Below are 72089 nucleotides of genomic sequence, written 5' to 3'. Positions count from 1 at the left end.
CCATTCCACCCCACATACACATTATCATGGCTAATCTCTATCTACTCATGCCTCCCACAATGAACCCTATTGTGTACGGAGTGAAAACCAAGCAGATACGTGAATGTGTCATTAGGTTTCTGTTTAAGGGAACGGACATTTCTCCTTATAACATTTAGAGAACCTTCTGTGAAGTTGGAGATTTCTTAGCCAGGTTGAGATCACCAAGTCAATAAGGAACCAAGCAAAGGAAATGAGATATTTAGTCACTCAAAATATTTTCACATGACTCAGATATTTCAACTTCTTTTAAAAGGGTATCAGCATGGTCATGTAGGCAAAGATCCACTCTTCTGAAACCCCATGTTCTCCAAAGTCTCTTTACTTGTAGGGGACCTCAAAGTTCATTGCATTTAATTATCGAGGACAGAGAACTCTACCTTGAATGACAACCTGTATGAGTTTGCAGCCCAATGGCTGGATCACTAGGACTGTAACTGAACCTTTTTTTTTTTTAATTCCCTAGCAAAATTAAGCCATTTTCATCAAGGTCTGTGCTAATTTATTTCAGGAATCTCCTGCCAAAACCATTTTGAGTTCATTCTTATTTCTGAAGTTCTGATCTGCTTTCTGTAACAGTCTCTCCAGCTGTGTACCCAGTAGCAAATCATACCTGTGTTCACCAAAAAGTCTTGTAAAAGATGTTAATAGCAGAATATTTGGAATATCTAGAACATAGAAATAACTGAAATGTTCATCAGCAGCAGAGTGTATAAAATAATTGAGGTATAATCAAATATAACATAGAGGTAAATATGTATACTATATGATTCCATCTGTATAAAGTTCAAAATCAGGCAAAAAAGTAACATAGGGTGTTAAAAATTAGAATAATGTTTACGTTTCAGAACGAGAGAACAGGTGGTGATTGAACAGAATATGAGGTGTGCCTCTGCGGGTCTGCCAATGCTTTAGTCCTTCACCTGTATGGCAGTTCAGGGTGTGTCCAGTTGGTGATATTTCGTCAAGCTGTAGTTGTATGATGGACTCACTTTTCTGCATGCATTCTGTACTCCAGTAAAATACTTCTTTGAAAGAATATGTCTGGAGCACATACTCGGACCTCTCTAAATTGTGCAACATGATTCTGCCCTGCCTCCTATACTGCCTGTCTCTGGTTTACAAAATATGTGTATTTTAGTTTCTGTGAGAGGTAAACAATTTAGTGCAAATAATATGTGAATATTTGTAAACATTATGATAACACAATACAATTGTGTGTATATATATATATATATATATATATATATAAAGCCTCCATCTTTAAAATGTTTCTATCTACTTCCTTTCGAGAGTCAGGTTCTTAAAATATTCGCTCTGTGTGTGCGTGTGTGTGCGCACGTTGATGCTGTTTTTCTGGTGACTACTTCTTTTACTTCAAGCTATGTTTGAACTTCAGTTAGTTTACCTGACTCTCTGTTTTAGACAAGAAGGATTTAACTTAATTACATTATCTATCAATTACTTGTGCCTACAAAATGTTATATAAAGTTTCCTTTACCTAAAACTTCCAACCTCAGTATTAGTCAGCTATGCCTTTGATTTTTGGTTGTTAAGATTACACCCAAGAACAAAGTTTAATTCCAGGATGTCAAATATCTTAGGATTACCCTAAAATGAGAGACGTACTAAACAAAGTGAATAGATTACTCAGACAATTATAAAATAATATTTCCTAGAACTAAATTCAAATTTTTTAATTGAAGTAGTCCACAAAATACCCAGATAAATTATTTACAAAAGACTCAAACCTGGACCCACCCCTGCGAAATTGATATAGGTGGAGGTTCAAGTATGAAAAAAAAGCAAAGTACATTTAAGCATATGAAAAAAGATATCTACCAGCATCTGCTAAATATTAATGCTGGAATACAAAGGAGCAGTGTTTTTTACTTACAATAATGAACATCATCAGACCAAAATTCTGCACCCAACTTAATAATCAATCAACTATGAAAGCAGTCAAGATATTCCAATTTGAAAAAAATGAAGAAAATTGACATGGATAGCAACTTTTCTTAGTAAGTTATGCAATGATGCACTCAGGAGAAATTAGAGAATGAAGCAAAGTAGATGGAAATATGGGATTCAAGAGTTAGTGGCATCAGTCTAGGAAAAGAAAGAAAGAATGCCCACAGCTCTGAAGATACTGCAAGAGTACAATAAGCCTGATCAGAGAAGGCTAAGAACAGGAAAAAAGAGAAGCACCACCAGTCAGTTTGTCATACTGTGGTGGTTTGCGTGTTGCTCGGAACCCTGATGGCACAGTGGTTAAGGCCTCAGCTGCTAACCAAAAAGATCTGCAGTTTGAATCCATCGGCTGTTCCTTGGAAACCCCGAGGGCCAGTTCTATATTGTCCTATGGGGTCGCTATGAGTCGGAATCTACTCAATGGCGAGTTTTTTATGATGCTGAAAACTATGCCACTAGTATTTCAAATACCAGCAGGGTCACCCATGGTGGACAGGATTTAGTGGAATTTCGAGATTAAGACAGACTGGGAAGAAAAGCCTAGTGATCTACTTCCAACAATTAGCCAATGAAAAAGTATCTGTATCACAATAGAATATTGCCCAATGTAGTGCTGGAAGACCAGCCCCCTGGATCAAAAGGAACTCAAAATACACTGTGGTCAAAACAATGAACTCAAGGATGCCAATGATCGGTAGAATCGTGCAGGACCAGGTAAGAATTTGTTCTGTTGTACATGTCACCATGAACTGGAGCCAACTCAATGACAACTAACAATAATAATTTGGTGAAAACAATTTTTAGGAAATTTTAAAATAGCATGAAAACAATGCAAGAAAAATACTCCCAGAGGTAAAGGAGACCAGTTACCTTAGGAAACCTCACTGAAAGAGATGAAATATACAATTGCTCTTGTTTAAGGGCATGGAGTAGAAAGTTTTGGTATAAAATTCCTGGAGGAAAATTTTGCAGTAGAAATCCTTTAAAATGAGTTAATTTTTGTTGCAACATTTTCCTATGGAATTAATTATGAATATGTTTCTATTTATTATAATATTATTGTTGAATAACATGTTGAAAATGAACTCAGTGTCCTAAATTAGAGGACTAAGTGTTTAAAGGAAAGTTTTAGCCATCAGTTGACTATTATGCTAACTTTGGAATTCATATTGAGGAATTCATGTCGAGGAAGAGTTACTGTTGAAATATTCATGATGTATTATTAGTGGAAGCAAACAGTTATGAAATAGTCTGTAAATTACGATCCTAGTTTTTTTCAATTGTTACAACAAAGATAACAAAATCCTAATAGCAGGTATTTCTGAGTGTAAAGTAGTACCTGTTATTTTAATCAATGACCGTTTACTATTTCAGAAGTCAGAATGGTAAACAACTAAAAACTTCTTTTTTTAAAATCCTACACATCTATGTATCTTTGCTTTACTTTTAATTGCATAAGGACAAATTTCCAATTTCTACTCCAAATGGCTGTCTGGCATGGGAGTTCCTTTCTGGATTGCCATCTTTTGGAGCCCAACTATGGTAGACGCATCTCCGCCTGCCCCCAAATCTATGAAACTTGGCATCCTGCATTCTTTTAGGGCCGTGTGCTCTCTGGGGGCGCCTAAACTCTGTTCACACTGAGAGAACTCAGGACTCCTGAGGATTTCAGAGGTTATGCCTATTTCCTGTGGAAAGACAGCTGGGCTAAACACTTCTGATTCAAGGTCTATAAGGTGAAGCCAGGGTGCACCTGGCATAGCATGAGTTCTGGGCCCTCGCTCTGGCATGACCACTCTTCACATTCTTTCTTCTTTGGAGCTCCATTGTGGGTAAGGAACATTTTCTACCTTCCTGACATTTATTGTATGACAAAGTTTAGAATTGTCCCAAAACCCAAAACCAAACCCATTTCTGTCAAGTCATTTCTGACTCATAGCAACCCTATAGGACTGAGAAGAACTGCCCCATGGGGTTTCCAAGGAGCAGCTGGTAGATATGAACTGCTGACATTTTGATTAGCTGCAATAGCTTGCCGTAGCTCTTAAACACTGAACCACCAGTGGTCCTAGAATTGTCCCAGTCTGTCAGTATTATCACAGAGATTAGAAGGACTGCTGTACAGAGGATTTTGCATTTCATGTCTCACTAGCCTCTGTGTGTGAACAATTAAGAAAATCATGATCACTTCACATTAAAAGCAAAGATAGGACTGGCAACAGATGTGTGTTCTTGTGTGGGCAAGGGACAAGTCAGATGCACACAAAATTTCCTTCAGAGTATACAGAACTCTTCGTGTTTATTCGTTGTTTTTCAAATACAGGGTGCAATGTCAGAGACAGAGAATTAGGTAGTAAAAATTTGAGCACCCCCAAATCAAGGAAAGATGAATACATACATTCTCTTCTCTCCAAGTCACTAGCCCACCCTTCCCCACATCTTTTTACTTCTTCAATTAGGTCACACAACTTGCAGTCGGCTGATCCAACTCCAACTTACCTAATGTGCTGTTTTGTTTGTTTGTTTTGTTTTTTATTCAGGTACTTCCCTCATTCTTGGAGTAAAACAGGAGAAAGATTTTTTGAACCATACACTAAAACAGTTCACAAGTCAGTAAAGAGACATGTTAAACACCCAAATAGTTCTGGCCCAGTCCACCAAGTTATAATCATCATGAAAGAAGGAGAAGGAATGAGGGCAGCATAGAGAAGAAAGGTGACTTTCAAACAGAGAGATGGGCAAGTGTTTCACCAGTGTTTTGTGTAAAGATCACAAATATTGTGTACCTTTGACAAACCATTGAACGTACTGAGTCTCAGATAAATGGTTATGAATTGGTAGACTCATTATAAGAACATGAGTGAGTTCATAAACTAAATAGTAACTAGTAAGTACAGACACTCAGGTGGTACTACTGGTGGTTTTCCCCTAGGCATGTGGGTAAATGTATGAATTTGTATGCAGGTTGATTATTTATATTCAAGGTAAATCTCAAAGTACTAGAGTGGAGGCACAAGAAGGCTTCTGCTAAGTGCCAAAAGTGCATTTCCTGGAAAATGCAGATGCTTAATGGGATTTTGTTTAACTTAATGTAGAGTCCATACACTTAAGATATTCAGGCTCAGTGATTGCACTTCATATTGTCAAAGGGCTGGATATAATTTTTCTAAAAAAAGATGAAGATGAAGCAATAGCAGGGAATCTAGAACCCTCTTTTCGGTATTCAGCTCTTTCCTGACATTCCTTTCAAGGGAATTCAGGAAAAGATTGTTCAGATAGGTAGTAGGATTTCATTTTGTGGTCCAGTTCCTGACTTTTTCTAAAAAAAGAAAATATGCTCATCCAGGCCATCACTAGAGAAGCATAACGTGGAAATGAAAGAAGTTAAAAAGCAAGACTCCTAGGCTTTCCTAGCTCTTAAGCAGTGCCTGCTTCATCCTGATTTTTCTGAAGACTGAGATTAAGTGATAATCCAGAGGGATCTCTTTTCTGTTTTCAACAGTCAGAGGCAATCGTAGGTGCGGCACACCCTTTGTGTCAAACGGATGCCCAGTGTGGGATGAGGAAACAGCAAAAGAGCTGGCAGTGATAGCATCAACCTCTATCCCTTCCATCAGGTCCTGGGGGCTCAGACACCTGGATCAGGTAATGGAACCTACTGTCATTGAGGAGGGAAGAGAAATTGTGACTGATATGTATTGGGATGATGCATCATGTCCAGATGTGGTGTGCTGTTTTCTAGTTACAGCATGTTGTTCGTCTTTTTCATTGAAAAAGGCTTGATGTAACACTAAGGCAAGACCCTCAGCCAGGGGGCTATCTTTCCCTGTGGTTTTGTCATGATTTTATTTTGTCATATTCCTAAACCCTGTCTCTTTTTTACTCCCCCAGAACCACAAGTATAAAAAGGGGGCAGGGGCTCAGGGTAAGTGTAAATGGTACTTGTAACCAGATCTTCAATTCTTTGAAAGAGAAAGTATGAATTATCGAACACTATTCCCTTGCTCTTTTCTATAATGCTGTGCAGGGAAGAAATTGTAAGCAGCAGAAGCCATAGAGGACCCAAGTTGGAAAAATGAAGCCCCTTATTCCTCCAGAGAAATCAACCAAACAAATGTAAAAGCAAATAAACTATAAATAATTGATCTACTGCTTGACAGCTCAAAATTTCTCTATTAATTGCCTTTGTGAAGGACTTGGTTTAGGGTAACAGATGAGGAAATCTAGGAAAACCTGGATTTGACTTTCAATTAATCACTAATAACTTTGGGAAAGTGAATTAAACATCCTGTATGAGATTTGAATCATATATGAATACCATTTCTGGCCCCAAATTTAGTTGCGTGACATTTGATATTTATGCAATCTCTCTGGGTCTCAGTTTCTTCTTCTATTTAATGGCTGAAAACAACAACAACTTTGTAATTGGGCTTTAAAAATTATACTTACACTGCAAAACTTTAAATATTGAGATATACAATGTATTCATTATTATTTGAATTTTTTGTACTATTATGAATGTAATTTTATTCAAAATTTAAGTTTGAATTCACAAGGAAGCTCTTAATCAAACTCTCTACATCTTAATTCCTTCTCAGGGTAGAGGCTTCAGGAAAAATAAAGAGGTCTTCTATTTATTATGCTGATCTCTAACAATTCATACGGGGCACCAGAATCTTTTATTGTTATGGCATTCCTGGTCTGGAGAGAGTACACAAATGGATCTCCCTTCCTCTCTGTGCAATGTATGTTATATCCCTTGTGGATAACCTTGGCCTTGTGTACCTCGAACTCTCTGAGGAAGCCCCACATCATCCAATGTACCTTTTTCTGGCCATGCCCTTCCTCATTGACCTCTTCAACTGCACCACCACTCTACCCAATAGACTCTGCAACTTCTGGTTCAATCTCAAGGAAATTAACTTCAATGGCTGCTTAGTCCAGATGTTCTTTGTCCATGGGTTCACAGGTGTGGAGTCTGGTGTCCTCAGGCTCATGGCTCTGTTCCACTATGTGGCCATTTGCTACCCATTGTGTTATGCTACTATACTCACTAACCTTGTCATTGCCAAAGCTGGGCTTGCCACCTTACTAAGCAGTGTGATGTTGATGATTCCTTTCCTACTCTTGGTCAAACGTTTGCCCTTCTACCAGAGCAATATTATCTCCCATACATATTGTGACCACATGTCTGTGGTAAAGTTATCGTGTGCCAGCATCAAGGTCAATGTCATCTATGGTCTGATGGCTGCTCTTTTGGTTGGAGTATTTGACATCTGCTGTATCTCTGTGTCTTACACTATGATCCTCTGGGCTGTGGTCAGCCTCTCATCAGCAGATGCTCGTCAGAAGGCCTTCAGCACCTGCACTGCTCATATATCTGCCATCATTATCACCTATGTTCCAGCATTCTTCACTTTCTTTACTCATCGTTTTGGGGGACACACTGTTCCTCCTTCGCTTCACATCATTGTGGCTAATCTATATTTGCTTCTCCTCCCAACTCTGAACCCTATTGTTTCTGGAGTAAAGACAAAACAGATTTGAGACAGTGTCGTACATCTCTTCCATGGGGAGAAATGTGCAAATTGATCCAGGACAACTGAAATTAGATAGAAGAAATACAAATGAAAAACAGCAAAGAAGAAACTGGTTGTTCACTTATATGTGCAGTTTTATGTATTTCCCATTACCTTGCCCAGAGTATGTTTTCTGCAAAGATAGTGGAGAAATTTATAGCTAATTCTGAATTTTTACTTAGCTTGGTGCCTTCCATTATTTTTTATCCATCGCTTGTTTTAACCAAGTCTTTGATATGGGCTAACAACTACTTTCCTCTTTTATATCTGTCTAAGATTTTTTCTTAACTATGTCAGAGCATCTGCATGTTTCTTGGCTATGGTGGTAATCATCTACATACATAATAAATGACATTTTCTAGCCTGGGATGTCCCTAAAGGTAAAATTTTGTTTATAGATTAATTCCAGATTTTCCTTTGTGTATTCAATTCAGAAGGTATCCAGTGTCACCATAATTTCTAACACTGACATGGAAGACTTACTTATCTGAAGGCTTGAATACTCCAGGAATGAAGATACAGCTGCTATTTGATATACAGCATGAGTTTCTCAATTGAATGTTAGCCAATTGGTGAGATAATTGATTGATTCATTACTTTTTTCATTATTTTATTTTTCATAGCAGTGATATATTTCTAACAGCCCAACTAAAGCTTAAAATAGAACTAATCTCTCCATCTTCCTGGTTACCACATACACTGTATTATCTTAATACACATAATAATGTATTTATTTATTTACATGTTTGTTTAGTTTAGTTTAGTTTATTATTATGTTTGTTTAGTTTGTTTATTACATGTTAGTTTGTTTATTACTAGAACGTGTTATCTTTGAAAGCACTAGATATATATTTATCTTTGTATTTCCAAGTCCCACATATTGTAAGGCACAAGGCATGACTAAAGCTAGTATATATTAAGTCGTTAAATGAATGAGTCCATATTTCTTAGGCCCTGTGTTGTTGTTGTTATTGTTAGTTCCCGTTGAGTTGGCTCCAACTCATGGCAACCTTACGTATAAAAGAATGAAATGTTGCCCAGTCCTGTGCTATCTCCATGATCTTTGATGCATTTGAGCCCTTTGTTGAGACTATTGTGTCAATTCATGTCATTGGGCGTTTTCCTTGTTTTCACTGATCCTCTACTTTATCAAACATGATACCCTTCTCCAGCAATTGGTTTTTCCCGATGACTTGTCCAAAAGTAAAAAAAGTAAGTGAGCTCTATATTTATATGTTTAAGGGGACTAAGAATAAGTGAGAGCTCTGTTCATGCCACTGTGTACTATACCATACCTGCTCCATAGTTTTGTTGAGAAGTGTATAAGCCTGAGTTGAAGAGAGGCAGCAGGCTCAGTGAGGTGGTCGTAGCAGACAGCCAGGCTAGCTGGGTGCAGAACCTCCTTAGTTTTATGTACATGTATGTAAAAAGGCTGAGCTTGGAGAGAAGACTCATCTAAATTGAACACTCCTTGAGTAGGACTTTGGGGTTTAAAGCATTGTACATCTGTCAGTCAGGATAATTTTGATTTTTACTACACATATTTTGATTGGGTTATTATCTATCTCTTTTTTAAAAATAAAATTTAAGTATATATATATAAATCCATATATTAGAATTTACTTGGACTTTTTTTATATGGTCTGTGCATTTAAGTAATTAGGAAAATACGTTAATGTAAAAAATTTCAGTAAAATAAGAGAATAAACTAGAAGCTAAGAAAAAGCTTTGGTATGGATTTGGAATAGAAGTTCAAGGAAACTAGAAGGTGTGGAGTTCTAATAACCAGAAAAAAGTAGATTGTGAAAGCCATGGGAGGTAATATATTGAATCAAATATCTGCAAAAAAAAAAAAAAAAAAGCTAATATTCTTGCTAGTACTTGACTACAAAATAATCCATTCTCCATACACTAGGGTACAGGGGATATGATAATACTTTTGTCAGTCACTTTTCCTATATTGAGATCAATGGATCCTAAACTCAATTGAAGCCTTTAATTTGCCCACAGCACCTTATTCCTTTCTCTGAATTTATATGAGTAATATTTTTCGTATACAAGACCACAGCACAACTTCCTCCTATGTTTGATCTGATTGAGAAAATTTTTCACCCTTCTCCAGAGGTTATGATGCATGAAGAGATTTGGCCTCTGAGTACTTTTTGTTCTTCCCTTGAAAGCCTTCAATGCTCCTTTTAAATGAATCTTTAATCTTTTAGCTGAATCTCTGTCTCTTTCTCTCTCTCATCTTCCTTCTTTTTTCTATCTTTTTGTATGTTGTACTTGCTTTTCTTTCAAAGCAGAGAAACACTAATACATTCTCTCTCTTAGTCTAAATTTTATTCTCTTCTTCTCTCTTAGTTTAAATTTATCTGTTCTAGGTGGCAGTCTTATATCTTACCCTTTCAGCCAATGTAATTGAAGACACTTGTAGAATTAATTCAATTACATTCTTTCCATAGTACCTTTTCAAAATTTCCACTGCAATTTGGGTATCTTTAAATGAACCATGCTATAACATTTTATTTAATGACTGAAGGTCAAGAGGACTTACATTTTTAAGAAGGTTTATTCATATCAATACTAGTAAGACAGAAAGAACCGTTGATTCATTGTGCTTAATTTCCCTTACAACATTTCATTAGAGACAGTGTGGTTTATTTTCCTTAATAACCTAGGGCAAGTTGCTCATATAAGAAATACTCTTATCAGAAATCCAAGTTCTAAGAATGGCTAGTTAGCTTGAGATGGTGACTTATCTTGGTTTCAGAATATTGTCCTATTTGTCTCATACAAGGTGGTAACCAAAACCAAACCAAACCCACTGGCGTTGAGTCAATTCCGACTCATAGCGACCCTATAGGACAGAGTAGAACTGCCCTGTAGAGTTTCCAAGGAGCGCCTGGTGGATTCGAACTGCCGACCTTTTAGTTAGCAGCTGTGCCACTTAACCACTACACCACCAGGGTTTCCCACACGGTGGTAGAGTTATCTAAAAGGACACAAATTTAGGAAGTCACTGAAGATAAACAATAAGTTTTTGACTCTGTGCTTGCTTGTTAATAGATGTTTAAATCTGTGGCAGAATTCGATCTGAAGCTTGTTAATATTTTAACCCACTGTCTCTTGGCAAAGTTGTGGGAGAAAAGTTATTTAGTAGTTATAATTCTAAACCAAGGATGTCACAAGAGTGCTGCACTTCCCTGTTCAGAGAGGTGGATGCAAGGCAGAGTCCTTGCTCTTGAGAAGTTCGTCATTTGTGATAGACAAGTTTGGAGAGAATTAATGTTATAACATACATGGATGAAAGTTAAGGGATTTCAGAGGTAAGTGGAATGTAGATATAAAGATAGACAGGTAAACCCTATGCTAATACAACTGGGATCAAAGGAATTACCAGCTTTTCCCAATATCTATTTCCGGTCACCTACCGTTATTATTAGACTTTTATGACCACGAACCCTGGAATATTCTTTGAGTCCTAACTAGATTTTCTAAGTGTGGTTTCTTTTTTTTTTTTTTTTTACACTTTTCTACATCCTTACATTTCTACCTCCTACATTTATTTTTAAGTTCTTCAGCAGAACCATAAACAAAGGAAAATTTTTCTTGTGATCACCCTTGGTTCTTCCAAAAACTATAAGAGTAAATATTCAAACTTGTCTACACAATCATACAACTATAAAAGCTAAACAGCTAAGACAAGGAAATAGTTGTAATTTCTAAATCACCCTAATGTCTAATCCTTTAGTCTTTTACAGGTCAATCTACATGGTTTTGAGTCCTTGATGTCTCCATTTAGTTCTTGGGAAACTCCTCAAAATCATATCATGTGACCATACATCAACCTATAAATGGTAATTTGGATCTGCCAATATTTGTGTTAATTTGAGAGAGTTACTAAAATTTTAGTTCAATGGTTTTTCCACCTGAAGCACTCTCCTATGATTTTTCTCTCTTAACAGAACCACAGTTCAACCAGTCACCAAGAATAAAATCTCGAGAACCATTTTTTACTCCAAACCATCAGATTATGAAATGTACTTTTTCTTTCACAATATTGCTTTTTTTTTTTTTCTTATATCTTTCATTGATATAGCCCTATTTTAGGGCCTTATTATAAGATTTTCCTATTTAATATAAAATTATCCAAAACAATTGGTCTCTATGACTATAATCAAACTCACTTCGCACCCAACTTCTAAAATCTTATAAAAAAATATTGATTTCATCATATATTCTCCTGTTCAAATAGTATTAATTACTCTGCTTTATACATAGAATAAAATCCAGTTCTCTTATAGTCAAAATTCTAAAGAACCTGTTTACAAGTTAAGCTTCAAGGCACATCACCCAGAATGTTATTACATGAAGTCTCGGTTCCAGTGAATCTGTTTGATAAACTGCTACCAAACATGGAGTTAATTGAATGGGGTTGAAATAAGCTTACTTCATTTCCTAATACACTCCTTAATCAATGAATGTTATAGTTTTCAATGCAGTTTGATGTTAGCATACACAAACTCTACTGCTTACTAGGGAGGGTAGAGACACTTTAAACATAAATAATATCATTTGCTCTTTCTGTTGCACTTTAGAAGCTTCAAGAAACTGACCCTGAGCTCCTGGGTCCTGAGTGCATACACCACAGGATTCAGGGCTGGTGGGATGATATTGTGTCGCACATTGAGAAGCACGGGTATGAGGGTCACCCTCCTCTCAGCCAGGTGTGTGACAGACACTACAACAATGGTTGTATAGAAGAGGATGAGAATGAGATGGGAAGAGCATGTGCTTAGGGCTTTAGATGATGCTTTTTTAGAGCTCAGTCTCAGCACAGATCTTAAGATAAAAGTGTATGACAAGATGATCAAGGCCAGGTCACCGCCCATACCAAACCAAGCCAGAATCAACTGGCAGGTTCTGTTTGGACTTATATCATCACAGGCCAGGTTGGTGACACCCAGGTTGGAGCACCGTGATCAATTTCATTCCCAGAGCAATAATTTCTCTGGGATCCCAACACAGGCATTTGGATTACCAAGAGACCACTCCTGAGCACCATGACCATGGTGGCTTTGGTTATGAAGGATTCAGGGATGACAGATGGGTATCTCAATGGGTGGTAAATGGCCACATATCTATCCACAGCCATACATAGAAAGATATCAGATTCCATGCCCAGAAAACAGTGGATGGCATAAGTTTGAACAAAACATTCAGGAAGACTAATGAATTTGTTATTGAACCAGAAGATGGCCAGGATCTTAGGCATGATGGTACTGGCTAAACCTATATCTACCACAGCCAAGATACCAAGAAAATAGTACATAGGTTGCAGAGCAGTCACTTGGTAGATGGTAAGAAGAGTGAAGAGGCTGGCACCAAGTGCTAAGAGATAGAGCATTGCCAGAGCCAGTGTTGCCAGCTATGAATGCCTGGGAGTCCCATCAGGAGAAACTGTGAAACATGCCCTTGAGAACTGTTGGTAACCCTGGAGTATATAGGCATTCTTCTATAAAGAAAAAGTATTCACACTTAGAATATCATAAAGCATAAGAAAATAAAAATCATTAGCTACCTGTTTGTATAAGCTTGTGTCCAGCATTTTACAAGTATAATTACATTCATTTCTTAAGAAATACAAAATCTAATTTTTTTTAATGTACTTTAGATGAATATTTATGGAACAAATTAACTTCTCATTAAACAATTCATACACGTATTGTTTTGTGACATTGATTACCAGGCCCACAACATGTCAACACCCTCCCTTCTCAACTTCGGTTCCCTATTATCAGCTTTCCTGTCTCATCCTGCTTTCTAGTCCTTGCCTCTGGGCTGGTGTGCCTCTTTAGTCTAGTTTTGTTTTATGGACCTGTCTAATCTTTGGCTGAAGTGTGAACCTCAGGAGTGACTTCATTATTGAGCTAAAAAGGTATCCAGGGGCCATGCTCTCAGGGTTTCTCCAGTTTCTGTCAGACCAGTAAGTCTGGTCTTTTTTTTTTGTGAGTTAGAATTTTGTTCTACCTTTTTCTCCATCTCTGCCCAGGGCCCTCTATTACGATCCTTGTCAGAGCAGTCAGTGGTGGTAGCCAGGCACCATCTAGTTATACTGGACTAAGTCTGGTGGAGGCCGTGGTAGTTGTAGTCCGTTAGTCCCTTGTGTCTTTGGTCTTCTTCATTCTGCCTTGCTCCAGACAGGGTGAGACCAGTGGAGTATCTTAGATGGCTACTCACAAGCTTTTCAGACCCCAGACTCTACTCACCAAAGTAGAAAGTAGAACATTTTCTTTATAAACTGTAATATGCCAACTGAGCTAAATGTTCCCTGAGCCCATAGTCCCCACAGCTCCCAGCCAAGTAATTTAGTCCCTCAGGGTGTTTGGATGTGTCTATGGAGTTTCCATGACCTTGCCTTGGACAAATTGGAATGCTTTCCCAGTATAAAATCTAAAATTTTAACAGAGCAAAGAAAAAATTATTTTCCTGCTCAGACAAGAATGAGCAATCAAGTTTGGCTGAAATCTAAGATGGACACTTAGTTATTTATACAAAAATTCTCCCTTAGTATCTCCTGAATAAATGTGTTGTTGTTAGGTGTCATGGAATCAGCCCTCAAGTCATGGGGAGCCTACGCATAACTGGTCCTGAATGTTGTGCTCCATAGGATTTTCATTAGCTGATTTTCAAAAGTAGATCACCAGGCCTTTCTTCCTAGTCTGTCTTAGTCTGGGGGCTCTGTGAGCCTCCACTGAGGGATGGATGGTGGCTGCACATGAGGTGCATTGCCCAGAAATCAAACCCTGGTCTCGTGCATGGAAGATGAGAATTCTACCACTGAGCCACCAATGCCCTGAATAAAACCACACATAACTAAATCTGCATCCAACTTTCTTTCCTTCTATTACAATGAAAAAGTGATTCTTTTTTACTCATTAAGGCTCTCCACTCATACCCCAGACTACATCACTCCCACTTTTTGAGAGATCTCACTATATTCGTTATTCTCTCTACCTTCAACTTGTTCCTTCTAAATAACATCTAAACATGTTCAATTCCCTACTATTTGAAAAATACTTTTCTAACCTCACAAGCATATTTAATTGCTGCCCTAACTTACTATAGAAGATCAGCTTGATTTAGTTTTCAATTCACAGGTTTTGGTGTCTGAGGAAAAAAGGAGAGGAAGTGGCTTTGGTAGAGCATGTGACCATTGTTTAAAGAGTGATAACATGAAGAGTTCATATGAATTCATTTATTTTCAAAATGGTTTTCAAGGAAGCCCTTTTAAACAATAAAGATCAATTCGTTGCACTCTACTCCACCTAACCCAGAATAAAAGCCAAAGTCCTCACAATAGCTCTTAAAACTCCTTTGCTATCGACTCATGGTGACCCTATAGGACAGAGTAGAACTGCCTCATAGGGTTTCCAAGGGGTGGCTGGTGGATTCAAACTGTCGGCTTTTTGGTTGGCAGCCAAGCCCTTAACCACTATACCACCAGGGCTCCAACAGCTTTTAAGGATCCACAAAATCCTGGTATTCTACTGCTATCTGACCTCATCTTCTATAATCTTCCCCTTTCTCATACCGTGTAGGCATACTGGCCTTCTGATTGCTTCTCATTCTATCCAGGCACATTCTGCCCTTAGGATTTTTTTGTTTTTTCCTTTTTCCTGGAGAGCTCATTTGCTTGAGAGCCTAAGGACTTGTTCTCTCCTTTCCTTCAGGCTTAGCTCAAATATCACAACTATAAATGGTTTCCTGACACTTGTATTTTAAATTATCCTTTGCATTTTTACCCATTTCCTTGCTTTATCCTTTATCATAGAACTTATTAGCATCTGACATGTAGTATATATTTTTCTAATTTCTTTTGTGTACTTACCTTCCAAAAAGAGCTCATTCAGATCAAGGATTCTTACCCATTTTTTTATTTTCATTTTTATGTGTTTGCTGCTATATATACCAAGGCAAAACAGTACGTATATGTACTAAATATACATATATATATGGAAACCCTGGTGGCATAGTGGTTAAGTGCTACAGCTGTTAACCAAGAGGTTGGCAGTTCAAATCCGCCAGGCGCGCCTTGGAAAGTCTACGAGGCAGTTCTACTCTGTCTTACAGGGTCACCATGAGTCAGAATAGACCTGACGGCAGTGGGTTTTTAGTTATATACAGATGAGTGAACCACTAAAAAGTACACAAAAATCCATTGCAATAGAGTTAATTCCGAGTAGGACGGAGTAGAACTGCCCCATAGTGTTTCCAAGGCTGTAACCTTTACAGAAGCTGACTGCCACATCTACCTCCCTCAGAGCGAGCATCTGGTCGGTTCAAACTATAGACCTTTCAGTTAGCAGCTGAGTGCTTAACCACTGCGCCACCAGGATTCCTTAAAGGTACCACAGCTAAACTTACTTTCAGCAAATTAATTGTGCTGTTGCAGAACGGGCTAGAACACTTCAAATAATTGTTTCAATCTTGAAGGAAAGGAAAAGAGAACTAAAGACTATCTCAAGCCGGTAATATTCACAGCAACTTCAGTGCAATCAACTTGCCGCCTTCACAATGCGTTACCTCTGAAATCTTAAACACTGAATACCGGTTTCTGAACAGAGCTTTATGTATTGTCTCACTTCCACTGGAGATGTTCGTCAATATAAAGACCTGAAAAGTACATGATGAAGGGACTTTTGTCTGCTTTGTTCCCGGTCATGCATATTGTGCTCAGTGTAAGTCACTAGCGTCTAAGAATGTGACTGAAAATAGGCATTCAATACATATTTATTGCATGAATGATTGAATACATTCCTGTGGCTTATTTCTTGAAAGCAATAAACATATTAAAGTTTCTTTCAGTTTTCCCTTGCTTACAAAGTCTTTTAGATTCCCCCAGAATATTCCCTCAACTCATCTGTGTCCATCATTTAAAAAACAAACTTCTGCACAAGAAACAATATTTTCTACCTTCCCTTCCCTTGCCCACATTTATTGCTCAGTTCAGTGGAATGAGAGCTTGCTTCTTGCTAATGTTAGCAGTGATAGTATAAATCCAGGAGGTACTGCTCAGCCTCATTTCATTTATTTACTCTGCAGAGTTTGACACCTCTGAGCACAGTCTACTTTTTGAAAAGTTATTCTTTTCTTATTTTTTGATATTTCATACTGGTTTGTTTATTCTCTCTGAGAATAATTCCTTGATATTAATCCCTGAGAATTTTCTGTCCTCATTTCCATATTTTCTTTTCTTCTATGAAGAGACTAAGCCTTCAACTTATATTTTTCATTATCTATATTTATATAAGCTTACCAGTTCATGACATCTGCTTTCTCCCTATATTTGGAAATGAGAACAGCATTTGCCTATCCACAGTCATTTAGCTTTTCACATGCTCTTCATTTTTTTTTTCAAAATTTCTTTAGAGTAATTCAGTGTCACATCTGTACAGTCTTTAAGTAAAAAAAAAAAAAAAAAAAAAGAAGAAGTAGCTGCATTTAATTCCACAGAGGATATTAAGCCTGTAAGTCTAATCACCTCAGGGCTTTGTCTAGGACCTTTCTTCACAATATCCATTTCCTCCGATGACCTTTTTGTTTACACCTACAACGTGCCACTTGTGGGATTTTCTCAGAGGTTGGGATTAACAGAGGAGCCTGAGGTGGTGCAGGATATGGATCAGGGCGTGTAATCTAAAATATGAAAAGGTGGAGGGGGAAAAAGCAAGCAGGAATTCCCCAAGGCTGCACTTCTGAAGTATCAAGTAAATCTTGTGTTTACTCATGTTTGTGTTTGGGGGCAGGGACATGAACAAAGCTGAGAGATTTACTCACCATCAGTGTCCCTACCTAAAGAATATAGGAAATTCCATAATTCACGTAAATATCTACCTTGATTTGTAAAACAGAGGGTTTCAAAATACAGTTGTGGCAAAACATAATGGAGTAAATCGGACTCCTCTGCGATTTCTTTGGAGGACAAAATTGCCTGTATCTGTGACTCAGATTCCTGGTTTCTCCACCTCAAAATTTCAGGATCCTCTGTGCTTAGGTATTCTAATTCTAGAAGTCTAGAACACTTGCCAATCATAAGCTCTTGCTGAACCATTTTGATTTTGTTTCAGGGAAAGACATATTCTTTTCTACCTGAACTTCAGGGCCTTGCTTTTTTATTTCTCTCTATTTGCAAAATCAGGTACATTTTCTCTGTGATATAACCTCTAGCTTATTTTCATGTACATTTCTTTTCAAAAGGATTTCCTCCTCCCTTTTGGAAAAAAAAGTATGTTTTATAAGTTTCTATGTTTAAATATAGTTAGTGTCGTCTAGCAAGAAGATAACTGTCGTGGTGATGTTGCAAACCCTGCGTTCTCTAATGTAATCTTCATAGGATTATTCACATTTGATATAATATTAGAACTTGTTTTAGAGACACTAAGTATTTTTTTCAAAGTCAAATAAATCATAAGAGATTTCTGCTTCTAGAAACAAGAGAGTAACTGGGACTAAACTTGTACTATCAATGTAAACAACTAGAAAATTGGACAAAATATACGAGAGAAATTTATTAAGACGTTGGACAACTTGCAGTGAAGGAGTATAATCCCTAAAAGAAAGAAAGGAAAAAAAATGAAGTGAGATCTATTATTGCTATGGCTTTCTGCCTTGAAGGACTTTCTAGGCCACAGTATAGGGGAGGGAAGCCCAAACAGAGCATGACATTATCACTGAGCAGAGAAGAAAGACTTGGAATTCAGGAAGACTGAGGAGGCTGGAAGTTTGGGAAGAGAATACTGGAGAGAGCTATGCAGAGAAAATTCCATAAATCTTCATAAGTGAATGTTTGAGTCTGTTGCTGGATACTAACCATAGGTGGAACTCTGTGAGTGAGGTTGGATAAAGAACTGGAAAGCTGTAGACTGAACAATTGTCATAGCAAGAGGAACTGAGCTCTGACTCAGAATTAGGAGACCTTGTTGAAGGTGCAGAGAATTCTTTGCAGACCCCAACAAGGACACATCCTAGCTGTAGGGCAAAATGAGCCCTCGCATAAGTGCGACTCTAGGCTTGCCCAGTGAATAATAAAAACAAACTTCAGAATGATGAAGCTGATCCACAAATAACTGCTGGCCAGAACACTCTTTAAGGAAAACACTGAGCGCATAAAAATTACAAGGTCTGGAATGCAATACGAATTTTTCCTTGATATATTAAGCGGTAGAAAACATGAGCAATGACTTGTATAAATATCTACCTATAGAATCAGATCCAGAATTATACGTTGATGGAATTAGCATTTAAGAACTTCAAAACAACTATTATAAGTATGGAGCCCTAGTAGCATAGTGGTTAATAGCTGGCTGTTAGTTAGTCGTTGCTCCTTTTATAAGATAATTGGTCCAGAGGCCCGGATAGATATATAACAGATACATATGCTATGATATAAATTGCATTATTGGAAGAACTAAGAAGGTTCTATGATTATGCTGTTGAGGGAGCATTTAAATGCAGTCTATGGCAAGCCTGTACCTACCTTTTAACCAGGTGATTGTAAAAAATATGGTTTAATTCTTAATCAGCAACGCATTATTCTAGCTATACTCCCAAATCCTACTAGCATTGGTAGTCTTGAATTTATATGAAAAACTCAGATAAAAGTGATGTTTATAAAGAATTGGCTGAAGAAAATGCAATTTCTGCATTCATCTATATATTCTAAATTTTACACTTAAATGAGAAACAATAATAGAGAGCTTTATACCAAAACCACAATGTTGTACCCTTTTAAAACTGTTCTTACTGAATCTCCTTTTCTTGTTGTTTCCTTAGCCTTGCTAGGTGCACTATATTAGACAACAATAAGAAATGTCCAATTGTATTTATTGTACAAATGCTATTATTAGAAATGCCATAAATTATACCACTAGTACCTTGATTTAAAAAAAAAAAAAAAAAAAAACCTGTTGCCATGGAGTCAATTCCAACTCACAAGGACATTATTGGACATAGTAGAACTGCCCCATAGGGTTTCTAAGGAGCAGCTGGTGGATCTGAACTACTTTGGGTTAGCAGCCAAGCTCTTAACAACTGCACTTCCAGGGCCCAACTGGATCTTAATTAAAACCAAAAAAAAAAAAAAAAAACCCGTTGCCAACGAGTCAATTTCCACTCATGTGGCCCTATAACCTGTTAACCAAAACCAAACCCATTGCCATGGAGTCAATTCTGACTCACAGCAATCCTATAAAAAAAAAACCCAGTTCCTGTCCGACTCATAGTGACCCTACAGGTCTGAGAAGAACTGCCCCATAGAGTTTCCAAGGAGCACCTGATGGATTCGAACTGCTGAACTTCTGGTTAGCAGCCTGAGCACTTAACCATTATACCACCAGCATTTCCAATAGGACAGAGTAAAACTGCTTCAGAGGGTTTCCAAGCAACAGCTGACTGCCAGCCTTTGGTTAGCAGGGGAACTCTTAACCACTACAGTGCCGGGGCTCTGTAATCTTGATTTGGTACCATTTAAAATAATACCACTCACATCTCAGAATTAGAAATAATGGGCTTCCTCAGAATGACTGGTTTTAATTAGGCTTTTACAAATTTTATAATTTACCAGAATTGTTGGTTTTTGTAGCCAAGATGTGTAAAGGTTTAATAATGGTGTAGCTAGATTATATTTCCCTGTTCATATATCCCTTAGGTCTTATTTCCATTAATTTCAATTTTTTCTTGTTTATCACATGCAGTTTGTAATCCATGTCAATTCACTAGTTAAATAAATTACATTTTATATAAATAATGCACTGTAAATAAAACACAGGATGACTTGATTTGGCAATTAGATGACTTAGAGGAGTCCCCCAAATAAGCTTGAGTTGAATAGGGGGGTGACTTTGAGTAAATGAAGCATCCGTGACATGATGGATGATCTGAGATAGAAGAATAAATGAAAAACGAAAAAAAAAAATTGTCTTGAACTAGACCGTGGTCTTTTGGTTATAATCATCTGTGAAGTATTTTAAGGATAATGAAACCATGGCACTGGCAGTATGAAATCCAGTTCTGAGGTTTTTCATTTTTAATGCTCTCTGTGTATTTTATAAACAGTGAAGTTATGAGAATGTTTCCCCACCCCAATACAAAATATATCAAGTGTTATTTGTTTTATCTTATTTTGTTTTGCCTGCTTGCTCAGTAACATTCCTCCTCTCTCTGGGACTGCCCTTTCATCTCTCGCCAATCTATCAGCATGAAACCTTGGAAGCCATCTTGCAGTACAATAGGCCAAAATATATTTATTAAATTTAGAAGTCCTGAGTGTTCAAAATATGAAAATATGGGAGTGTTTAAACCATATAAATTAAAAAATAACCAAAGTATAAAAGTACATACAGTTTTTTCTTCTAGACATTCAGGTTGTAATAGTTTTCATTAAGTTCAGTGAAAGGGTAATATGCTCATGATTTTAGGAGTTCTTGTTTTGTTGGTACTGTAAGGGCTATTTATTTACTCTATTCAGTGATCCATCAAGGATATGACTCTTGGACTCAGTTATTCCAGAATGGACTACCCAATCCAAACTGGGATGATGAGAATGGTTCCCTGGATAACTGACATAGAGATAGTATATTCCAAATTATTCTGAAATTTCTTGAACTAATGAATATGATCCATTTGGGCAATAGGTTTTTTTTTTTTTTTTCCTTGTCTACTGAGAAGTGAAGAAAGATATTTTGCAACAAGAATAAAGAATGTAAAAAATGCATAGGAAGATATATGAGAGAGGCCTGAGGAAGTTCAGGCAACATATCCACATATCCCAATTGTTCTTTTCTTGGATTCTTTGAGACAATCAACATCATTATGTTACTCTAATAAGATTTTTGCTTGACTGACAAAGATTTCAAATATTAGTGACCCCTCTCCCCTTTTTTTAAATTTCAGTAGTTGTCACTGATTCCTTATACTAATGAAAATGTGGCATAGTATCCCTTTTCCTTATGTCTTCTGCACTCGGCAATCTTCAGAGAATATATTGATAAGTATATGGGGAAATTAACAAGCATGAGCACCATCTCCTCTTTTGTTATTCTTGATGCCCAGTCTAAGTACCTTCCTCAAGCCCTGCCTGAGCTCCTTGTTCTTGAGTGCATAGACCACGGGGTTGAGGGAGGGAGGAAGGACATTATGTAATACGTTGAGTAGAACTGGGAAGAGGGGAACTGTCATTGTTACACTGTGAGTGACAGAAATGACAACAACAACTGTGTAAAAGAAAAGAATTAGAATGAGATGGGAAGTGCAGGTACTCAAGGCCTTAGATGCAGCTTCTTCTGAATTCAAGCTTAGCACAGACTGCAGTATCAAAGCATATGATAAAATAATCATACCCAGGTCACTGCCCATGAGTGTCCAAGCCAGAAGTAGCTGGTAGATGCTGTTGATTGTCCTGTCATCACAGGAGAGTCTAGTCACTCCAAGGTTAGAGCACAGACAATGCTCAATTTGATTCTGGAAGCAGTAGTGCCTCTGAGAAGCCAACACTGGTACTGGGATGGTTAACAGGCTGTTTCTGAGTATCATTAATACAGTTGCTTTGACCACAAAAGATTCAGTAATTACTGATGAATATCGTAGAGGTCGGCAAATGGCTACATATCTATCAATAGCCATGCAGAGGAAGATGCCTGACTCCATGGCCACAAAACAATGTATGACATACATCTGAGAAAAGCACTCAGGGAGACTGATGGCCTTAGCATTGAACCACAAGATGGCCAAAATCTTGGGCATGATAGTGGTAGCCAAGCCCACGTCTACCACAGCCAGGATGCCCAGAAAATGGTACATAGGCTGGTGCAGTGTAGCCTCTTGGTTGATGGTGATCAGGATAAGGATATTTGCACCAAGAGCTAAGAGGTAGAGCAGAGCCAAGGGCAGGGAGAGCCAGTGTTGCCACTCATGAATGCCTGGGAATCCCATCAGGACAAACTCAGAGACCTGGAACTTAGAACTATTGGAACTTCTGAGAGACTGGAACATCCTTCCCTAAGAGGGAAATTATTCAAGGTTATTATTCTTGGTTATGTCTATCACAGTTTTTTTTTTTTTAAGCTTTTATTCCCAATCATGATATTAAAAGAGGGATCACCATCATCTTCATTATTCTCATTATCCCACTAAACATTTGTTGGGCATTTCTTATGAAACAGGAACTGTGATAATACATTCTATGAGCTAATTCAGTTAATCATCACAAAAACTCTGTAAGACAGGTCATATCATTTCTACCTTCTTATAACAGAAAATATTTATTTTTTATAACAGAAAATAGAACTTTGGAGAAAATCAAGACCTTCCTCGTGATCTTCCATCTAGTAAGTCCCAAAAACAGGACAAGACGAAAATGAGCTGATACCACAGCCTGGACCCCTCAGTTTGGGTTTGTTAATGGGTTGGTTTAATTTTAGAGTGAATACATAGACTCACAGTAGAAGTACACATGCATGGGGACTTTCAGACAACATATAATTATATACAATAGCATAAAAACCTTCTTGTTATTTCAATACTTGAGAGTTTGTGAAACACAAATGGGTATTATTTAATTTTCATTTAAAATATATGAAATAGCTTAGTATACCAATATCGTAGGGTGATAACTGATATACAGAAATGCTAATGAATTGACTAAAGTCAACCAACTATAAAAGAGAGAAATACAGACTGGAAATCCCAGTATTCTTTAACTTCCCCCTAAAAAAACAACCAAGCCAAACCCATTGCTGTCGAGTCGATTCTGACTCATAGTGACCCTATCGGAAAGAGTAGAGCTGTCCCATATGGTTTCCAACGAGCGTCTGATGGATTTCAACTGCTGACCTTTTGTTTAGTCAGCCATAGATCTTAACCATTATGTCACCAGGGTTTCCTAACTTCCCCCTACTTGGGAATATTCATGCTTCTTGGAGCAGTCAGCACAGCCACACAATGAAGAGAGTAGAAGTGAAAAAAACAGAAGTCCCTTTAAAATCAAATTACCCTATAAACCTATATGCAAAGGATAAGAGATTACAGGTTATTTTAAGCATACAGAATATTTATGAGTATCTACCATATTCTAGGTCATAAGCAAGAAATAACAAAGAACTAATACCATTAATATCATAAAGCAAAATGCAAAATCAACATAACTGATATAAATGAAATAAAGTGAATGCATAAGCTTTGAAAAAAATTAACAACTCTATGAAATAGTACATGACTCCAATATAAAGTAATAATAGAAATGACAAAAAGTAAAGAACAATGAGAACTTAAAAATTTTAGGAATATGGTTAAAATTTTATTTGATAAATCTATAACTTTAAATGCATATATTACAAGCAAAAAATTGCTTAGAAATTAGTGGACTAATCAGTTAACTCAAGGAATTGTAGTAACTAATTATAGAGTAAACATAAAGAAAGAAAAAAACAGATTACTGGAATTAGAAAATAATTAGAATTCTTTCAAAATGAAAGCCTTATTTAAAGACAGTCATAACATAGACAAATCTAAATAATTGTGTAAGGGAAAACAAAGATAAGACACAAAAACAATAATTAAGAAATCGGGAAACGCCACGCAGAAAATATAATTTTAAAAATACTAAAGGGCATATTAAAAGCTCAGCTGATAACCAAAAGGCCAGTAGCTTGAATTCACCAGCCACTCCTGGGAAACCCTACGGGGCAGTTCTACTTTGTCCTATAGGGTCGCTATGAATTGGAATCCAGTGGATTTGGTTTGGTTTAAAGAATACAGTAAATCACTTTACCATTCAAAATTAAAAATTTAGAATTCCAGTATAATTTTCAGAGAATACATAATTCACTAAAACTGAGTAAAAATAATAGATGAAACTAAAACATAAATTGGAAATTTAAAAACACCAGAAAAATATGCCAAAGAATTTTAATAAATCTTCCATTATATAATTACTACCCTGTGTATGTTGTCAAGGAGTCGTAAGACTAAGCTCAACTAAGACAATTTCCAATTGGAAAAGACATTATAAGAGAAAAAAAATTAGACTATTTCAATTACGATTACCCAATATCAGCAAATCTAATTATGCAACATATAAAAACACATTTCACGCATGATGAAGTAAGGTTTAACACTGGAAATATTTTAATTGTAATTCACTACATTAAGAAATTGAATGGAAACAATAACAACAGCTCAGATGGATCAGAGAAGTATATGATTATATCCATTTATAACTTTTTAAACTAACTTAAACCAGGAAAAAGGAGGACTTTTATAATATGTATTATCTAGTGAAAATTCAAAGATAACTGCTTATTGAATGAACAAGTCAGGGGCACCCACAATCTCAATTTCTACTCATTGCTGTAGCCTAGTATGCTATATTGCATTAGTGCAAGATGCTAGGGTATTAGTAAGAAAGAAGTACACCTGGCATTTACCTTAGAAAACATAAAGATCTAGACTGAAACACCAAGAAATTCTGTAGACAGCCCTTTAGAAATGTGAAAAACTGTGTCATTCTTACAAATGTTCAAATATTTTAGATAAAAATGTGCTATATGTGGCCCTGTGAACTTGAAATTTTTCCTTAACCCCTAGAATCCATGGCTGTAATCTATAAGTTGTTGTTGTTAGGTGTCAAGGAGTTGGTTCCAACTCATAGTGACCCCATATACTACAGAATAAAACACTGCCCGGTCCTGTGCCATGGTCACAATTATTGCTATGTTTGAGCCCATTGTTGCACCCACTGTGTTAATCCATCTCACTGAGGGTTTTCCTCTTTTTTGCTGACCTTTACCAAGCATGATGTCCTTCTCCAGTGACTGGTCCCTCCTGATAACATGTTCAAGTACGTGAGATGAACTCTCACCATCCTTGCTTCTAAGGAGCGCTCTGGCTGTACTTCTTCCAAGACAGATTTATTCATTCTTCTGGCAGTCCATGATATATTCGATATTTTCTGACTCACAGAGACCCTATAGGACAGAGCAGAACTGCCCCATAGGGTTTCCAAGGAGCAGCGGGTGGATTCAAAACTGCTGGCTTTTTGGTTAGCAGTCATAGCTCTTAACCACTTCAAAACCAGGGCTCCAACACCATAATACAAAGGCATCAATTCTAAAAAAAAACGATTATTCATTTCTAGCTCCTTAAATGAGAATTAAATTTATGAAAGTTCTTAATTAAGATCCTTTCCAGATACAATGAAAATTAGTATTTATATATTCAATTTAATGAAGTCTAGATGAGTATTCCCTCAGACAGGACAGCAGCCATCAAGACCTGACGCCAGGAACCTGTTTATTAGAAGCCAGAGAGCTAACAAAAAACTAGGAAGAATATTCGTACAAACTATACGGCCTGCTGAACACTGGGCTCGGAAAGCTTTCTGAAGAATTATAAAGATTCAAAAAATCTAATAAAATCTCACAGAACAATGAGAATGATTCCGAAGAATATTGGTGCTAATATACTTCACTATAATTTAATATATTTATGTATTGGGCCATAGTGGATATGGAACATTTAATATTAAGTCATGTCAAGTTCCTATAAAATTTTCAGTACTCAGGTTAATTTGGCTCAGAGTGTGCTTCACTCGAAAGAGTCATTGGAGGATTATTCTGTCCCTCTAGTATTATTCCATCACTGTCCTAGTGGAGCTCCTAAAAAGGCAGAGACCAAGGAAATCCACCATTTAAAGACTGAGTCTTAAGAACCTGTGTCTGCTTGCGAATAAGCGTTTTGGACCTGAAGCAAAATTAGCTCTGAAACTGTTTTTGTTTTAAATATCACCAGCTGGCTTAGTTGTGCAGGAGGATTCCTAAAGCATTGTCCAGGATCAATCAATTGGAGGCGACAGGTATTTAAAAAAAACACAAGAGGTGACAATTGTGAAAAAACAGGCTGCTTTAGTTTTTTTTTTTTTTTTTTTAGTAGGAACAATAACTAGTGCACATGCTCTTATCACAGCTGAGTCCTAATCTTCTGTACCAAAAAAAAAAAAAAAAAAAAAAAACTGTTTCTATCAAGTCAATTTCCACTCAAAATGACCATGTAGGACAGAGTAGAACTGCCACATAGGGTTTCCAAGGAGCATCTGGTGGATTCAAACTGCAGACCTTTACATTAGCAGCAGAGCTCTGTAAGGCTTCTCCAAATCTCTGCAGAAGGTTGAAAAGACTGGCCTCAGCCCAGCTGTGTACTTACTGCAGCCTGTCAGGGAGCAAGGTCATCCAGTCTTGAGTAGGGATCTTCGCATACCAGGAGCTGGTTGACACCTACTGCAGATGGACTCTAGCTTTTTATGACCAGCGCAGAGAAATTCAGGGATCAGCTGTGCTGGAGATAAAGTGAACTCCCCAAAGCCACAAAACCTGTGTCAGCCTGAGGACAGTCAAACCCAGGGGTGGACATAATTAGGGACAAATACTCAGATCATATTATTAAGCTAACATCCTAATTTGCCAATGGTTAAGCTAAAAAAAAAAAAATGGTTAAGCTAGATCTTATTAAATGTAGGTATACATGGGTGCAAATATCTAAGTAGCCTTCTCTTTAAGGAGAATCTTTTGGAAAATATTTTGAAGAAAAAAATATATATATATGACTTCTCTCTATACTTACCATTTTTGCAAATGCAAATGCAGAAATTTCATAATCACTTTTTCTTGTGTCTTAGAACCTGTGTTCTCTTAGAACTTGTGTCTCTAGAACCTGTCTAATTTTGAGTAACAGAAGACACTCAAAAAATAATTGGTTCGGTGAGCTCTAGATATCAAATGATATTAAGTGATTGATAAACCACCAGAGAAAAGAAACTTGTGATTCTTGCATCATGTTGCCTTTTGTTTGGGAAGACTGAGCTCCGTTATAGAGAGGGAAGAAAAGATGCTCTTAGCTCTGTGGTAGGCTTCAGGGTGACTTGATTCTTTGTGGATAAGCCCAGGAGTGGTCTTTGGGAAGAGTTTAATCAACCATCCTAGTCTTATCCTCCACCTCACACAAATAAACACCATCCCAGAAAACCATGTGATTTTACAATATTTCATTTTTTAAACTTATCACTACACATACATATTTTAATAGCGTAAAGTATCCACAACACACCTTTCCAAACCACTTGTCACAAATGACAGATAAACTCACTTTATGCTAGTAAGATTTAGAAGTATTTTACTCATTCCATAATAAAAATAGCGAACACTTATGCAGTACTTCCTACATACCATAAATTATTTTAAGGGTGTTACATATTTTTTTTTTAAATTATCCTCATTATAACTCCCATTGTGTTAGGTACAATTATTTATTCTAATTTATAGATGGGGAAACTGAGGCACATAAAAGTTAAGAAGTTTGTGTGATGTCACAGAGTTAGTAAGTGGTAGTACTGCACTTTGAATTCATGTACTCACTATTTCCCATTGACTCCAACTGTACCAAAAACCCCAAGGTTTTGTGATTTCTCTGACTAGATTAAAATTTCTACTGGTCATATTTTGCCTTGTTTTGAGGCCTATCTCAAATTCCATTTCTATAACAAACCTTCTGTTTATACATTTCTCACTGCTAGCAATATTAATACTGCCTAACTATTTAAGCCTTTCCCGTTTTTTTCATTTCACCTTTACCCCCCTCCCTGCCCCTGCACAGTTGTAAAATCTCTGAGTAGAGGGGTAAACCTTATTCAAATCTGTGTTTTGAGTGTCTAGCAAAATGTTTCATACTTCATAGATGTCAATAAATGGTTGTTAAGTGCTGTCAAGTCGGTTCTGACTCATAGCGACCTTAGTGACAGAACAAAACATTGCCCAGTCCTGCACCATCCTCACAATTGTTGCTATCTTGAGCCCATTGTTGCAGCCACTGTGTCAATCTATCTCTTTGATGGTCTTCCTCTTTTTCAATAACCATCCACTTTACCAAGCCTGATGTCCTTCTCCAAGAACTGATCCTCCCCGATAACATGTCCAAAGTATGTGAGACAAAACCTCACCACCCTTTCTTCTAAGTAACATTCTGGCTGTACTTCTTTTGGGACAGATTTATTTGTTTTTCTGGCAGCCCATTCAATATTCTTTGTCAACACCAAAATTCAAAGACATCAATTCCTCTTTGGCCTTCTTTATTCATTGTTAAGCCTTCTCAAGCGTATGCAGCAATTAAAAATACCATGACTTAGGTCAGGTGCACCTTTCTCCTCAAATTGACATCATTACTTTTCAACACTTTAAAGAGGTCTCTTTCAGCAGATTTTCCCAATATAATATATCATCTGATCTCTTGATTGCTGCTTCCATGGGCATTGATTGTAGATCCAAGTAAAATGAAATCCTTGACAACTTCAGTCTTTTCTCCACTTATCATGAAGTTGCTTATTGGTCCAGTTTTCTTTATGTTAAGGGGCAATCCATACTGAAGGCTGCAGTCTTTGATCTTTGTCAGCAAATATAGGCTTTCAAAATACACTCTTCACAAATAGTGAACTTTCTTTCCACTCTTTCAGTTAGTTTAATTCACATATAAAAGGTCAATATAAAAGGCCTATCCATTCATTAGTCACACAAAAACACACAATCAGTGAATATTTGGTGAACATTTACTATGTTTAGACTTATTCATTTGCTATAAATTTTAAACAATGAAGCAACAAACTATCTTATTATTTGTAGAATTTTGTAGTGTTCTATTATAACTATTTACAACTAAAAAACACTCATGAAACAAAAAATGAATATTTTTAGTTTGATAAAACACATATACCAAAAAGACACAGCTTGCATAATACTCGAATAAAACAGTTTAAACTCAATCCTTTTAACATGAAGAGCAAAACAACTATATTCATTATCACCATATACTAGTGGATTTAACAAAGACAAAAGAGAGAAAAACAATACACCAGTGGTATACCATTAGGAAAGAGAGAGATAAAACTGTCACTATTTTCTAATAATGTGTGATGTATAAACAGCACTGGGACAGACAGTTGAAATAAAAAAGGGGAACAGAGTTGTTGGATAGCACATCAGTTTAGAATAAGCAGTAATTTTACTCTCCTCTGCACTGATCTAGTAGAAGAGATAACAGGAAAAAAATCACAGTTACAATAGCAAAAAATACTGTGTAGCAAAAAATACTGTATATAGCATATAGAAATGAATAGAAAGATGAATGTAAATATATTTATCTATAAAATTTTAAAAACTTTAAAAAAACACAGGAAGACATGAATCAATATAGAAATAGTATCGTAGACTACTGAGCACTCGTTTCAGGCACTAAAATTTTTATCCATCAACATCCGTATTCATCTCTATATCTATCAAATAACAACTGCTTGTGGGAAGTACCATAATGGTCTCCACTATATATATGAAAAAACTATGGATAAGTTAAGCATGGAAAATTCAAGCACTTTGCCCAAAGTCACTTAATTAAGAAGTAGCAATCTGCTACTAGAGGACTTGCTCTTAATTCTCATGGTACAGTGCCTGTCGACATATATTCATGGGTAAGATTATAACATTACATAGATGTCAAATTTCCACAAATTATGGTGAATTCATAAATTCAGATAAATATCAACCTCATTTTTAACTTTCTGTAAGGTTTATTTAGAATAGAAAAGATTTACAAATAGCCTAGTCAATACAAAAAGCACAGATAGAAATATATGTAATTGTCAATAATAAATATATAGCGAGATATAGGTATAGATTAACACAAAACCATATTGGTAAACAAGATGTAATAATAGAAAAGGAACAATTAGAGCTTCAGTGATATTGATTATATGGAGTTGTGCAACCCTTCTCATCCCCCTTTTCTGAGTTGTTCTTCCCCCATTAACATAAACTCACTGCCTCTTAAGGTTTCTATCAAATCTTTTGAGTTGCTGTTGTCAACTTGATTCCATATACTGTATTTTTACACAAATAACGCATGCTTAATATGTTTCTTTGCCAACCACTCCCTCCCCCCTCCCCAGGTATTTTTATAATCTCTGTGCTAATTTTTTTTGCAGTAACGTAAAGAAGTTTTTTAAAGAAGTTGGCATAGTGGCGCTTACAAAAATACCTTGTAGGGGGAGGGTAGATAGATCTTAAAAGAGCATAATACTCAAGCTAGGCATTCTTTAATTGTTAAGCTAAACTATTGTTTGGCTTTTAGGAAACCCTGGTGGCTTAACTGTTAAGAGCTGCAGCTGCTAACCAAAAGGTCTGCAGTCTGAATCTAACAGGCGCTCCTTGGACACCCTGTGGAGCAGTTCTACTGTGTCCTATAGGGTTGCTATGAGTCAGAATCGACTTGATGGTAATTTTTTTTTAATTGCTTGGTTTTAAGAAGACTTCAGGGGATATTTTTCAGTCCCAGGTTTAAAGAATATCTCAGGGCAATGGCCTCAGAGGTTCATCCAACCTCCATAGCTCCAGAAAACCTGAATTCCATGAGAATTTAAAATTCTGTTTTGAATTTTCCCTGATCAGGATTCGTCTATAGAATCTTTCATCAAAATGTTCAGTAATGATATCTGGGCCCCATCCAGTTCTGGTCTCATGGCAGAGGATACACATTTTCATGGAAGCAATTAGCCACACTTCCATATCCTCCTCCTATTCCTGGTTCCCTTTATTCCTCTGTTGTTCCAGGTGTATAGAGACCAATCATTGTGGTCGATGGCCACATTCCAACTTTTAAGATCCCATCGCTATCTGAAAACAAAACGAAGTGGCATCTGGCTGCAGATTATCTCCTACTTTATTCATTTCTCTTCACAATTTTCTCAACTTCACATTAGGTTTTTGTTCATGGAAACTTGGGTTAATAATAAGATTAGTCCTTCACAGGAGTGAGGAAGTAAACCTGCATAGTGAGGGTGGTGGGCATTCCAGCAATGTTGGAATTCTGAAGACACATAAGAAAAGTGCACCACTCAACACATTCCATCGTCAAGGACAAACTGTAGTCTTGAGAAGGCATCATTGACTCCTGGCTAAACAGCAGACAGAAGCATTGCATTAATTATATTTCCTTTCCTTCCCTTCTCTTCCCTGAAAATTGTCTCTTTCATGTACTGAGGGGATTGGTGTCCTTAGAACCAGAAAGACTCCTTAGAACACAGTCTCGTATCTGCTTGGTTTTCACCCCATAGACAATAGGGTTCATTGTGGGAGGCAGGAGAAGGTACAGATTGGCCACAATGACGTGGCAAGATGGAGGGATTCTGTGGCTTCCAAAGCGGTTAAAAAAGAAGCAGAAGAAAGCTGGACTGTAGGAGAAAACAATAGCACAGATATGGGCAGTGCAGGTGCTAAAGGCCTTCTGCCGAGCATCTGCTGATGAAAGGATCATGGTGTAGGAAATTGTGATGCACAAAATATCAAAGCCTCCAATCAGGAAAGCAGCCATTAAACCATAGACAACATTGGCCTTGATATTCCCACAGGATAACTTGGCTACAGACAACTGGTCACAGTAGGTATGGTGTATTATGTTGCCTCTGCAATAGGGTAGGCGCTTAGTGAGGAAAATCAAGGGAATGATGAGAAACACTGCTCTCAGAAAAGTGGCAAGCCCACCCTTTACAATGACAGGATTGGTGAGGATGGTTGCATAGTGCAGCGGGTAGCAGATGGCCACATAGAGGTCCAAGGCCATAAGCATGAGCACCCCAGATTCCATCCCTGTGAAGGTGTGAGTGAAGAACATCTGAACCAGACATTCATTAAAGCTGATCTCCTGGAGATGGAACCAGAAGATGCAGAGAGCTTTAGGGATTGAACTAGTGCACATGACAATGTCAGTGAGGGAAAGCATGGCCAAGAAGTAGTACATGGACCTGTGCAGGGAGTCCTCGTAGCGGATGAGGTAGAGGAGTCCACAATTCCCTACAATAGCCACAACATACATGGAGCAGAATGGGAAGGAAATCCAGATGTGCATGTCCTCTAGTCCTGGGATCCCTCTGAAAATGAATGAAGTTAGGGTCGCGTCTGTTTGGTTCAGCATTAACACGATCAGGCTGGTATGATCATTAAGCAGTTTATCAGTTTTTGTTTTTGTATTTTTAATCCTTCTAGATTAGGAAAAGAAGAAAAAAAAATCAATTTGTAGTCTCTCTCTCTCCCCATCTGTTTCTGTCTCTCTGTTAAATGTTGCATTTTGATATAAAAATAACCATATTTTTAATGTCGGAATATTTACTTAACCATAGTTTAAATGAAGTATGTGTTCTTTGTTAATTCATTAATTTATCAATTTATTCCACAAATACATATTTAACAGAGTCAAATCAACCTGACGGCAACAGGTTTTTATGCCACAGGAATTTATTCGATGGCAACGGGTTTAGTTGTTGGTGGTTATGTCACAGATAAGGAGCCCTGGTAACACAACAGTTAAGTGTTTGGCTGCTAATCAAAAGGTTGTCTGTTCAAACCCACCTAGCGGCTCCTCTGGAAAAGACCTGAGGATCTGCTCTCAGGATGATTAAAAAAAATCAAACCCATTGCTATCAAAGTGATTCCTACTGATAGTGACTCTACAGTACAGAGTAGGACTGCCTCATAGGGTTCCAAGGTAGCATATCCTTATGGAAACAAACTGACATGTTTCTCCTGTGGAGTGATTTGTGGGTTGGAACCACCAACCTTTCAGTTAGCAGGAAATGCTAAGCCACTGTGCCACTAGGGTTACATAATATAAAGAAAAAAACAGCCAGAAAACCCTGTGGGGTCAGTATGAGTTGGAAATCAACTTGAGAGCATCCAATAATGATGATAACAATGTCACAGTTTCAATCATATTATATCTACATTATTTTTAACACAAAAACATAGATTCAATCTTCATAGATTTGTAATCAAGTATAATGTTATGTTCTTTCTGATGATGTTGTTGTGATGTCTAATTTAAATGTTAATAAATAAACACTTCTCCCTTTGGTAGTTTTCTTGAGGAAAAGCTCATTGATCATCTCATCGGTAACCCAACAGATAATGATACGGATATTTTTATTTTTCTTAATGCATCATACTTAAAAAAAAAAAACCTGCTACCATCAAGTCGATTCCAACTCATAGTGACCCTGTAGGACAGAGTAGAACTGCCCCATACAGTTTCCAAGGAGCAGCTGGTGGATTTGAACTGCCCACATTTTGGTTAGCAGCCTGGGCTCTAACCACTGCACCACCAGGGTTCCTATGGTTTGTATTTCAGCTTAATATATAACAGGCATTGTACTAAGCGTTTTACAGACATTAATTCATTTAATCATCACTACAAGCCCAGGGAGTATTATTATTAATCAGGCACTTTACAATTGAGTAAATGGAGGCACTGTAGGGAAGAGGCTTCTTAATTTCTCAGTTGTGCATTCAACACAAAACTGTACCATTTTTTAAACTTTTTAAAATTATTTTTTCAAATTCTTATCAAAGAAATGTACGTTTATTTTTAAAAGTCAAAAAGTTCCAAAAGGATAGTAATAAAAGCGAAAATCTGCTCCCATACTACAGCTTTTAAAGTCCAGCTCCCCACAGTCAGTTACTTCCAGATATTTTAGCTCCCTACTACCTTTTGGAGTCTCTTGGTAGTGCAAATGATTAATGAGCTCGGCTGCTAACTGAAGAGTTAGTGGTTCAAGTCTACCCAGAACTGTCTCAGAAGAAAGTCCTAGAGATCACTTCATAAAACAATCAGCCATTGAAAACCCTGTGAAGCACAGTTCTGCTCTCACATACATGGGGTCACCTTGAGTTGGAATTGACCTGACAGCAACTGAAGGCCAGCTCTTACATCTGTATTTCTAAATAATATGCCTATGATGCTTTTTCTTGGTATGTCAGTTGAAATATTTTTGTTTACATTAATGTTTACATTTTATAATCATATAGGTATTGTCCCTTGCTGAGTCACAAAACATTTTTTCCTCATTCAATATATTTCATTTTGATTAATAATTTCTTTTATTTATGCTTAGTATTTTATGTACTTATCTCAAAATATTTTAACTCTCTGTCAAAATTGTGAAACGTTTTCTTACTGTTATTTACTTGACAGTTAAACACATCGATTCTTGTCCTCACCGATACCATCTATCTTCCTTCTGGGGAGCTTCTGTCCTCCTGCTTCTCTGAAAAATACTACTCCCTTAGCTGTTGCATAATTTTGATGCAAAAATTCCCCTTCACCTATTCATTGTGTTAAATCACCTTTTGTGGATCTGGTGTCTTCCCCTTTCAATATTACCATGAGTTCACGTAAAATATGTTTTTTGAGGTAAAAGAAGACAAAGATAAGATAGAAAACCACACTCAAAGTATGGACAAATGTTTTCTGACTAAACAGAAAACATATCAAACACATCAAGAATATACCTAAGATTTTGAGAGAAGATATTAATGTAAGGTAAAGTAGAAATCAAAGCAAGAAAACGTTGATCGAGATCACTTTGAGAAATAGTACATGAAAGGCTTGACTCAGTGCAGTTAAAGCTGATTGTATCAAAATGTTTTTTTTCTTCAGGTTTAATAAAGTTTATTAAAATAAACCAAAATAATAAAAAATACTGAAATACTTTTTCCCCCTTTGTTATGTATTACTTAGATATTTTTAAAATTTGTAAATTCATTTAATCATACAGAAGCTTATTAGCTTTGTATTAGTTAACCTATTAATTGTGATCTGAAGCTAATAATTGCAAGGCTAAAACAATTCTAGAAATCTGCATTATGGTTAAAAGAATGATAGGGGTTTTCTACGTAAGAGTAGTGTTTCCTTGAAGATCAAAATTACCATCAAGGTTCTTTCTATCAGGCTCATATATGCATAGTGCATGTTTTCATACAACATCATATTTTTCAGACTACTTTCAAAGATATCATTAAAAGAAATTTTAAAAACTATATATACACACACATTGATTACTAAAAAAGTAAGATCACCTTTTAAATTAATTTTTGATAAATATTTCGTTAGTGTATACCAAATTGTCACAAGTTGCTGAAAAATACGGTCACTACTCTATTTCCTTCTCAATACATCCAAGCAATCAACTCTAAGCTCTGTGTACCCATGCAACAGAAGCAAGTAGAGAAATTAAGGGAAGCAACATTAAAAGAAAAAAAAAAAAAAGGAGAAAAATTGCTATCAAGTCGATTCTGACTCATAGTGACCTGGTAGGACAGAGGAGAACAGCCCACAAGGGTTTCCAAGGCTATAAGTCTTTACAGATGCAGAATGCCACACCTTTCTCTCATGGAGTCACCAGTAGGATTGAACAAACAACTTTTCTGTGGGCAGCTGAGCACTTAATCACTGCACCACCAAGGCTCCTTAAGGGAAGCATGAACAAAACAAACCTGTTGCCATTGAGTCTATTCATAAAAAGGAATATATTTCTGAGATCACTTATGCTTTATTCTGGAAACCATCTTCCCTAAATATGAGAAAAATATCCTATTTGTATTCACTGTGCTTACTTTTTACTTCTTATTGGCCAATGGGAATCTTATAGACAGCAGCAGAAGATTGTCTGATACAGTGCCAGAAGATGAACCACTTAAGTTGGAAAAAAGAAAGTTGGAAAGCACTGAAAATACGACTGGGGAAGAGCTACCTCCTCAAAGTCGAATCAACCTTAATGACATGGATGGAGTAAAGCATTCGGGACCTTCATTTCCTGATGTGGCATGACTCAAAATAAGTAGAAACAGCTGCAAACATCCATTAATAATTGGAGTGGGGAATGTAGGAAAAATGAATCAAGAAAAATTGGAAATTGTCAAAATAAAATGAACGTTTGAAGATCAAAATTCTAGGCATTAATATGCTAAAATAGACTGGTATTGGCCATTTTAAATCAGATAATCATATAATCTACTACACCAGGAATGAAAAACTGAAGAAGAATGAAGTCACATTCATCATCAAAAAGAACATGTCAAGATCTATCTTGAAATACAACACTGTCAGAGATAAACCAATATGGATATACCTACAAGGAAGACCAGTTAATAAGATTATTAATAAAATTTACACACCAACGACTAATACTGAAGTTGAAAAAATTGAAGATTTTTACCAATTTCAATAGCCTGAAACTGATCAAACATGTAATCAAGATACACTGATGATTCCTGATGATTGGAACGTGAGCCTTGGAAACAAAGAAGAAGCATCAGTAGATGGAAAATATGGCCTTGGTGATAGAAACAACTCTAGAAATCACATATAATTTTGTAAGACCAAATCCTTATTTCTTGAAATAGCTCTTTTCAACAACATAAATGGTGACTATACACATGGAACTCACAGGATGGAACACACAGGAATCAGTCGACTATATCTGTGCAAAAAAATGATGGAGGAGCTCAATATCATTATTCAGAACAAGGCCAGGGGCCAACTGTGGAACAGGCCATTAATTGCTAATATGCAAGTTCAAGTCGAAGCTGAAGAAAATTAACACAAGTCCAAAAGAGCCAAAGTAGTACCTTGAGTATATTCCACCTGAATTTAGAAACCATTTCAAGAATAGATTTGACCCATTGAACACTAATTACCAAAGACAAAGATGAGACTGAACACAAATGGTGTAGGATGACATCAAGAACATCATACATGAAGAAAGGAAAAGGCTATTAAAAAGACAGGAAAAAAAAATAGGTGTCAGTAGAGACTCTGAAACTTGCTCTTAAGTATTTAGTAGCTAAAGTGAAAGGAAGAAACGATGAAGTAAAAGAATTGAACAGAAGATTTCAAAGAGCAGCTCAAGAAGGCAAAGTATAGTATTATAATGAATTGTGTAAAAGCCTAGAGTTAGAAAACCAAAATAGAAGAACAAGCTCAGCTTTTCTCAAGCTGAAATAACTGAAGAAAAAAAACTCAAGCCTCATGTTTCAATGTTGAAGAATTTTATGGACAAAAATATTGAAAAACTCAAGGAGCATGAGAAAAAAAAAAAAAAAGATGTAAGGATTACACAGAATTACTATACCAAGAAGAATTGGTTGACGTTCAATCATTTCAGGACGTAACATATGACCAGGAACCAATGCTGAAGGAAGAAGTCCAAGCTGCACTGAAAGCATGGACAAAAAACAAAGCTCCAGGAATTGGTGGAATACCAACTTAGACGTTTCAACGAACAGATGCAATGCTGCAAGTACGCCTTCCTCTATGCCAAGGCATTTGGAAGGCAGCTACCTTGCCAACCTAGTGGAAGAGATCCATACTTGCGCCTATTCCAAAGAAAGGTGATCCAACGGAATGCAGAAATTATTGAACAGTATCATTAATATTACATGCAAGAAAAATTTTGCTGAAGATAATTAAAAAGCAGTTGCAGCAGTACATCAACAGGGAGCTGCTAGAAATTCAAGCCAGATTCAGAAGTGGGCCTGAAACAAGGGACATTATTGCTGATGTCAGATGAATCCTGGATGAAAGCAGAGAATACCAGAAAAGGTGTTTACCTGTGTTTAACTGAGTATGCAAACGCACTCTACTGTATGTATCATAACAAATGACAGGTAACATTGCAAAGAATGGGAATTTTAGAACACTTAATTGTACTCAAGAGGAACCTGTACATAGACCAAGATGCAGTCATAAAAACATAACAACAGGTTACTGTGTGGTTTCAAGTCAGGAAAGGTGTGGGTCAGGGTTATATCTTTTACCATACATATTCAATCTGTATGCTTAGCAAGTAATTCCAGAAGCCAGACGACAGAAGAACATGGCATCAAAATTGGAGGAAGACTTATTAACAACCTGTGATATGCAGATACCATACATAACCTTGCTTGTTGAAAGTGAAGAGGACTTAAAACATTTACTGATGAAGATCAAAGGCTATACCTTCAGTGTGGATTATACTTGAACATAAAGAAAACAAAAATCCTCATAGCTGAACCAATAAACAACATTATAATAAATGGAAAAAAGGTTGAAGTTGTGAAGGATTTCATTTTACTTGAATCCACAAGACCCATTGAAGCAGCAGTCAGGAAATCAAAGGATGTATTGCATTGGGCAAATCTGCTACAAAAGACCTCTTTAAAGTGTTAAAAAGCAAGGAAGTCACTATGAGGACTAAGGTGCATGTGACCCAAGCCATGATATTTTCATTTGTCTTATATGCATGCAAAAGCTGAACAATGAATAAGGAAGACCAAAAAAGAATTGATGCCTTTCAATTATGGTGCTGGCAAAGAATATTGAATATACCACGGACTAACACAAGGACAAACAAATCTGTGTTGGAAGAAGTACAGCTCCTTGAAGTACATTCAAGAAGAAGAATTCTCCTTAGAAGCAAGAAAAGCAATCATGAGAGCTTTTTAAAGCTATAGATTTAATTACTAAAACTGGCTTTATTGTTTTACAATAATTTTAGATTCCAACTCAATACATTTGTAATATTCTCAGTTAGATGCAAGGTTATATCAAAATAATATTGTATGAACCACAAATTAAATTAATTTTTTTTTCTAAAACAACTTTGAAATGATCTCAATGAATCATAATTTAATTTCACTTGTAAGAAAAATTGGTTGATACTATGCTGTGGGTATGGACAGAGATAATGAAATAGTTACATCAATACATAAATATCACCGTTCATAAAATATAACTTTTATATCATCTGTTGTCTATCCTCAGCTTCTAAGCACAGAGACAATAAATTTCTTTCCTCGCTGGACATTCTCAATCCTTAAGGTCCACATTCTTCTCGCCATATGAGAGTGGATCACTCCAGGTAGGTGTTGCTGTCTAAAATGGACAAAACATACTGATAATTAAGTCTTTCTAGATATTAACCAGGGAAAAATATTTCTCATTTTGAGGAACAAATGGAAGCCAAGTAAGCAGCAAGAGTAATCTGACCATTGGTCTCACGATCCAGAACTATTCTCTAGCCATCTTTCCATTTTCTCATAGGTTTGACTCATACCTGACTTGCGCCACTGCAGAACTAATGATTCCTATCTGGTTAGGAAAATAACATAAATTTTCATAAGCATCATGATAAGTTATGCTGATTATAATATGAGAATTGGAGAAATAAACATTTACCAAGAAAACCCAACCCTACACAGTACTTCTGTCTTTCAAACTGAGTGGATAAATCAAATCTGTATTATTAAGAATATTTTGAGCACTTCATGTACATTCAAAGCCTCTATTCACTTTATCTTACAACCTACAAAAAAAAAAAAAATCCTTTCTCTAGCCCTCTTTTGCATGTTCTTTAATACCTGAGTTTCTGGACAGAAAAACAGCTACCTGGGTGCAATCGGCTCCAATGTCCAGGGCTTTGTCCGAAAAACATCACAATCCTAGGATAAATGTACATGCGCAATGGTCAACCTCTAAATTCCTTGATCGCTGTACCATTGACCTGGGCCTTTAAAGGCAAACGTTTGTTATATATTCCCATGGGACATTTCAGAGCATCAGGGACACCGCTGCTGATGGGGGAACCAAGTTAACCTCTATGGAAAAGAGAGAGCTTTCCATTTTTAATGCTGAGATGATGTTATAGAAATAACTAAATGAATACTCTCATACGTGTGTAGAGCTCTCTGTGTGCATGTGAGTGTGTGTGAGCATGTTTATATTGGGGAGGATGAGAGTGAATGTCCAAATAAGAGCTATTTTTAATTAATACTGGTGATTTTAATATTTATTGCAGAGCTTTCTTTCTAAGGCCCTGTGGGAAACAAATTGAAAACACTTCAGTAGAGAATGTTCCAGTCTTCCTACACCCATTCATTTCTTCTTTTATTCATGTATTTTTACATGTCTCTACTTAAATAACATCACTGAGTACTTACTACTGCCCAAGCCAGGCTAGGAGCAACATAAAAAGTGTTAGAGAACATGGTCCCTGGTTTTCAGGAAGTGTATTTCAAGTGAGGTAGATGATGACTGTTATGTTATTTGATTCACTTTTATAGTTTTTATTTCTCTGTTGAGAATCCCTGTTTAATAAGTCACTGTCATCATGTTTAAATTTATTATCTAAACATTGTTTTCCTTAATAACTGTGACATGTTTGTAACAGCTGCTTTGCATCCTTTTGCCGCTAAATTTATCATTTAGTCTGTTTCAGAGTCACTTTCTACTGACTGACTTTTTTTCCCCCTACATATATGATGTCTTATAAGCTTACAGGTGCGTCTTCTAACTTTTGTTGAAAAATGTATTGTAGGAATTTTTCATGAGTTTTGTTCATTTACTTTTCAGTAATTTAGCTAGACTTAAATCTGTCCTCCCTGTGGTGTGCAGTCACTGATGTTTATATTCAGTATTTTTATTCATATTACTTTTTAGCCTTCCTGGCTAAAGATTGCACTTGTGTCTATATAGATTAGTGGTCTACCAATGACTTGGGCAGATTATGCTTAAACATCTCAAATCCATAAGACTTCCATCTTCTACTGATGAATCTATATATGGGTTGGGGAACTCATTCCAAGTTCAGCCAGTTCCTCAATCTGCTTGGGCTTTTACTTTCCTCTGGGTCTCCTTGGAGATCTTCTGCACACACACATAATCTTCCAGTCAGCCTGGTGTTTGTGGAGATCTTATCTGGTCCTTTTATGCCTCTCTTATTTACAAGATTGCCCCATTAAATTTCTGACCAGCCTAACAAGGACAAAAACCTTGGGCCCGCAGTGCTGTGGATTTTCCCCTCTAATTTCTGATCAAGTTTCATACCAACTCTGCTGCAGGTTTTTAGTAACTGCACCAATCAAATCAGTTCTCTCTGGCAGCAAGGGCATTGGTATTTCAGGTCATTCCCACCCTGGTAGAACTACCATGCCAATTGAGCTGGCAAGGGTGGGAGTTGTGTGCAACCTAAATAGTCTGTGCAAGAATAGCACATGGCACAGACTCCTGCTGTTCTTTTGAGGAGGTCTAGCAACTTTTCGTGAAGAAACACTAGTTAATTATTGTTTGCTTTGATAACATTCCAGAGTCTTGAAAAGGTTGACAATATTTTTTTAATTATATACATGATTTTGGGGGAAGAGATCTGCCAATCTCTTCCCTCTGCCATTTTACTTGGATTGATAATCAATGCCCAAATGACATTTTGCATAAGGCAAATCTTCTGCAAAAGATCTTTTTTTAAAAATCTTAAAAAACAAAGGTGCTACTTTGATCACTAAAGTGGACCTGACCCAAGCCATGGTATTTTCAATTGCCTCATATGCGTGTGAAAGCTGAACAATGAATAAGGAAGACAGAAAAAGAATTGACAAATACGAATAATGATGTTGACAAAGAATATTGAATATACCAGGGACTGCTAGAAGAATGAGCAGATGTGTCTTGGATGAAGTACACCCAGAATTCTCCTTAGGAGTCAGGATGGTGAAACTTTGTCTTGCTTACCCTGAATATGTTATCAAGGGGGACAAGTCACTGGAGAGGGACATCATGCTTGGTAAAATACAGGGTTAGCCAAAAAGAAGACTCTCGGTGAAATGGATTGACATCGTGGCTGCAACAATGGGCTCAAACATATTGTGAGGAGGGTGGTGCGGGACAGGACAGAGTTTTGTACTATTATATATGGGGTTGCTATGAGTTGAAGCCAACTTGATGACATCTAACAACAACAATCCCTCTGCCATAGCTGGAAGCTCCCTCCCCATGAGCTCACAATATTATTTGTGAAGACAGACATTAAACAAACCTATCTAATATTTCATTTGCAGCATGTGAAAATTTTTTAAGTAATGAACTATGTTCTATAAGGGATAATAACGGAATGATGCAATTTCCATTGCAACACAGGTTTAGGATGCTTTCTCTGAGGAAATGACATCTGACCTGAGTTATGACAGAAGATCAGTAGATTAACTAAACAATACGTAGAGGGTAGAGTCGTCCTAGGGGAAAAGTGAAGGAAGATAGTGTAGCATGGGTAAAGAACAGGAGGTCGAAGTAACAGAAAAAAAAAAAAAATGTGTAGCTGATTGATATTCAAAAGGTAGGAAAATGTTATGAGGTGAGGTAATTGAACACTGAAAAAACCAAAAAACCAAACCCAGTGCGGTTGGGTCGATTCCGACTCATAGCAACCCTATAGGACAGAGTAGAACTGCCCCACAGAGTTTCCAAGGAGCACCTGGCGGATTTGAACTGCCGACCCTTTGTTTAGCAGCCGTAGCACTTAACCACTACGTCACCAGGGTTTCCTGAACATTGAAAGCTAAACTTGAATCAGAAGACCAGACCTAAGTCCCAGAGCTGCTATTTATTTTAAGCTGTTTTTATTAGAAAAATCATTTTTGTTTCCATACCTAGGTTTATTCACATATAAATTTCATGCATTTAGAGACATCTTAAGTGGGTTTCCCTAGTCTTGGGTTAAGGTCTGGGTATCCGAGTTCATAATTCAGATATTTTCAGTGTCCTTAAAATCTCATGGGAGAAGACAGATGAAAGGTGGTTATAAAATTGCGATACAACATAAGAGGTACTAAGACGGAAGACACATAAAATGCAGCAGGAAAATACCTGTTAGGAACTCATCACTAAGCAGGCGAGGTGGCAGTCTGGGGATAGAGATAATCATATACATAATTCTTGTATTTTTGTTTTTTTTGCTAACATTTTAGAATTGTTAGTGAATAATTTTTTTTTCTTTTTATTAAATATACCTAAAAGTCCTTTTTAACCAATAAGGTGCTCTAAGGGTAATATATCTACATAGTTCACTCTATTCTCAGTCTCTTAAAAAACAAACAAACAAAAAGCAGCTAATTCTTTAAGGGCTCGAATCTATTCTTGACCTTGTGTGATAAACTAAGGAATAAGCAGCAATGGTCTACCAGATGTTTTCTTTTCCCATTTTCTTAGCTAAACATTACTGATGAGTTTGAACCACAGGCCTTTCAGTTAGGAGCTGGGCGCTTAACCACTGTATCACCAGGGCTCCTTGTTATAATAATAGCTACTATTATTAAGTAGCTATCATGTTAAAAAAAAAAAAGTTACTTAGATTTACTTACAAAAAGACCCTACAAGAAATGTATATTATTTCCATTTCTATGATAGGGAAGCTGATGGCTAGCAATACAAACATACAGCTATTAAATAAGTGAGGTGTATTTCAACCTAGTCTCTCTGGTTTATACCCATGAGTCACTGACTCTATCTTATGCTAAAGCCATGTTAAGAAAACAGAGGAACTAACTGATGCCAATATGAGGCATATTATTTATTACACAATTCAGGCAAAGTTTTATTCCAGTGTTAGAAGTAAGAAGTTTGGTTCTACCATTGCTATAAGGTTTGTAGATTATAAATAACCCTAATCATATATCCAGATACATAATTTTTCAATCATAGCTGTGTGTCTCCAAACTACATGTTTTGAAACAAGTGATATAAATTACTTAAAATCAGTAAATACGAGATCTAAATTCAACATAAAATCATCTTAAAGTGTTGAGTGAAAAAGGAAGCAACAGACTGAGTTCTTTCACACAATAAAATGTATGTAGATCGAAATACATAAAAACACTAAATAATAACATATGCTCTCGAAGACATTTATATATCGAAAAACACTGGAGGAGCAGGGATTGAAAACAAGTGAAGTTGGAGGATAAAGGGCAAAAAAATGAGAACATGCACTGTCAGAAGAAGACAGTGTGTCACAGAAGTGAGTATGTAGAAAGCAGCTCTCTGAATCTAAACTTCCTTTTGTGAACACTTAGTGAACAGGAAATACTTGATACCATGATACAGAATTACAATGCCCAGGAAAAGAATAACAAAGAAAAAAAGTCTAAGCCCAACGGCATGACATATATGTAAAACTCTACAAAAAAAAAGGAAATGAGCGTCTGAAGAAGTGTTCAGCAAGACAAGAAAATTATAAAAATGTGGAGAGTTTCTAAAGTAAAAAATCACAGTGTTTCAAGATTTGAGGAATATAGAATGAAACGCAAAGAAGGCAGTATTAGATGAGCGCAGAAAGAGGCCTATTTGATTTTTTTAATGCAGAGGCAATGGTGAAATTGACCAAAGCAATTTTAGGTGATTGATAGGATAGGAGAAACCCTGGTGCCATAGTGGTTAAGTGCTACAGCTGCTAACCAAAAAGTTGACAGTTGAAATCTACCAGGAGCTCCTTGGAAACTCTAGGGGCAGTTCTACTCTGTCCTATAGGGTTGCTGTGGGTTGTAATTGACAGTTCAAATCCACCAGGAGCTCCTTGGAAACTCTATGGGGCAGTTCTACTCTGTCCTATAGGGTTGCTGTGAGTTGTAATCGACCGAACGGCAACAGGTTTTTGGTGGGATAGGAGAATGAGAGAGTAGAGGAAGAATAGAGGGACAGAATATTAACAATTTGTCCTACAAGTCTGGGGTCAAAGTGAAGAGAGAAATAGGGTGATACATAAAGGGTAATTATATTTTAGGTCATGGAGTAATTCTTCTAGAACTTTAAAATGGGAGATATTAAAGAATGACTCATGAAAAAATTCAGTTCACTGAGAATAATATAACTAAATTGAGAAGAAGTACCGTGTATTCTCAGCAGCTGGGTAGGGAAAGAAAAGAACAAAATTGAGTTTACTCTACATTTCTATATAACTGGCTTGGTTTATGAGATATTAATAACGATGTTTCATTCTGTTGTGCATAGGGTCACTATGAGTCGGAACCGACTCGACGACACCTAACAACAACAACAATTATTTTATTCAGTCTCTCATTTGCTTTTTAATTTAGGAAAACCTTGAATAGTAGTGAGAAAAAGATTTAATTTTCTTTTTTATTTTCACAATCTGAAATGAGATAAAACTAGTACTATTTGCTCTCATCTTATGCTATTTGGGTATGTATGTATATAAATATATAGAGAGAGTGAGAATAGAGAGTTTCAAGATATGAGGAATATTGAATGAAATGCAAAGGAGGCAGTATTAGGTGAGTGGAAAAAGAGGTCTGTTTGATTTTTTTAATGCAGAGGCAATGGTGGAATTGATAAAAGCAATTTTAGGTGATTGGTGGAATGGGGAAACGCTGGTGGCTTAGCGCTACAGCTGCTAAACATTTCTTACATGTAGTTAAGAGGTCTATCTCTCTTCTCCATGTCGTTGTTAGGTGCCGGTAAAGTTGTTTATGACTCACAGCGATCCTATGTAGAAGAGAACGAAACACTGCCCGATCCTGCACCATCATCATGATGTTGCTTATTGATCAGTATTGGGAGCTTTTCACAGCCCTCTTGAAGGAAATTGCATATTCAATTAGTCTATAATGAAAAAAAAATTATGTGTATTGTGCAGCTAGGGGAGACCTATTCAAGCACATACCATGATTCTAGTAAGATATTCAGAGATTTAGACAGCATTATTTTTTATACAGATGACTCATGGGATACTTTCTAGTTTCTCCTTCAGAAGTCATTGAGAAAATAGAGGTATTTTGGTAACAATGAGAAAAATATAGCACATATTTTCTAGAGGAAAGTAACAATTTGTGATCAATCTGAAAATTGCAGCTGTTGTTGGTAGGTGCCATCAAGTCCTTTCCGACTCATAGAGACCCTCTGTCCTTCTTCGGGGACTGGTCCCCCTGATAAAATGTCCAAAGTACATGAGAGGAAGTCTCACCGTCCTCGCTTCTAAGGAGCATGTGGGCTGTTCTTCTTCCAAGACAGTTTTGTTCATTCTTCTGACAGTCCAGGGTATATTCAATATTCTTCGCCAACACTGTAACGCAGAGGCATCAATTATTCTTTGGTCTTCTTTATTCATTGTCCAGCTTTCATATGTGTATGAGGTGATTAAAAATACCATGATTTGGGTCAGACATACCACAGCCCTCAAACAACTTCTTTGCTTTCAACACTTTAAGGAGGTCTTTTGCAGCAGATTTGCCAATGCAATATGTCATTTGATTTTTTGATGGCTGATCCCATGAGTGTTGATTGTAGATCCAAATAAAATGAAATAGTTGATAACTTCAATATTTTCTCCATTATTCATGATGTTGCTTATTGGTCCGATTGTGAGGTTTTTTTTTTTTTTTTTTATGTTCAGGTGTAAACTATACTGAAGCCTATAGTCTTTGATCTTCACCAGTAAGTGCTTCAAGTCCTCTTTGCTTTCAGCAAGCAAGATAGTGTCATCTTCATATCACAGGTTGTTAATTAGCCTTCCTCCAATCCTGATGCTGTGTTCTTCTTCATATATTCCAACTTGTCATCTGATTATTTGCTCAGTATACAAATTGGATAAGCATGGTGAAAAAATACAACTCTGATGCATATCTTTTCTGATTTTAAACCAAGCAGTAACCCCTTGTTCTGTTCAAACAACTGCTTCTTGGTCTATGTACAGATTCTGCATGTGCACAATTAAGTGTTCTGGAATTCCCATTCGTTGCAATCTGGAAATTGCAAACATTAATTGAAAACGGGACCTAGAACAGAATAATCAGGCCCCAGATCATCTCCTTCAACTTTATTCACTTTTTCCCAGAAAATTGATTCATTGGATTTGTTTTTCAAGGAAACTTTGGATAATGATGAGACCAGACCTTCACAGGGCCAAAGAGGTGAAAACTCACAGTATATTAGACATTTCAGTGATGCTAGGATTCTCAATAAACTTATTTGAATGCACCATTTAACACACTCTCTTGTCATGGCCAAGAGTATTCTCAGAAATGTTTTTCTGTTCCTGTCTAAACATATAGCAATAACCCTTCTCTCTTCCTTCAATTCTTCTTATTTCTGGCAAGTATCCACTCATATGCTCTGGGGTTTTGTGTCCTTAGAACCTGAAAGAATCCTTAGGACACAGTCTCGTATCTGCTTGGTTTTCACCCCGTAGACAATAGGGTTCATAGTAGGAGGCAGGAGCAGATAAATATTGGCCACAATGATGTGGCAAGATGGAGGGATTATGTGGCCCCCAAAACGATGGGAAAAGAAAGAGAAGAAAGCTGGACTGTAGGAGAAAACAATGGCAAAGATGTGGGCAGTACAGATGCTAAAGGCCTTCTGTTGAGCATCTGCTGAAGAGAGGCTGACCACTGCCCGAAGGATCATGGTATAGGAGATTGTGATGCACAAGATGTCAAAACCCCCAATCAGGAGGGCCACTATCAGGCCATAGATGGCATTGACCTTGACATTTCCACAGGATAACTTGGCCACAGACATGTGGTCACAGTAGGTATGGGGAATGATGTTGCCTTTGCAATAGGGTAGGCGCTTGGTGAGAAAAGTGAAGGGAATGATGAGTATCACACCTCTCAGAAAAGTGGTCAACCCAACCTTTGCAATGACAGAATTGGTGAGGATTGTTGAGTAGCGCAGAGGGTAGCAGATAGCCACATAGCGGTCCAGGGCCATAAGCATGAGCACCCCAGATTCCATCCCTGTGAAGGTGCAGGTGAAGAACATCTGGACCAGGCATTCATCAAAGCCAATTTCCTTGAGATGAAACCAAAAAATGCTGAGAGCCTTAGGGATTGTACTGGAGCAAATGACAAGGTCAGTTAAAGAAAGCATTGCCAAGAAGTAATACATAGGCCTGTGCAGGGAGTCTTCACAGCAAATGAGATAGAGGAGTCCACAATTGCCTACCATAGCTACAACATACATAGAGCAGAATGGGAAGGAAATCCAGATGTGCATGTCTTCTAGTCCTGGGACTCCATTCAGAATGAATAAGGCTGGGGTCAAGTCTGTTTGGTTCAACATTAGCATGACCAGTCTCGTATGATCATTAAATAGCTTAAAATTTGTGTGTTTTCATAGAGTAAGAAAAAGGGAAGATAAAATATAGGTAAGATTATTGTCTTCACGTTCCCCCAACCTCCACATTTAATTCTGTAATACATTTTACGATCAAACAAGGAAATATTCGAGTGCCGGGGAATAGCTTTTTTGCTTATGTGGTGTTATTCTTTGACTACTTCATCAATAAAACACATTTTTATTGATCACCTACTATGCCCCATATCTCATCACAGACTCAACAGAAACAATGATGTTTTTGTTCTTATTCATAATTAATAGGTGATATTTATTTTTACTTACTACATCTAGGATATATTATAAGCATTTAGGAAATATTTATTTTTTAATGAATCTGGGAATCTCAAAATTCAGTGCAAAGATCTTGATTCTATTTTCTCATGTTACAGAAGTTACATAATTTGTAACTAAGAAACATCTAAGTTACAAATTATATAACTTCCTTAAAACTCAGATTACCCATTGTTTTTTAAGTATGGATAAAAATATGACTGAGAGAAATGCAGAGTCCAGAAACCAACTGTGAAACACAGTCAGCCACAGGAAACACTGCAGATTGTAGAATAAGAAAAAAAAAAAATGTATTTTCAATAAAACATGAGAGGCAAAACACACATCCTGTGATAGCTGGAGTACACAAAGATTTGAAAACAGTACACAAAAAGTACTAGCCATAAAAAAAGACAAATAGAATTATATTAAAATTTTTAATGAAAATACAGCTTTAAAAGTATGAAAAGTTAATCCACAGTGAAGCTACTTTCTATGGAGTTGATTCTAAATCATGGTGGCTATGTGTATGTCAGGGTAGAATTATACTCCTTAGGGTTTTCATTGGCTGATTTTCAGATATAGATTCCCAGGCCTTTCTTCTGGAGCACCTCGGGAGGTACCTAACCTCCAACCTTTAGGTTAGTAGCCAAGTGTGTTAACTTTTTGCACCACACACAGACTCTAAGCCACAGAGTAGAAGATATTCACAGTGCATATATTTAACCAAAAAAATTGAACCCAGTGTGTATACATTACTCATAAAACATAAATACAAACAGAGTGTAGGAGCAAAAGACTTAAATGCACACTTCACAAAAGAGGAATGAAATGCTAATAAGCATGTAAATAGGCACTGACTTTGTAGTTACCAGGGAAATAAATGCAAACTGATTCTCTCATTACATAGCCCTACATATCAAACAGGATAGCTAAAATGAAAAAGACCAAAGACATAGGCAAAGTGTAACAACTGGAATTTTCGTACACTGCTAGTAGGAGTGTAAACTGAATCAACTATTTTTGGCATATCTTGTAACAATGACTATATCCACAACCAGTATTTTTCATTCCTAATAAAAATATGTACATACATTCACCAGACCACATGGACTAGAATGCTTATGGCAGCATTTAGACGATTTTTCATAGTCTAAAACTGGAAGATACCTAAATGCCCATGAGTATTAGAATGGATGAATACATTCTGATAACACTCCACCATGGAATTTTATATAACAAGAATAAACAACCTACCACTACATGCAACTATAAGGATGAATCTCAGAAACAGAGTGTTATATTTAAAAAGCTTGACACAAAAGAGTATGTAATGGGTGATTTCATTTCTATAAAACACAAAAATGCGTCAAACTCATTTGTGCTATTAGAAACAGAACAGTGGCTTCTAGAGGTGGGAGGGAGTGATGATTGGAAGGAAGCTGAGGTACAGGGGTCTTGTGGAATGCTGGTTAAATTCTCTTTCTTGATCTAGTTGTGGAGTGTATGGGTTTCAGGTTGTAAGAATTCATCAAGATGTAGTTTACTTAATTGTGCACATTTTATATGTGTATTATAATTTATATTTTAAGAAAACAAAATAATTGTATTTCTGAGAGGATTGAATGAGGTAGCATGGGAAACACCCTACCACATTTTAAGTGCTCGATATTTCTATTTTTGTTTTCTTCTTAGGCTGACAGTCACTTTGGCAATGCTTACAAAAATTAATGCAGTAGAAAACAAGTAAGTGCCACCAAATGAATGCTCTCCTGTGTCCCATCAGAAGAAACTATTCATCCTGGCATCCAAAGCAAAGTGGATACTTTAAGACCATTTTCTGATAGGGAATATAGTTCCATGGAAATTGTGTAATAAAAAGTGACAAAAAAGAGGACAAATCCGATTTATCAAAAGGCACTTTGTTTTGGAAATACTAAAGCAACCCAGGTTGACCATGTTGATAACCATGACCTTCAAGGACCTCTCCCCATGTAGTTACCAAATCGGAGAGTTACGCAGGGTACTACAAAAGCACCTGTGTACCTAAGCTAGTAAATCAGGAAAAGCTTTCATGAGGGAAGGACAAAATGCCCTTAAACCTGAAGCATGATCAGGACTCTGACAGCTCAAAATGGGAGGAAAAACATGCTCTCCTGTTGCTTGTTGCTGTTTGTTATTTCATAGTCACGTCTCGGTGATATTCTTGGCTTTGCGATAAGGTTCTGTATTTTTCTATTGGTCTCTATTCTTCCCCCAACGCCTGTCAAATGTAGTTATTTTTTACAGCAAAACCTTTTTTAGGAAGAGTAAGCGGTCTGTCATTTGGATGTGATAGTGACCCTTCCTCTAAATCCTCTTAAAATATTGTAGCTACAAAGAGCTGGGTTTATATGTAGAAATCGATTTGCTGAAAGAATTATTCTCTTTCATTATATTTACCTCAAGGTACTATAAAAGTCAGTACATATTTGCAAATCCTCAAAATTCAATGAATCATTGATGCTAAGGAGAGTTTGTATTTATACTTACATTCCAGTGTCTCTAGCAAGGCTCCTGGTACTTATAAGACTCAAATATTTTTTGAATGAATGAGTCACACTTCATACTTGAATTTTAGAATTATTAAATTATAGTTTAAGTGTTATTACTTGGAAAGCATTGAGGAAACCACTAGAAGAAAAAATGCAGACTATCTTCCTCAAGATTACTAGGAAAAATAAACAAAATGTCCCTATCATAAAATAGAGAAAGAAAGATAATAAAAATACAGTAGGAAAAAGTTAAGATGACAGAGGCAGAACAAATATATTGGGTTTGGCAATAAAGATGAATTATCCATTAACTTAGACATAATCCTAATTAATTTTTAAAAACCACTTATGCAGTACAAAAGAGTGCCTTAGAATAAAAATGACACACAAAGGTTAAAAACGGTGTACGTACGTAAAAATAATTAGGTAAACATAAAGAATGCCAAGAATTGGGAAGTACGTATTAACGTGACACAAAGAAATTCAAAGCAAAATCATTGAGGTTAAAATCACTTTTCGAGAAATGTAGGACTCGATGGTGTGCGATTAGAGTTTACGGCACCAAATTGTCTAATTACAAATTTGATACGGTTTCTTCACAACCCGAATCATGAAAAGCACTGAAATTCACTCCCTCACTTTCTTACTGCAGAGTGGAGGTTTTAAAACGAGGACTTCAAACGTTTTAGTCACCTGGCAACTGAGAGCAGACTTCAGTTTTCTATTAAAGGGACGTGGTTTCTGCATAACCTAACATTTTTGCTTTGGAATTTCAAGAGTGTACCAATTTTCATTTTGGATAGAAGCATAACATACGGTATTTGCAGTGTAAGAAATGTTTTTTACTTGAAGACCAAAATTACCATCAAGGTTCTGTCTTTCAAACTTGCTGAATTCATAATTTAGGTGTGCAATGATCATTATATTTTTGTATTGCTTTTACAAATATCATTAACAGAAACATGAATTTAGAAGTATAGGTATATATACATTAATATACAAAAAAATTACTATTGTTACAATAAGATATATTTCTTTCAATAATCTGTGACAATTTAGTATAAATGAGTCAAACGGGATCCCTATTCATTTCTCCCTCTATCTTCCTTTATACGTTGAACAGTTTCTCATAATTGTGTGATGTTCGGCTACCTGTTTTGCTCTGTATGTTACATTATTTATCACAGTACAGAACGAAGTTTCACAGGTTCTCTTGGAGTTAAAGGATATCATGACAAGAAAGAGCAATGTCAGTCAGTGTCTTAATTATTTCTGCGCAGAGAGAAGTACCTGTGGTGGAGACAAAGATGTTCTTTTTTATCCAAGTATATCTCCTAGTGGTGCAGTAGTTAAACACTCAACTGCTAACCTAAACCCCAGTGGTTCGAACCATCAACAGCTACTTTAGAGAAAGACGTGGCAATCTACTTCTGTAAAGATTTACAACCTTGGAACCCTGTGGGGTAGTTCTACTCTGACCTACAGGGCCCTAGGAGTTGGAATCAACTCCAGGGCAATTTTTTTTTTTTTTAATCTTCCTTTGTCTACTACATTTTAGCCATGCATCTGTGTATCAGAATCAGGTAGACAAATTAACCACTTAACCACTGTGTGACCATAGGGTTTCCAGCCAGTGGCTAGTGGCTTCAAAAGGTAGACCTTTTGGTTAGCAGCCTGAGCTCTTAACCACTGCAACCCCAGGGCCCCAAAGGAAGCATCGATACCCCTAAATTGAAAAGGAAGAAATATTTTTCTGGGATTAAATATGTAGTATTCTGAAAAATATTTTTTAAAATACTACATAAACATCCTATTTATATATTCATATTCCTTTTTATTCTTGTAGTTTTAATCAATAAAATGCACCTCATTGTTATACAATTTAAATCCCATCTTCAATATATTTGCAAAGATCTCAAAGATATAAGTTAGAAATCAAAATATTAACTAAAAATTTAATCAGTTTTCTTTATCAAAGTACATTTAAATTGATTTCAAGACATGATTTAATTTTTCCTGCAAGGGAATTTGACTTATGTTACACTGGGGTGTGAATGGGGTTACTAGAACAGGAAAATTGAAACACAACACAGAAAGTACATTTATAAAATACAGCTTTGATATCATCTGTTGTTTAACCTCATTCTTTAGCCCTCTAGCCAATAATTTTTTTCTTTTTCCCTAGACTGTCAACCCTTTAGACTCATGTTCTTCTTCCCATATAAGAACAGTTTGCTCACTGCAGGCGTTGCTACCCGAGATGGACAAAATGCAGTGATAATTAAGTCTCGCTAGAAATGAACCAGGAAAAATTAGACTCTCATTTTGAGGACTAAAAGGAAGGTTATGTAATTATCAAGCGTAACCTGACCATTGATCTCATAATAGCAAATTATTCTCTAGCTAGCCACCCATTTTCCCATGTTATGAGGGCAATTCACATCTGACTTCCACGACAACTCAACTAAGTGTTCCTATTTGGTTGGAGAAATACCAGATGTCCCCAATCATCATGATAAATTACGCTGAATTATGATCTGAAAGCTAGGAAATAAACATTTTCCAAGGAAACCAATCTTATACTTCTGTCTTCAAACTAGGTAGATGAAATCAAACCTGTATTTCTAAGAGTATCATCAGCAACTCATATACATTCAAAGCCTCTCTCCACTTCATCCTACTGCCCATAAATAAATAAATTTAGTCACTTGGCTCTTTAGTATGTCCTTTAATACCTTAGTTTCTGGGTAGCAGACCAGTGAGATGAATGCAATATGGTCCAGTGCCCAGGCCCTTGGTTGAAAGAAATCACAATCTTAGAATCAATGTACAATGCTCCACATCTGAATTCCTTGATCTCTGTACTACTGACCTGAGCCTTTAAAGAAAAATGTTTGTTATATATCCCAAGGGGACATTTCAGAGTGTCAGAGACACCTGGTGTGTATATCATGCTAACCTCCATGCACAAAAGAAAAGAGTGAGAACTTTCCATTCATAATGCTCAGATGATGCTACAGAAATGAGTGAATAATTTCATATGTGTGTAGCTACGTGTGTGTCTATATGTTGGGATATGTATTAGGCGGATGAGAATAAACGCAAGCTATCTTAAAAAAAAACTGGTGATTTTAACATTTATTACAGATTTTTTTTCTTTCTTTCCCACGTTCCTGTGGAAAAGAGGTTGAAAGCTTTTAAGTAGAGAATGTTTCTTCCATTCACTTAGTCTTTTTTTTTTTAATTTTTTAAATGCATGTATTGTTTCATAGTGCAGAATATTAGGGCCTCTCTGCAAGCTATCACACTTAGTTTTTGCTATTTCTTATTTCCCTTCAATTTCTTAATACCCTTTGCAGGATGTCAATATAACACAGTAGTAACCAGCCAACTCCACTGTCCTTCTAGTCCTTGTATCCCCACGTCCCAAATCATTGCACTAGCTAGAGTATTTTTCTCCTTAGGGACATTCTCCCACATCACCACTGCTGAAATCTTTAGCAATTGAGCCAAAACCCAAACTAAGGCCTAAGTGTGCCCACATCCCACTCAGGATTAGATTCTTCTTGTGAGCTGTGATATGAGTGATCATATCTTAAACCTTCTCTTACCACGTGTTTTCTAGACCACTCCACTGCCATTGCCACCTCTGTTGGTTCTAGTCCTCCAAGAAGCAGACACCAAGATGGGATTAGACATTCAATAGATTTTTTGGGAGACACCTGTGAAGTATGAAGAGTAAGGAAGCAGGAGAGGTGGGAGGAGCTGTTAGGCCATGATGCAGTTCTGACACCTGTGAAATGACAGAGGGAAGGAAGAATTGCTTAGGGAACACACCAGCCCTCAGTATAGCTCTGAGATAGTCTCAGCCAGGCCACTGGAGAGTTCCCAAGCAAAGGTTGTCCACTACAGGAGTCACATTTCTTGTAGGAATAGCTTAATTCTGACTTCCTTTCTGTGCTCAGTCATTGCCAGGGATCAATCAAGGAAAGTGTGACATTGGTGTGAATATCATCAAAAACAAAATGAAACCCAGTGCCATCAAGTCAATTCCAACTCATAGCAACCCTATAAGACAGACTAGAACTGCCCTATAGAGTTTCCAAGGAGCACCTGGTGGATTCAACTGCGGACCTTTGGTTAGCAGCCGTAGCACTTAACCACTGCGCCACCAGGGTTTCCGCAAATATCATAGCACACCCAAAAGTGCAGCAACCAGAGTGTCTCAGTCAACTGTGATACTCACATCAGGTTCTCATGAAGGGACCTGTGAGAGGTACATGGCCACCACACTACTAATGAAGAAACATCAGGTAAGCCCAGATTGAGAAACATTTAGAAAAATTAACTGACATACAACCTTAAAAAAAAGATAGTCCATGCAAAATGAGGAGCTATCACATATTAAAGTACAATAAAGAGACACAGCAACAATGCACATTTGATCATGGATTGGATCTCAAACCTGTAAATAATTGCTATTAAGGCCATTGTGACTCTATATATAGAAAGGAATTTTGAGTACAGATAATGAATTAGATTTTTGTAGAACAATGTATTTCCCTGCTATTGGTGACTGCTTTCTGGTTATGTAAATTGGTGCCTTTATTCTTAGAAAAAAACACATGCAAATCTGAGTCTGAAGATAATTTCATGAAGTTGTGAATAATGGAGTTGTGAGAGAGGTTAAGGAAATACAATGGATGTTGAAAATATAATGGATATTGAGGAAAATATAGTGGTTGAGAATAACAGCAGAAAGACTTTCTTGATAAACCCCTTGGCCTGATGGGAAAAGGCAGGGAAAAAATGTTACTGGAAAGCTCTAAGATCTAGAGCTGTAGAGGCAGCGCTGCCTGGCAAGTGCTATGAAAGACACACCAGTCAGAACTCTGCCTGTGCACAATGTCAAGGAAGCCTGGGAGTGGAGAGTAAATAACTCAAACCCTCTCTCTTCTTTCACTCTATCTGCCTATCGGTGTCTCCCAGGGTCAGATAAACCAGTAAGCACAATATGCATCTCCTTACAGTAAGCAAGGTATGTTCAGGTTTATTTACACTTACTTACTCATCTGAAGTGCACAATATCACTTCAGATTGGTAAGTAAGCATAATTAAGTTCATACCTTGCTTATTGACTCAATCCAAGTGAATTCCAGTAGATAAAAGAGTCTGAGTCGCACAGCACATGTGGTTCATTCAGTCCTCCAGGCTACAGATCAAAGCAGAAAGGACAGAGGAAGGATCTGGAGAGGCACATGAATGCAGATCCTTGTAACTATCCATATCTTTTGGGTTCTGCTTGTCCAAGCCCAGGCATCTCTCCTTGTTCAGCCTAGATCCCCACTGTAGTTTGGTCTGGCACTGCTCATTTGAAATGTTTTCTGTTCCTGCCTCTGCATTCCATGCTACTGGAATGATGCTGGTTCAGGTAGACTTTCTTCTTTGTTTGCAAGTGTACCCATCAGCCAACAAGCATGACCCGTAATTCACGTCCCAAACATGCCTTTCTTTGGTTGTGTGGGTGAGTGTGCATGCATGCATATGTATTTTGTTTTTACCTTTACTTTTGTTTTTAGAGCATTGATATCAATCATAAATGCTGGTTGTTTATCCCTTTTTTATTGGTTGATAGAAGTTTCTTCCATGTTCTCAAATATATTTAGTTCTTTTCAGTACTTTGGAGGTACCAAGAATTTTTTTTTTCTTTCCTTAGATGCTTCCACAATCATTTATTTTAAAAATGTGAAAAGTGATCTCAAAGGCATTTACTTACTCCTCCATCCTCATTTAAGGTCTACTTTTTTTTTCCCACATTAGAAGAAGCTGAAGTCCATGTACTTCACGGACAAAGTCTCTAGCATCATTTTTTTCTAGACCTAAATAAAGCACCTTCCAGAAAACTGCCCTTAGTTCTTTTGTCCTGAGTGCATAGACCATAGGGTTTAGGGCAGGAGGGATGTTGTTGGGTAGCACATTGAGTAGAACTGGAGTAAAAGTGTCCTTACTCTCTGCCAAGTGAGTTACTGAAATCACTACAACAACGGTGTAGAAGAAGAGGGTGAGGATGAGGTGGGAGGTACAAGTGCTTAAAGCCTTGGACGCAGCTTCAGCTGAGTTCAGTCTAAATACAGAGCGCAGGATCAAAGTATATGACAATATGATAAGACTTAGGTCACTTCCCATGCCAAGCCATGCCAGAACTAAATGACAAATGCTCTTTGGTCTCCTGTCATCACAAACCAGGCTTGTGACCCCAAGGTTGGAGCCCAGGCAATGGTCAGTCTCATTCCTGGAGCAATAATTGCACTGGGCTGCAATTACAGGAGTAATTGAAAAGCCATTTCTAAGTACCATGAACAGAGTGGTTTTTACGATTAAGGGATTGGTGAGAGCTGATGGGTAGTGAAGAGGATGACAAATAGCTACGTATCTGTCTTAGTTATCTAGTGCTGCTATAACAGAAATAACACCAAGTGGATGTCTTTAATAAAGAAAAATTTGTTTCCTCACAGTAAAGTAGGCTAAAAAGTCCAAAATCAGGGTGTCAGCTCCAGGGATGGCTTTCTCTCTCTGCCGGCACTGGAGGAAGATTCCTGGTCCTCAAACTTCTCCTGGTCCAGGAACTTCTCAGGCACAGGGACCCCAGGAACAAAGGATGCTGTCTGCTTCTGGTACTGCTTTCTTGGTGGTATGAGGTCCCCAACTCTCTGCTTACTCCCCTTTCCTTTTATCTCTTGAGAGATAAAAGGTGGTGAAGGCCACACCCCAGGGAAACTCCCTTTACATTGGATCAGGGAGGTGATCTGAGTAAGGATGATGCTACAATCCCACCCTAATGCTCTTTAACTTAAAATTAACCCAGTGCCGTCGAGTCGATTCTGACACATAGCTACAATCATAAAATGGAGGACAACCACACAGTATTGGGAATCATGGTGTAACCAAGTTGATACATTTTTGAGGGGACAAAATTCAAACCATGACAATTATCTATTAACAGCTATGCAGAGGAAGATACCAGACTCCATGCTGACAAAAGCAGCGAATGGCATATATCTGAGCAAAACACTCAGGGAGGCTAATGACCTTGGCATTAAACCAGAAGATGGCCAGGATCTTGGGCATGATGGTGGTGGCCAAGCCCGTGTCCACAACAGAGAGGATGCCTAGGAAATAGCCCATAGGCTGCTGCAGAGTAGAGTCGTGGCAGATGGTGATGAGGATGAGTGTGTTAGCACCAATTGCTGAGAGGTAGAGTAGTGCCAATGGCAAGGAGAGCCAATGTTGCCAGCTGTGAATGCCTGGGAATCCAACCAGGATGAACTCAGAGACCTGGAATTTGGTGCTGTTGGAAAATTTGAGAGCTGCACACATATTTTCCTGGGGAAAAATTATTTTCAGTTGCTGCCTCTGAGCATAAACATCATCAAATATTTTAAAACTGTCTCCACTCTGTAGTTTGGCGCTGTAAAAAATTAAACCTATATGCCATCTCTCATAATAATTTAAGATAGATCGAGGAAGTTCTAGGATTTTATTAGTAAAAGGTAAACTTAAAAGTACTAATTATCAATATTTACTATGCAGGGAAATTTCAGCATGAATTTCAAATCTCTATTTGTATTGTTTTTAGTTATCACAGGTCAGTGCCAGGAGATAAACATAATTCTTTTTTATTTCCTAAGCCTTTCTTCAGTCCCTTGAGAAATTTTGTGGAATCATTTGGATGTTTGGTTTTTCATATGTGTCTCAGTCGTACTTGACTCAGATTTTTATTAACTAAAGATATCTAGATTTTTTAAATGTGAAATTACGGGAGATGAAATTATGTAAATTCCTAGGTGATATAGATGTAGATTCATGTTTTATGTAGACTTCCAAAACTTTGTTATCATAACCTTTTAAAGAGCTTCAAACACCAAGCTTGTTGCAGATTAGCAGAGGGATACTTTTTCTTTCATGTTCTTTGCGTGGAATCCTGAGAAGCCTCAAAAGAATAGCTTGAAAGGAACGATCTTGGTTGAATTTGTAAATTTAAGGAGTAATATATTAGAGGCATATCTTAGGAAGTTTTATCTTTATTTCCCTGAGTTTAATCTTAGAGAACATAGAAATACATACAAATATAGAACTTAGGTACAAGAAATGTGATACTTTTTATTGTATTAAAAAAATTATTTTTGCAGAGTTTTAAAGTAACTACCAGGATATGATCAGAGTCACGTTCAAAACTAGATTCATTATCTTGACTCAAATGCTGTTGGATTTCCATATTCTTTCTTATCTTGTATAATGTTTTTTTTTTTTTTTATAATGGCCCAACCAGCCACTCAGCCAGCCAGTCCTGACACCAGCAAACCAATCAGCCCTTTCCTCACCCCTCATAAACAATTGCTTCGTTAGCCTGGGAGTCCCTGGGTATTGCAAATGGTTAAGCAGCTGACTACTAACCAAAAGCTTGCTGATTTGAACCCAGCCAGAAATGCTTCAGAAGAAAGGCCTGACAATCTCCTTCTGAAAGGTCACAACCTTGAAAGCCTCAGGGACTGCAATTCTACTCTGCACACATGGGGTGAGCATGAGTCAGAGATGACTTGACGGCATCTGGTTTGGTTTGGTCTTTGGTTTTGCTTACTCTGTTGATTTCTTTCCTTTACTTCATTCATATACACTTTCTTCAGTGCTACTACTTCTGGGGAATTCAAACCTTTAACATCTCTAATCTTGCCTGGCTATACTTGTCTCTCATTTTCCCGTGGGTCTTTCTTTTCCCGTGGGTCTTTCTTTTTGCCAGCAGTCTGATTTGTTCTAAAACTGTCACTACCTTGCTAAAAATGCTTCCAAGTCTCCATGCTTCCCTTCGAATAAAGTTCAAACTCCCTTATACCATCTAAGGCACTCTCAGGTGTACAAACCCATGAAGTATCACCTCTTGCTACAAACCTCCTTGCATTCTACACTTCAGATACACTTAATTCTTGCTCTTTGCAGAAGTTATTGATTTTTTTTAAGCATTTCTTTGTCAGTATTTTTGCTATGGTTAAAGCTGTTGAGATTTACAAGCAAGAAAAAATACAAAAAGACAGAAAGTATGTACAAAAGCTTTTAAGTGATATCTTAAAGGCAGGATTATTATCAATTTTAATTATATTTGTTATGGGCTTATTGTTGATATGATTATTTTTAAATACATAAAAAGCCTCAAGAAAAGGCACAGTTCCCCTGTAATATAACCAATGTGACTCTTACTAACAACTAGGTATATTTCATTTCAGATATTTTTTACAGCATCTAAGTTTGAATAAACATATACCTCCTAATGATGGGATAAATTGTCCTTCTATAATGATGGATATAATTTGAGGGAAAGTAAGATCATCTAAACATATTCATGGCAAATTTTATTGAAGGACTGGCACAGTCTTTGACATGAAACTAGTGTTACTTTGGGCATTTAGATGAAGGCTCTGAAGGAGTTCAGTGCAATAGTTCCAACTTGAGAGCTTAGAAATGGGTAACCCATTGACAGAAGTTGACTGTCACATCTTTCTTCTGCAGAGGAGTGAATCGTGGGTTCAAACTGAAGACCTTTTGGTAACCAGCCTAGTGCTTAACCACCACACCACCAGGGCTCCTTAAAGGTACTACAGCTAACCTTATTCTCGGCGAATTAATTGTGCTGTTGAGGAACTGGATTGTTGTTGTTGTTGTTAGGTGCCATCGAGTTGGTTTCAACTCATTGTGACCCTATTTACAACAGAAGGAAATACTGCCCCATCCTGTGCCATCCTCACAGTCGTTGTTATGCTTAAGCCCGTTGTTGCAGCCACTGTGTCATCTGTCTCATTGAGGCTCTTCCTATTTTTCACTGATCCTCTACTTCACTAAGCATGATTTTCCTTCTTCAGGGACTGATTGCTCCTGACAACACACATCCAAAGTATGTAAGGCATAGTCTTCCCATCCTTGCTCCTAAGGAGCATTCTGGTCGCACTTCTTCCAAATCACATTTATTCATTCTTTGGCAGTCCCTGGTATATTCAGTATTCTTTTCCAACGCCACAATTCTAAGGCATCAATTCTTCTTTGATCTTAGTCATTGTCCGGCTTTCACACACATAGAAGGCAATGGAAAACACCATGGCTTGAGTCAAGCTCACTTTAGTCTTCAAGGTGACATCTTTGCTCTTCAACACGTAAAAGAGGAACAATTTTTCCAAGTACAACGCATCTTTTGATTTCTAGACTGCAGCTTCCATAGGTGTTGATTGTGGGTCCAAGTGAAATTAAATCTTTGACAACTTCAATCTCTTCCCCATTTATTATGATTTTTTTTTTTTTGCTTATAGGTCCAGTTATGATGATTTTTGTTTTCTTTATGTTGAGGTATAATCCATACTGAAGGCTGTGTGGTCTTTGATCTTCATCAGTATGTCTTCAAGTCCTCTTCACTTTTAAAAAGCAAGGTTGTGTTATCTGCATAATGTAGGCTGTTAATGAGTCTCCCTTCAATCCTGATGTCCCGTTCTTCTTCAGCATACAGATTGAATAGGTATGGTGAAAGGATACTACTCTGACGCACACCTTTCCTGACTTTAAACCACGCAGTGTCCACTTGTTCTATTGGAACACTGTCTCTTGATCTATGTACAGGCTCCTCATGAGCACAGTTAACTGCTCTGAAATTCTCATTCCTTGTAAAATTATCCATAATTTGTCATGATCCTCATAGTCTAATTCCTTTGCAAAGTCAATAAAACACAGGTAAACATCTTATATTCTCTGCTTTCAGCTAGGATCCATCTGATATCAGTAATGATATCTTTGGTTCCACATCCTCTTGTGAATCAGGCTTGAATTTCTGGCAGTCACTGTCAATATTCTGCTGCAGCTCCTTTTGAATGATCTTCAGCACAATTTTACTTGCATGTAATATTAATGGTATTGTTCAATAATTCCCAAATTTGGTGGGATCACCTTTCTTGCAAATAGGCATAAATATGGATTTCTTCCAGTCAGTTGGCCAGGTGGCTGCGTTCCAAATTTCTTGGCATAGACAAGTGAGTGCTTCTAACACTGTGTCTGTCTGTTGAAACATCTCTATTGGTATTACGTCAGTTCCTGGAGCCTTGTTTTTTGCCAATGCCTTCAGGGCACCTTGGACTTCTTCCTTCAGTACCGTTGGCTCCTACTCATACGGTATCACCTTAGAATGTCGAACATTGACCAATTCTTTTTTGTATAGTGACTCTGTGTATCCCTTCCTTCTTCTTTTGATGCTTCCTGAGTCATTTAATATTTCCCCCCAAAGATTTCTTCACTATTGCAAATTGAGGCTTGAATTTTTTCTTCAGTTCTTTCAGCTTGAGAAATGCAGAGTGTGCTCTTCCCTTTTGGTTTTCCGTCTCCAGGTCTTTCAACATGTCATTATAATACTTTACTTTGTCTTCTTGAACCACCTTTTGAAATGTTCTGTTCAACTCTTTTACTTCATCATTCCATTTCACAGTAGCCATTTGACGTTCAAGAGCAAGTTTCAGAGTCTCTTCTGACATGCATTTTGATCTTTTCTTTCTCTCTTGTTTTTTTAATGACCTCTTGCTTTCTTCATGCATGATGTGCTTGATGTCATTCTACAACTCCTCTGGTCTTTGGTCATTAGTGTTCAACACGTCAAATCTATTCTTGAGATGGTCTCTAAATTCAAGTGGGATATACTCAATGTCATACTTTGGCTCTTGTAGACTTTTTCAAATTTTCTTCAGTTTCAACTTGAACTTGCACGTGAGCAAGTGATGGCCTGTTCGGCAGTCAGTCCCTGGCCTTGTTATGACTGATGATATTGAGCTTTTCCATCGTCTCCATCCACAGATGTAGTCAGTCTGATTCCTGTGTATTCCATCTGGTGAGGTCCATGTATATAGTCACCATCTATATTGGTGAAAAAAAGGATTTGCAGTGAAGAAGTCATTGGTCTTGCAAAATTCAATCGTGCGATCTCTGGCATTGTTTCTATCACCAAGACCATATTTTTCAACTACCAGTCCTTCTTTGTTTCCAAGTTCCCCATTCCAACCACCAGTAATTATCAATGCATCTTGAGTGCATGTTTGATCAATTTCAGACTGCAGAAACTGGTAAAAATCTCCAATTTCTTCATCTTAGGCCTTGGTGCTTGATACATAAATTTGAATAATAGTCATCTTAACTGGTTTTCCTTGTAAGCATATGGATATTTTCTTATCATTGGCAGCATTGTACTTCAGGATAGATCATGAAATGTTCTTTTTGACGATTAATGCTGCGCCATTCCTCTTTAAAATGTCATTTTCAGCATAGTAGGCCACATGATTGTCTGAGTCAAAAAGGCCAATACCAATTCATTTTAGTCACTAAGGCCTAGGATATCAATGTTTATGTGTTCCATTTTATTTTTGAGGACTTCCAATTTTCCTAGATTCATACTTCATACATTCCATGTTCTGATTATTAATGGATGTTTGCAGCTGCTTATTCACATCTTGAGTTGTGCCACATCAACAGATGAAGGTCCCAAAAGCTTGACTGCTTCCATGTCATTAAAGTTGCCTCTACTTTGAGGAGGCAGCTCTTCCCCAGTTGTCTCTTGAGTGTGTTCCAACCTTAGTGGCTCACCTTCTGGCACTATATTAAACAATGTTCCAATGCTATTCATAAGGTTTTCACTGGCTAAATCTTTTCAAAAGTAGACTGCTGCATCCTTCTTCCTCATTTGTCTTTGTCTGGAAGCTCGGCTGGAACCTGACCACCATGGGTGACCCTGCTGGTATTTGAATACCTGTAGCATAGCTTCCGGAATCACAGCAACACGCAAGCCCCCACAGTATGACAAACTGACAGACACGTGGGGGAGGAACTGGCTAGAACACTTCAAATAATTGTTTCAGTCTTGGTGGCAGAAAAGTAGATATGTTAAAAAAACAAAAACAAACAAACAAAAAAACTCAATTCAGGCAAAGTTTTATTCTAGTGTTACAAGCAGAAAGCTTGATTCTACTGTTATTAGAAGGATTGTAAAGTAGAAATAATCCTAATTGTGTATCCAGGATCCATAGTTTTTCTATCAAAACTCCATAATCCTAATTGTGTATCCAGGATACATAGTTTTTCTGTCAAAACTGCAAGTTTTGTGTTTTGAGACAAGTGATATAAATTAGTTAAAAATCAATAAATATGAAATATAAATTCAACATAAAAATAAAATAAAGTATTGAGTGAGAAAGGAAGCAACAGATTGAGTTCTTTCACACAATAAAATGCATATAGATTAAAATGTACAAAAACTCTAAATAATAACATGTTCTTAAAGACATTTATGTATCAAAAAAGACTGGAGAAGCAGGGGATGAAAATAGATGGAGTTGGAGGATGAAGGGCAAAAAAAAAGAGACTATGCACTTTCAGAAGAAGATAGTGTTACACGAAATTGAGTATGTAGAAAGCAGCTCTCTGAATCTAAACTTCCTTTTGGGAATCATTAGTAAACAGAAAATATTTGATACCATGATACCGAAGGAGAATACCCATGAAAAGAATATAAGAGGGGAAAAAAAAAAAAAGTTTAAGACCAATGGCATGACATACATGTAAAAATCTTTGGGAAAAAAAAGGAAATGAGGCTGTGAAGAAGTGTTCAGCAGGACTGAGGAAAATTATAAAACTGTGGGCTGTTTCTGAAGTAAAAAATGAGAGTATTTCAAGATATCAAGGATATTGAATGGGATGTAAAGGAGGCAGTATTAGATGAGCACCGAAGGAGACCTATTTGACTTGTTTATCACAGAGGCAACGGTGAAATTGACAAAAACAATTTTAGGTGATTGGTGGGATAGGAGAAAAAGAAACTAGAGGAAGAGGGATTTCTCACTGAGAAAGTAGAGGGAGAGAATGTTGACAACTTTCCCTACAAGTTTTGTGTCAAAGTGAGCAGAGAAATGGAGTATACATAAACGGTAATTATATTTTAGGTGGTGGGGTCATTTTTCTAGTACTTAAAAATGGGAGATAGTAAAGGGTGACTCATGAAAAAATTCCATTCAATGAGAATAGTATAACTAAATTGGGGAGAAGTAATGTGTATTTTCATCAGTTGGGCAGGGAGAGATAAGAACAAAATATTGAGTTTATATTTCTATATAATTGGGTTAGTTTATGAGATATTAATATAAAACTATTATTTTATTCAGTCTATCGTCTGCTTATTAATTTAGAAAAACCTTAAATGTTAGAGAGATATATTTAATTTTCTTTTTTATTTTCACAATTGGAAATAAGATGAAAATAGCACGATTTGCTCTCCTCTGGTGCTATTCTGATACATACACACACGTATGTATATATACGTGTGCCTTTTCTTACATTTAGTTAAGAGATCGCTACTCTCTATTTTGTGGTGGTTGTTAGGCGCCAACGTTTCACTCCCAACTCGTAGTGACCCTATATACAACAGAACAAAACACTGCTTGGTGCTGTACCATCCACATCATATTGCCTATTGGTCCATATTGAGTGCTTTTAAAGGCCTTGTTGAAGGAAATTGAATATTCAATTACTTTGTAGTGAAAAATAATGATGTGTACTTTGCAGCTGTTTTTGTTGTTGTTAGGTGCCTTCGAGTTGGTTATGACTCATAGTAACCCTATGTACAACAGAAAAAAAAAAAAAAAACTGCCTGGCCCTGGGCCATCCTCGTGATTGTTGTTATGCTTGAGCCCAAGGTGAGAGCCACTGTGTCAATCCATCTCATTGAGGGTCTTCCTCTTTTTCGTTGACCCTCTATTTTACGAAGAATTATATCCTTCTCCAGGGACTGATCCCTCCTGATAGCATATCCAAAGTTTGTGAGACAAAGTTTCACCATCCTTGCCAGTGAGGAACATTCTGGCTGTACTTCTTTCAAGACAGATTTGTTCCTTCTTTTGGCAGTCCAAGCTATATTCAACATTCTTCACCAACAGGGTAATTCAAAGGAATCAATTCTCCTTCGGTCTTTCTTATTCATTGTCCAGCTTTTGAATGCATATGAGGCAGCTGAATCACCTTGGCTTGGGTCAGGCACACATTAGTCCTTAAAGCAACATCTTTGTTTTTAGCATTTTAAAGAGGTCTTTTGCAGCAGATTTGCCCAAAACCATAAGTCATTTGATTTCTTAAATGCTACTTCCATGGGTGTTCATTGTGGCTCCAAGAAAAAGGAAGTTCTTATCAAATTCAGTCTTTTCTCCATTTATCATGATGTTGCTTATTGATCCAGTTCTGAGGATTACTGTTTTCTTTATGTTCAGGTTAATCCACATTCAAGGCCGTAGGCTTTGATCTTCACCTGTAAGTACTTCAAGTCATCTTCAATCATTTCAGGAGGTAGCATGTGATCAAGAACCAATGTTACTGAAGGAAAAGTCCAAGCTGCACTGAAGATATTGGTATAAAACAAGGCTCCAGGAATTGATAGAATACTAACTGAAATGTTTCAACAAATGGATACAGCTCTGAAGTGCTCATTCATCTATCCCAATACATTTGGAGGACAGCTACCTGGCCAACTGACTGGAAGAGATTCATATTTACATCTCTTGCAAAGAAAGGTGATCCAACTGAATATTTACATTATGGAACAATATCATTAATATCACACACAGGTAAAATTTGGCTGAAGAGCATTCAAAGGTGGAGCAGCAGTATACCAACAGGGAGCTGCCAAATATTCAAGGCAGATTGAGAAGAGAACATGGAATGAGGGACATCATTGCTGATGTCAGATGGATGCTGGCTGGAAGCAGAGAATCCCAAAAAGATTGTGCAGCTAGGGCAGACCTGTTCAACCAGATAACATAATTCTAGTGAGATATTCAGAGATTTAGACTTCATTGTACTGATGACCTCATGGGACACTTTCTCCTTCAGAAGTCATTGAGAAAACAGGTATTTTGGTAACAATGAGAAAAATATATCACATATTTTCCAGTATATAGTAACAACTTGTGATCAGTCTAGAAATTGTAGCTGTTGTTGTCATTGTTAGGTGCTGTTGAGTCAGTTCCCACTCATAGTGACCCTATACACAACAGAATAAAACACTGCCCCCTTCTGTCCCACAGTCACAATCTTGGCTGTGTTTGATTCCATTGTTGCTGGTACTGTGTCAGTCCACCTCCTTGAGGCTCTTCCTCTTTTTCGCTGACCCTCTACTTTACCAAGCATGATGTCCTTCTCCAGAGACTGGCCCTTCCTGGTAACATGTCCAAAGTACGTGAGACAAAGTCTCACCATCCTCCCTCTAAAGAGTATTCTGTGTGTACTTCTTCCAAGACAGATTTGTTTGTTCTTCTGGCAGTTTAGGGTACATTCAATATTCTTGACCATCACCTTAATTCAAAGGCACCAATTCCTTGGTCTTATTTATTGTCCAGCTTTCACATGCGTATGAGGTGATTGAAAATATCATGGCTTAGGTCAGGCTCACCTAAGTCCTCAAAGTGACATATTTGCTTTTTAATATTGAAAGAGGTCTTTTGTAGAAGACTTACCCAGGCAAAATGTCATTTGTTTTCTTGACTGGTGCTGCACGGGCGATGACTGTGTATCCAGGTAAAACAAAATCCTTGAAAACTTCATTTTTCTGTATTTATCATGACTAATATTGGTCCAGTTGTGATGATTTTTGTGTCCTTTTTGTTGAGGTGCAATCCATACGGAAGGCTAGTCTTTGATCTTCATCGTTAAGTGCTTCAAGTCCTGTTTTCTTTCAACAAGCAAGATTGTGTCATCTTCACATCACAGGTTGTTAATTAGCCTACCTCCAGTCCTGATGCTGTGCTCTTCTTCATAGATTCCAACTTGTTGTCCAGTTATTTGCTCAGTATACAGACTGAATAAGTATGGTGAAAAAATACAACTCTTTTCTGATTTTAAACCAAGCAGTATTCCTTTGCTCTGTTCAAATGGCTGCTTCTTGGTCTATGTACAGGTTCTGCATGCGCACAATTAAGTATTCTGGAATTCCCATTCTTTGCAATCTGGAAATTGCAATCATTAATTGCACACAGGACCTAGAACACAAGAATCAGGCTCCAGATCATCTCCTTCAACTTCATTCAGTTTTTCCCAGAAAATTGATTGATTAGATATTTTTTCAAGGAAACTTTGGATAATGATGAGACCAGACCGTCATAGGGCCAAAGAGGTGACAACTCAAAGTATATTAGACATTTCAGTGATGTTAGGATTCTCAATAAACTTATTTGAATGCACCATTTAACACACTCTCTTGTCATGGCCAAGAGTATTCTCAGAAATGTTTTTCTGTTCCTGTCTAAACAGACAGCAATAACCCTTCTCTCTTCCTTTAATTCTTCTTATTTCTGGCAAGTATCCATTCATATGCTCTGGGGTTTTGTGTCCTCAGAACCTGAAAGTATTCTTAGGACACAGTCTCGTATCTGCTTGGTTTTCACCCCATAGACAACAGGGTTCATAGTGGGAGGCAGGAGCAGATAAATATTGGCCACAATGATGTGGCAAGATGGAGGGATCATGTGGCCCCCAAAACGATGGGAAAAGAAAGAGAAGAAAGCTGGACTGTAGGAGAAAATAATGGCACAGATGTGGGCAGTGCAGGTGCTAAAGGCCTTCTGCCGAGCATCTGCCGATGAGAGCTTGACCACTGCCCGAAGGATCATGGTATAGGAGATTGTGATGCACAAGATGTCAAAACCCCCAATCAGGAGGGCCACCATCAGGCCATAGATAGCATTGACCTTGACATTTCCACAGGATAATTTGGCCACAGACATGTGGTCACAGTAGGTATGGGGAATGATATTGCCTTTGCAATAGGGTAGATTCTTGGTGAGGAAAGTGAAGGGAATGATGAGAATCACAGCTCTCAGAAATGTGGTAAGCCCAACTTTTGCAATGACAGGATTAGTGAGGATTGCTGAGTAGTGCAGAGGGTAGCAGATGGCCACATAGCGGTCCAGGGCCATAAGCATGAGCACCCCAGATTCCATCCCTGTGAAGGTGTGGATGAAGAACATCTGGACTAGGCATTCATCAAAGCTGATTTCCTTGAGATGAAACCAGAAAATGCTGAGGGCCTTAGGAATTGTACTGGAGCACATGACAAGGTCAGTTAGAGAAAGCATTGCCAAAAAGTAGTACATAGGCCTGTGCAGAGAGTCTTCACAGCGAATGAGATAGAGGAGTCCACAATTGCCTACCATAGCCACAACATACATAGAGCAGAATGGGAAGGAAATCCAGATGTGCATGTCTTCTAGTCCTGGGACTCCATTCAGAATGAATAAGGCTGGGGACAAGTCTGTTTGATTCAGCATTAGCATGACCAGTCTCATATGATCATTAAATACCTTAAAATTTATGAGTGTTTTCCTAGAGTAAGAAAAGGGGAAGACAAAATGGAGGTATGATCATTGTTTCCATCTCCCCCTGCTTTTTATTTCCATAGTACTTTTTATGATCAAACAATCAAATATTTTGTGTGCCAGGAAATAGTTTTTTGCTTATGTGGTGTTATTCATTGATTAATTCATCAATTCATTCAACACATTCTTACTGATCACTTACAATGTACCATTTCTAATCACAGAACCAACAGAAATGCTGATGATGTTTTATTCTTATTCATGATTAATGACTGGCATGTATTTTTTCTTACTATAACCAGGATTTGTTATAAGCATTTTGGAAATATTAAATTATTTATTTTTTAATTGATCTGGGAATCTAAAATTCAGTGTAAAGACCTGGGTTCCATTTTCTAATGCCTCATCCTGGCCCTTGTTCTGGCCTAGTATATATGCATTTATAAGATCATCTGAATTTCTCCTTAGAATAAACCCCTAGCCCAGATTGGAGGGTAAATGATTTAAAATTCACGAACATCCTTTAGGCTTATGTATTAATTCTGTGACACTTGGAAACCTTATCAGGCAATGTAGAAGTCAGGACCCACCTTCTCCCCATGGAGTAAAGGCAGAAGAAGGAAGGAAAAAAATGACAAACTTTGTGAGATGTAGTCAGTCTGCCCAATGGGTAAGCAAAATGAGAATCAATAGGAGACAGGAATTGAGGCTGATTACAGTACCAGATAGGTCCCTAGGTGGCACAAGTGGTCGTATTTTACTACTAAGCTAAATGTTGATGCTTCCACCCCACTCAGTAGCACGGCAGAAGAAAGGTGTAGTGAACTGCTTCTGTAAGGATAACAGCCGAGAAAATCCTATAGAACACGTTTTTACTCTGTAACACATGGGCTTGCCATGAGGCAGAGGTTTACAATACCAGACTGCCATTTAGTTAGTAGGCTCCAAGGCAACAGAAAATTTATGTAAGCTTTTTACTTACTAGAGTGAATGCAACCCTTTGTGACCAAATGCTCCCAAAATTCCAGTTGGCTCCATTAACCACCTTCCCTAACAGCTGAATAATTACTAGAAATAGAAAATGGTGTATCATATTTTCCATAGGAACATTGTCAAATGAAATCATGGAAATTGCACCAATTTGTTAGGCAGAACAGCTGATTTCTAGGTGTCACTTCACCTGAACCCTCTCAGACTTTTTGACCTCTCAATCTCTCTAAGAAACCAGGTTACAAATTATGTAACTTCCTTAAAACTCGGATTTCCTATTGCTTTTTACATATGAATAAAAATTCGACTGAGAGAAATGCAGAGTCCAGAAACTAAGTTCTGAAATGCACGGCCAGTCCCCTAATTTATGACGAAGGAGAAACTGCAGGTTGTAGAGGAAAAATATATATATTTCCAATAAATATTTCTAGGTCAATTAGATACACGTGTAGGGGGAAAATCTTGACCTTAATCGCATCATTATAACGTAAATTTCAGACAAACACACTAGATTTAAATGTGAAAGGCAAAACACACATCCTCTAATATCTGGGATATGCAATGACTTGAAAACAGTACACAAAAATTTCTAACCGTAAGAAAAAGAAAACTAAATTTTTAATGAAATACACCATTAAAAGCATGAAAACAGAAGCCACAGAGGAACCAGTTGCCGGGTGACTCTAGCCCACGGCAATTCGGTGTGTGTTAGAGTAGAACTGTCCTCCACAGAGTTTTCATGGCTGATTTTTCAGAAGCAGATTGCCAGGCCTTTCTTCTGGGGCACCTCTGGATGGACCTGAACCTCCAACCTTTAGGTTAGCAGCCAAGCATGTTAACTTTTTGCACCACCCATGGACTCTAAGCTACAAAGTAAAAGATATTCATAACGCATATATCCAACCAAAAAAAAGTACCAAATTATACAAAATATTCATACAATATTAATATAAATAGTAGAGTGGGAGCAAAAGACTTAAACACACACTTCACAAAAGAGGAATGAAAGTGCCAGTAAAAATGTAAATAGGCACCGACTTTGTCCTTATCAGGGAAATAAACGCAAACTGATTGTCGCATGATATAGTGCTACGTACCAAACAGCATAGCTAAAATGAAAACAGACCTAAAATACCAAGGACATAGAGAATATGAAACAACTGGAATTTTCATACATCACTGTTGGCGTGTAAACTGAGGCAACTATTTTTGGCATATCTTGTAACAATGAACATATTCATATGCAACAGTTTCCATCCCTAATGAAAATATGTACATACATTCACCAGAACAGTGGACTAGAGGGCTTATCGCAGCATTTAGACCATTTTTTGCAGTCTAAATCTGGAAAATACCTAAATGCCCATCAATATTAGAATGGGTGAATATATTCTGGTAACGTTCCACAATGGGATTTG

At 37.2% G+C, this 72089-nt stretch overlaps 5 protein-coding genes and 3 pseudogenes across 5 annotated transcripts in view; 2 read left to right on the top strand and 6 right to left on the bottom strand.

Annotated features, from left to right (window-relative positions):
- Positions 1–158, top strand: part of LOC126079192 (olfactory receptor 52N1-like) — a 971-nt gene extending 813 nt beyond the window's left edge. The window contains 1 exon segment of the mRNA XM_049890120.1: positions 1–158. This exon segment is cut by the window's left edge and continues 235 nt beyond it. Coding sequence (XP_049746077.1) covers positions 1–158 — 158 coding nt within the window.
- A 6491-nt stretch (positions 159–6649) lies between these two features.
- Positions 6650–7557, top strand: LOC126079231 (olfactory receptor 52N5-like; annotated as a pseudogene).
- Positions 7558–12160: 4603 nt separating this feature from the next.
- On the bottom strand, positions 12161–13100 carry LOC126080032 (olfactory receptor 56B1-like; annotated as a pseudogene).
- An 8553-nt stretch (positions 13101–21653) lies between these two features.
- LOC126080031 (putative olfactory receptor 56B2) lies at positions 21654–23145 on the bottom strand. Its single transcript, XM_049891360.1, has 2 exons — positions 23138–23145; positions 21654–22641 (listed from the first exon to the last, which is right to left on the bottom strand). The coding sequence occupies exons 1-2, from the start codon at positions 23143–23145 to the stop codon at positions 21654–21656; spliced, it is 996 nt and encodes a 331-aa protein (XP_049747317.1).
- An 8564-nt stretch (positions 23146–31709) lies between these two features.
- LOC126080030 (olfactory receptor 52N4-like) lies at positions 31710–40005 on the bottom strand. Its single transcript, XM_049891359.1, has 2 exons — positions 39908–40005; positions 31710–32718 (listed from the first exon to the last, which is right to left on the bottom strand). Exons 1-2 carry the CDS (start codon positions 40003–40005, stop codon positions 31710–31712), a joined length of 1107 nt encoding a protein of 368 aa, XP_049747316.1.
- A 7430-nt stretch (positions 40006–47435) lies between these two features.
- LOC126079193 (olfactory receptor 52N4-like) lies at positions 47436–48401 on the bottom strand. Its single transcript, XM_049890121.1, has one exon. It carries the CDS (start codon positions 48399–48401, stop codon positions 47436–47438), a length of 966 nt encoding a protein of 321 aa, XP_049746078.1.
- An 8645-nt stretch (positions 48402–57046) lies between these two features.
- LOC126080029 (olfactory receptor 56B1-like) lies at positions 57047–58633 on the bottom strand (annotated as a pseudogene).
- Positions 58634–68673: 10040 nt separating this feature from the next.
- Positions 68674–69768, bottom strand: LOC126079189 (olfactory receptor 52N4-like). The gene has a single exon (XM_049890118.1). It carries the CDS (start codon positions 69649–69651, stop codon positions 68674–68676), a length of 978 nt encoding a protein of 325 aa, XP_049746075.1. The 5' UTR covers positions 69652–69768.
- Positions 69769–72089: the final 2321 nt, after the last annotated feature.

The sequence above is a fragment of the Elephas maximus genome, chromosome 7, assembly GCF_024166365.1.
Source record: "Elephas maximus indicus isolate mEleMax1 chromosome 7, mEleMax1 primary haplotype, whole genome shotgun sequence".
NCBI lineage: Eukaryota > Metazoa > Chordata > Mammalia > Proboscidea > Elephantidae > Elephas > Elephas maximus.
Note: the sequence above shows the minus strand (reverse complement) of the source record. Positions and strands in the feature narration are given on the sequence as shown.

Excerpts from the sequence above, each read along its gene's own strand:
- LOC126080030 (XM_049891359.1), bottom strand. The coding sequence starts at position 40,005 with ATGTACATTTATCCTAGGATTGTGATGTTTTTCGGACAAAGCCCTGGA. Across the intron at positions 32,719-39,907 it reads TTTTCTGTCCAGAAACTCAG|AAGGATTAAAAATACAAAAA; the intron begins GTATTAAAGAAC and ends TTCCTAATCTAG.
- LOC126079193 (XM_049890121.1), bottom strand. The coding sequence starts at position 48,401 with ATGCTAATGTTGAACCAAACAGACTTGACCCCAGCCTTATTCATTCTG.
- LOC126079189 (XM_049890118.1), bottom strand. The coding sequence starts at position 69,651 with ATGAGACTGGTCATGCTAATGCTGAATCAAACAGACTTGTCCCCAGCC.